The sequence below is a fragment of the Dermacentor andersoni genome, chromosome 8 (genome assembly GCF_023375885.2).
Source record: "Dermacentor andersoni chromosome 8, qqDerAnde1_hic_scaffold, whole genome shotgun sequence".
NCBI lineage: Eukaryota > Metazoa > Arthropoda > Arachnida > Ixodida > Ixodidae > Dermacentor > Dermacentor andersoni.
The window spans coordinates 107,885,109-107,957,197 of NC_092821.1; the positions used below are offsets into that span (position 1 = coordinate 107,885,109).

Sequence of the window (72,089 nt, forward strand, 5' to 3'; positions counted from 1 at the left end):
CGAATCGGTATCAGCTGAAGGGACTCGCATTTTGAGTCCCAGGGAAATTTTTCCTCGCACAGTTATCTGGTTTCCCGCTCACCTGGGATCACACCTGGCTGCCGTGGCCAACCTGATCGACCTGAATATTATCACCTGAACCTGAATACTATCAAGTGGGCAGGAGTGTCTTCTCCCTTCCTCATGATAAGCTCTCCAGAGCACAGGCATCTACCCTCCGCATGCTTCATACCAGTTTACATCATAATCTTTATTCCCGCAGCCAAATTATGGAAGGCCTTGATCCAATATGCCTAGATCGGGCGCCGCTTGTACGTTATGTCCCATGATCGGGCAATGCCCTTCATTATGGAGTCCGTGTATATGAAACGGCATGAAACGAATGAGATAACGATGAGTGTATGAAGACGATGGTGTGACAATGACTCTACTGCGGTGGCTGTATGACGAAAATACCCTCATGACGACGCCATTGCGTCATTGGCATGACGATCACGCTGCTATTGAGATGGTCTGACGGCGCTAGCGTAATGATAGTCACATGAGAATGCTACAACGGTGACAGCAGGACGATCACAGTACCTTCACGACAGCGGTTCGACCACTAATGCATGACTACAGTAAGACGATGAGGTAATCACGACAACGGTATGAGGAGAACGCCACCATGACGAGGCTATGATGACCCCATAGCGTGAAGACTATAGGACAACAATTGTAGGCAATGATAGCGTGATGACAACGACATGAGAGGAGTCGAATGATAATGCTGCAATTAAACGAATGCAACGAGGACGACGGCATCCCGTCAGGGAGCCCATACCTCTAGTAGACCAAGTTGGTAGAAAACTTGGGCAACTGTTCGGCGTATGAGGCGAGCTAGATAGATAGATAGATAGATAGATAGATAGATAGATAGATAGATAGATAGATAGATAGATAGATAGATAGATAGATAGATAGATAGATAGATAGATAGATAGATAGATAGATAGATAGATAGATAGATAGATAGATAGATAGATAGATAGATAGATAGATAGATAGATAGATAGATAGATAGATAGATAGATAGATAGATAGATAGATAGATAGATAGATAGATAGATAGATAGATAGATAGATAGATAGATAGATAGATAGATAGATAGATAGATAGATAGATAGATAGATAGATAGATAGATAGATAGATAGATAGATAGATAGATAGATAGATAGATAGATAGATAGATAGATAGATAGATAGATAGATAGATAGATAGATAGATCTACAAAACTGAAAATCCCAATTTGGGCATTCAATAATTTCCTTTTTTCATGGTACATAAATGGCGTTCCACGCGTAATTTACCAATATTCATAACAAAGTTACGCTGCCTGCCGCACACCACCATTAAGGTTTTACCTCTATAAATGTTGTCTGGCAATGTCTACACTATGTCCTAACTGTTAGGCACCTGAAAACATCGACCGCTCTCTCTTAGTATAGCCTGGGCTCAGAAATTTAAGAAATGCGAATTACATTCCGGAAATTCATTATCTTTAAATACTCAATAAATCATCTCCCGGGGCTTCGTCATTTGGCTTTAGTCCCAGGAACATCTGCGTGGTCATTTCAGACCATCTCTGTGACAAGAGAAGGCTATAGTGTAAATTCTCGACGTGAGTAATGTGCAAGCACATTAAATCGCAGATCGTGTGTTTAAAGTTATCGCAATAGCAACAGAAGAACCACAATATTTCTAGTTTATATAGAATTACAGTTAATTCATATCTGTATGTGAAATAATTTTATTTCATACCTATCATAACGGTTAGTCCATCAGGACCTCAATAAAGGTTCATTGTCTGTCTGTCTGTCATAACTATCATAAAATTTTACATCAACCTGACCTACTCCCTTTCCTTTACCATTTAAATGCCGGCTCCCTGACCTAATCCCCTGCAGTGTTTAAGCGTTACAAGTGAAGGCGCAATCATGAAAATAAATTTACTTCCATCGATCAAGCAAATAATCGTTCACTTTAACCCTCTGTGCTTCTTTCCGTCTCAATTTTAGTGCATTGCCTTTCTCTAACTGTTGCACCAGCTAGTTTAACTTTTCTATACTGAAGCAATTACCAATATTCAGGAACGTATACTCCACCTATTATTATTGGCCTCATATTGTCTGATCGAGACTTCGTCGTCATAATGTGCACGTAAGCATAGCCAGCCGGAGGACGTACACCACACGTTTGCCTGCATTTGCCTGTTTACTTCGCGATTCAGGGACTCTCGCTCTTGAGATGTTTTATCCAAGAGAAAACCTTGTGCTACTTAGGCACACTTCATATCGGCATTGCTTGTGTAACACACATGCAGAGAGTATACAATTGATGTATTTACACTCAATATAAAAATATACTGAAAAAGACTGTCGAACTATTTGCACATGAGGCCAGCCCGAGATGGCCATCTTTCAAATTTACTCTGGTGCTGCAGTATCACGTGACTCCGTTACGTCGTTGACCAGCAGAACCGCGCAATGACATCGCAAGTGCATTTACTTGGTATTTTAACTATTTCAAAGCTATTCATATATTGATATAATTATACAACTTGATTTCCTGTCGAGGCCCATAGCTCTATGCGCATATAATTCACTTTCAAGTTCATCTAGAAGTCTCCAGCGTCTTGAACAAAACATAACAAAAATTCACGCATTTGCAACAGGTGGCTTTGACACTATTGGTTGCAACACTGTGCTCATGAAGAAGCAGAAAACGCGAGATTTCGCACAAGCTTAGTTTTAACTTCATTTGTTAAACCTTAAAAACTCATCAATACTGCCGCGTTTCTCAACCACAGAGAGCCAGCATGCCTAAATGACTTCATAGTTAAAACAAAAAGATACGATAATACACACGGTGTTGCGTGGTTAAAGTTGAGTATTAAAAAATAATAACATCAAGGAAACTGTCTAGAGTTTGGCTCATCCTGTTCTCTGACGCTTATTTACATGTATGTTTACACGGACTACGCGCTGATTTATATAATAAAATTTGGTATGGAAGGTATGTAAAAGTAGCCTCAGTGGGTTAGGCCTCTTAGTCTTCTGAGGGCGAAAAAATAATATTCAGATTATGAACCGTTGCAAACGATGTCTGCCTGTTGGGACCGACGCTTGTTCCCTTAGCGTTAAATTGCTTGCTGGCGTTGTATTCCGCTACACAGAAATCTGCACAGGTTCCTCAAAGGTCAAACTATCATGTCCGCGATCAAAACGGCACAATGTCTCTGCAGATGCTGCGTACACAGGTGGTTTAGAACGTTTGCCGGGAAGAATTTCTTTGAATGAGTAACAAAGATCGTCATGGAGCCCGTCAAACTTGTCAACGTTTTTCCTTCGCCTTGGTGGCACACGTTAAGAATGAAATCTTGAAGACAAGCACATTTGACAACTATTTCATCGTTTCACCGTTAGGAGTATGAGCTCTGAGATATTACTCATCAAATTCCAGACCCAGTGCGCAAATCTGTTGTTGAGAGGTAGAGTCCCGACAAGAAGGAGCCCGCTCACCCATTTTCACATGAGTTGGGTTCCAAGATATGTCCTAGTGTTGCAAAGCGCGAGCTGCATAAAGCGTAATTGATCGTACGCTCTGCGCATATTTATTACAGAGTGGTGTGCACGTTAACTTTAGCTTGCTTAGGTAGCAGTTCGTTTATACGACGGTTCGCCAAATACGGATAAACACGTACGGTCATATTTTCGAAGGCTTCTCTGTCTTTAAAGGTCGCAGTTTAGCTTGACATGAAAATCATTTTTTGATTCTGAGCCATGCTACGCGAGAATGGATGGGTTTTCGAAGCATCACTTTAAGAACATGTAGTGGAAGGTGCGCAGGAGGAATGCTGACGCTGCGATGTTCGCCACATTTCCGTATTACAAGCGCCAATTATCAGCACGTAGGACCAACGGCTTGCGATAACAAAGGATTAGTTCTGAAACCAACAAATACCTTAAAATATATACTCTGTGATACTTTTGTGGCCTTCCACAACTCTTGTTGAACTTTAGTATCCTCCGCCGGTACATTCCATCTAGAACAAAGTGGTCTCCGGATATTCCAAAACGATTTGATTTATTTGCTTATGTTTTGTGTACTAGCGTACATGTTAGTTTGCTGTGGTGAGTCTTCACCGTATTCTGACATGGCGTATGAGCCAGGCGAAGCGGGCTCTGCGCGAAACCTTTTCACCAATACTAAGGCGTTAATTGTGAAAAAGGCTATCAATGGGAAAGAATTGCTTTCTTCTGTTCCCTAAAAGAATGTGATTTACGTACGATGCAGACTTCTCGGTTGTCAGGGTTGATCACACAGGTTCTGTTCTCCACTCCGCTTCTGCCTTTTACGCCACTCCGGCCAAATCTGAGCAGGCAGCTATCGCCTTTGCCCTCCTTCACGATTAAAAAAAAAGGTCTACACAGGCTTACGAGCAGCGGTCGGCGAATTTGCGTCCGGATCGGTATCAGCTGAATTAACTGGCATTTCAAATCATAGTGATATTTTTCCTCAATCATCCGGTTTCCGGCTCATCTCGGACCACATCTGGCCTCCATGGCCAACATGATCGAGATCGCCCAAGCCCGAGCGCGCGAACTAACTCACCGCACTGAGAAACCTGGGGTATCTTCAGATTCAAAGTTAGTAGTCCTTAGGGACATTCTTTTCGCTTTAATGATATCACCAAATATTATCACTTGGGCAGGAGGCACCTTGGCTTTCCTCATCAGAACCTCTCCATAGCAGAGGCACCTATCCTCCGCGTACTTCATACCAGGTCGTACCCTAGTCTTTATTGCCACATCCAGCGTGGCGTGCTCTAGTCGATGGGCCCGTTGGATGTGGGAATAAAGACTAGGGTACGACATGCTACTATCCGCCCTGTCGATACCACCCGAACAATTACTAAACAACGTACCTGAAGATACGGAAAGACACAGTCAGTGGTACGATCCCATGGAAGCAATAGCCGAAACCAAGCGCCACCGGCGCAGCTTTCTCTTCACTGCGTCCAATTCCATGGACATTCCTCCCCTTCCCTCCCAGGCTGTTACTCGTCGGCAGCCGGTTCTGCTCCGACCGGTACAGACTGGCACCCTCCTTACTCACTTCCTCGTGCAGCGTTTTCGCAGAAAGGAGGACCTTCGTGGCCTGGAATGCTTGCGTGCGGGTAACTGCAGCCCCTACAACACCAGGGCGGACCTCGAACATTTAATCTGGGACTGCCCGCTGTATTTTGGCACCAGGCAAAGGGCCCTCGCTTCTCTCCCAACGAAATGGCGACCAACCTCTCTACAGACCTGGGCGTTAGGGAGACACTGCAGTGCTGCGACCGCCAACGAGCTCTGGCGGTCACTGCACGAATTCCTGGATGATCCTGAGGCTCCAGGCACTGGGACCGGGCTTCTTCATCTCAAGCGTACCAGCGAAAGCATCAGACCCCATGATGTAGATAATTAAGTCCCCCACTGTTTCCCTTACCTTCTCACTCCCGCCACTTCCCAACCCAAATCACCGCAGCCCTTTAAGGGCAAAAATGTGAATAAATACGTGTAAACAACAACAATTCCCACATCCAGTTCAACGAAGACCTTGATCCAACATGCCCCGATGGTGGTGCTCTTTCTTCTAGATCACACGCTCTGGCAGTGTCCCTCATTAGCGAGTCCTCAACGAACGACCGAAGCAGAATGGAGCTCCATGCTCAGGAGCTAAACCTTCTACATCAACTCAGCGCTGTCCGGAGGGCCCGCGACACGGCGGTAAGGCTCGGCCTACCCGTCCCGACGTCGGAGCGGCCCGCTGCTCTAATGCCTTGAGGGGTAGCGTACCTCACGACCTAATTAAAGTTCTGTGTCTGTCTCTTCCATATGATCATGCTTAAGCGCTGTCTGCAAGTGATGTAAAGCGGGGAATTTTCGCGGTTTTGGTGACGTTGAGAAACATATAGACGAAGTGTGGGATGGCCCGAGTATGTTTTGAACAATCGTGGAGAGCTGATCGCATCAAGGGAATAAAAACAGTTTCGAATAGCTTCACTTTATGGCGGCTTTTGCGTCCCAAAACGCGAATGCGCCTTTCTTGGGGCTTGCCACTAGGCAGCGCTTTCATGAGCACTCGCTTAGTCTGCGACGGGTTTGGACACCAATTGAGGCGCGCAAAATAAGATGCTCACTTCAACATGACCAGACCCGCCGCCCTGCATGGGCGTGGTAACGGCCGCGAATGCCTGTTTCATGACTCTGACAACGGGCTCTCCCGAAGAGTAACAAACTACTGCCCACGACAGTAGTGGAAAGAGCGCGAACCACTGTGTACAGATTGCCTAATCTTTCCTCTCAAGGATGGGCATCATAGGCGGAGTACAGCAAGGTGGTGCGACTTTGGGCAGAATTTTATGAACAGTACCACACATCTGATTTGCTTGATTAGAAAGACCTCGGAGGCCTACGAAGACACATAGGGTGCTCGTGGCATACGGTACATTTTATCACAAAATAAAATCTGTAAAATGATATTTATGCATACAAGGATTCAATTGTTCGTTCAGAATGAAGGAATTTGCATATTTCAGATACCAGAAAGAAGAAAAAAAAAAGTAAGAAGAAATGAACAAATGGGCCTTGCATAAAAAGCGGCAAGTTACTATACGTTGGGATGGTATATATTGCGCTTTACTAAAAACAAATCATTGCACAATGCGTGACAATGCAGTGCAGACGTAAAAGTAATGAGACTGATATATACCGATGTGCTAACTCAACCCTACGTGCAGTGTGCAGAAAAATATTTGACCAGGATACTGCAACAGGCATCATGAATTCTGAGTGAAGTAATGCGATCTGAAAGAACGTTCTAGAGACGGATAGTGCGAGGTAGTGGTGCAATGTGCAAGCACATTGAATCGCAGATCGTGTGACCGAAATTATCGCAATAGCAACAGAAGAACCACAATATTTCTAGTTTATATATAATGGCGGTTATTTCATATCTGTATGCAAAATCATTTTATTTCATAACTATCATAACATTTTAGATTAACCTGACCTACTTCTTAGTTGTTTTTCTACCTCTCTCTCTCCTTTACCATTTAAATGCCGGCTCCCTGACCTAATCCCCCGCTGTGCATTAGCGTTACAACTGAAGGAACAATCATAAAAATAAATTTACTTCCACCAATCAAAAAAATAAGCGTTGACTTCTACCCTCTGCGCATCTTTCCGCCTCAATTCTGGTGCTCTGCCTTTCGCTATCTGTTCCAGCAGCTAGTTTAAGTTTTCTATACTAAAGCAATTACTCATATTCAGGAGCGTACACTCCACGTAATATTATTGGCCTCATATTGCCTGATCGATGTTTTATCGTCTTAATGTACACGTAAGCATAGTCAGCTGGAGGACGTACACCACACGTCCTCCTGTAAGGCAGCGTTTGCCTGTTTACTTCGCGATTCAGGGACTCATGCTCTTGAGGTGTTTAATCCAAGAGAAAATTTTGTACTACGTAGCCACACTTCATTTTTGCATTACTTGTGCAAGAGAGAGGCAGTGAGTATAGAACTGATGTATTTACAATCAATCCAAAGAATATACTGAAGATGACTATCCAACTATTTGCACATGAGGCCAGCCCGACATGGTCATCCTTCAAATTTACTCGGGTTCTGGAGTAGCACGTGACTGAGTTACATCGTTCACCAACAGAACCGCGCAATGACATCGCAAGTGCATTTACATGGTATTTTATCTACTTCAAAGGTTTTCATATATTCATATAATTATACAAGTTCATTTCCTGTCGAGGCCCATAGCTTTATGCACATATAATTCACTTTACTGTTCATCCAGAAGTCTCCATCGTCTTGAACAAAACATAACAAAAATTCATGCATTTACAACAGGTAGTTTTGACGCTATAGGTTACATCACCATGCTCATGTAGGAGGAGAAAACGTGAGATATTGCGTCAGCGTGGTTTTAACTTCATTTGATAAACTTGAAAAATTCATCAATATTCCCGCGTTTCTCTACCACAGAGAGCCAGCATACTTAAATGGCTTGATAGTCAAAACAAAAAGGTACTAACATACACACGGTGTTGCGTGGTTAAAGTTGAGTATTAACAAATAATAACCTCAAGGAAACAGTCTACAGTTTGGCTCATCCTGTTCTCTGACGCTTATTCTCCATTCCAAACATTTACATGTATGTTTACAGGGACTACGCGCTGATTTATATAATAAACTTTGGCATGGAAGGCATGCAACAGTAGCTTTAGTGCCCTTGCACCGTAATGCATCTTGGGGCGAAAAGGTATTGTACAGATTATGAGGCGTTGTAAACAAACGCACATCATGTCTGCGTTTTGGAACCTAGGTTCGTTCTCTTAGTGTTAAGTTGCTTGCTGGCGTTGTATTTCCGCTACACATAAATGTATACAGGTTCCTCAAAATCCGACTATCACGTCCGTGATACAAAGGGCACGGTGGCTCTGCAAAATATGCGCCCACATGTTGCTTACAACCTGTGCCGGTAAAAATTTTTTTGAATGAGTAACAAAGAACGTCATTGAGCACGTCAAACTTTTTAACCTTTTTATTTCGCCTTGGTGGTATACCTTTAGAATGAAAACTTGAAGACTAGCACATTTGACAACAATTTCATCAGTTCACTGTTAGGAGTTTGCGTACTGAGATATTAGTCATCAAATTGCAGACTATGTACGGAAATTTTTTTTGAGAGGCGAGAGCCCCGACACGAAGGAGCCCCCTTTCGCATGTCCCCATGAGTCATATGTAAAGATACGTCCTGGGGTTGCTAAGCGCGAGCAGCGTTCAACGTATTTAATCACATGCTTTGTGCATACTTTACAGAGCCGTGTACACGTTTACTTTAGCTTGAGCGGTTAGCAGTTCATTTGTAAGATGGTTCGACAAATATGGTTAAACACGTGCGTACGTGCTTTTGAAGGCTCCTCGGTCTCTGAAGGTCGCAGTTCAGGTTGATGTGGAAAATCGTTCCTTACTTTTGCGTCATGCTTCACCAGGATCGATGGGTTTTAGAAGCATCACCTTGAAAACATGCGCTGGAGGGTGCGCAGGGGGAATGCTGACGCAGCGATGTTGGTCACATTTACTTTTCTGAAACGCCTATTATAAGCATGTAGGACCGATGGCTTACGTTAACAAAGAATTGCTTCTGATAGAAATAAATGGCTTAAATATATTCTCTTTGACACTTTTCTGGCCGGACACTACTCTCGTAATATTTTAGTATCCACCATCGGTACATTCCATCTAGAACAAATTAGTCTCTGGTTATTGCTAAGAACAATTTGTTTTAGTGGCTTATTTATTTGGCGTACAAGCCTAAGTGTTTGTTTGACGTAGTGAGTTTTTGCCGTTTTCTGACATGGCCTCATAGAAAGGTGAAGCGGGCGCTGCCCGAAAGCTTTTGACCACTAAAATATGGCTAATGGTGGAAAGGGCTATCAATCGGAAAGAATTTCTTTGTTCTGTTCCGTGTTTCTGTTCCTTTCCGCCTTCTGTTCTTCTACTCCGCGTTTATCAGGAACGCCACTCCCGCGAAAGCTGAGCAGGTAGCTATCGCCCTCACTCTCCTTCACGATACTAATTAACAACAGATCTACACAGGCTCACGAGCAGCAGTCAGGGCCTTTTGTGTCCGTATTGGTATCAGGTGAAGTGACTCGCATTTTATGTCCTAGGGATATTTTTCCTCACACAATGATCTGGTTTCTGGCTCACCTTCTATAACACCTGGCCTGCATGGCCAACCTGATCGACGTCGCCCAGGCCTGAGCGCGCGAACTAACTCACCGTGCTGTTCAGCCTGGGGGATCATGGAATTCAAGTTTTGCGGTCCTTATGGACGTTCTCTTCACATTTAATGATATCCCCAAACATCAGTTCGGCAGGATGGATTTCCCCCTTACGCATGAGAAGCTCTCCAGAGCACAGCCATCTACCCTCTGCATGCCTTATAGCAGGTCATAGCCAAGTACTTATTCCCAGAGCCAGTTTATCGAAGGCCTTGATGCAACATGCCCAGATTGTCGCACTGTTTGTACGTTAGATCGCATGATCCGGCAGTTTGCCTCATTACAAGGTCCTCAACGGACGACCGAGGAGGAATGGAGCTCCATGCTCAGGAACTCAGACCCTCAACATCAACTCGGGGCCGTCCAGAGGATCCTACGACACGGCAGTGAGGCTCGCCCTACCCATCACGATGTCGGAGTGGCCCGCTGCTCTACCGCTTTGAAGGGTAGCATTCCTCAGGACCGAGATAAAGTTGTCTGTCTGTCTGTTTTACCGTATGATCATGCTTAAGTGCTGTGTGCAAGTGAAATCAGACGGAGAGTGTTCGCGGTTTTGGTTCCCTGTCGTAACTAATAGGCGAAAGGGGGTGGCCCGAAAATGTTTTGAATGCTTTGTATAATCGTGGGGAGCTGTTTGGATAAATTAGAGATCAGCCACGTATGGGGAATGCTTGACGCCTGCTTCACCTCCGCCGCTGGTCGGCCAGGTATTGCACTATCTCCGGGATCGGCCCACATAAGGAGAGTTTTTTGCTTACGAAGCTAATGTTTTCTTTCGCGGTGAGGCATATGACTTCGCTGTAAAAGTTCACGGTGAATTGTTTCATTCACCGCCTTTATCACAGTTTCAGGAAAACTCTTTCACGGCACGTCAATGATGGTCGCGCCGGTATTTCACTATCTTCGGGATCGGCCCACGTGTGGGAACTGCTTAACGCCTGCTTCACCTCCACAGCAGATCGGCCCAGCAGGGCACTATCTCAGGGATCGGCCCACGTATAGGGAGTTTTTTGCTTACCACGCGAACGACAGGAAAATTTCCTTGGACGGTAGAAGTATACAGCTACGCTGTAATACTAGATAGGACTGCACCACAGTCCGAGCAGCTGAACGTCATCTAATAACTCCGGCTAGAGTACGTACCGCAAAAGTTACGGCGAACAACTAGACTTGCCCTGTAAGCTTCGTAATCGGACGACAAAGTTCATGGGACGTAATACGCGATGTGGACATCTTAAGCAAAGATGGCACAGCCATTGACTGAATATCCGAGTCGGTAAAGCTGTCAACGGAGCAAGCGACACCGCTAAATAGGAACTGACTCAGTTGCGTTGCCTTCAATGTGCTGGAAGACAAAGTTGAGTAACGCCTCACCCTAGCGCCATTTCCGTCACCTCCAAAACACTGAAGTAGAAGGCATCGTCGATGGCGGCCAATATCTACTGCTGGATCTTGAACTCTGTGTCGCAAGAGGAATCGTTCGACTGCATGGAGAAATAGTCTAAGGGACACGGACAAACTTCAGTCGAGTAAAAACGCCTCAACAAGCGCACGATGATCCCCTACATAGAAGAAATTGTAGAGGCCACCAATGCGTCTTTCTTCTCGCATTCCGACGCACGTATCTCGATGGCCGTAGTCGCCGAACAAACCTTTGACATAAATCTCTCTCCCCATTTCGCAAACACCTAAATGTCTAAAGTGCTTTTAAACTTCATCAAAAACTCGACAAACGGTAATTGAAAACTATCATCGAATAACCGAAGAAGGCCCTCGACAACCCTGTCAAAGCGCACACCTAGTTTCAGCACAAAAATTGGAGGAAGCAAAGCCACAAGTTCATAAAATGATGGATGAGGAAATAAAGAAATTAATCATTCCAGGAGTATGTGGCCATGCCCTGTAGCTTTAGTGAAAAAGGAGTATGATACCCTGCGTTTTTGCGTCTATTATAGTCGCCTAAACAAGATCGCAAAGACTTATACGCTCTCCGACTGATAGACGATGCATTGTACCAGCTCGGCATTTATGGATTTAAAGGTCCTTTTCGGTAAGAGGCAGTTGGGAGGGAAGCATAGCCCTCAGTCAGAACAATCGTTATTGAGCTATGGTTTTGCGCACTCGAACGTATAGTCAAGAACAATATCGCGGTCTCTACGATAATAATCGCACTGTCCGAATATTGGGCACACATAAGAATAATCAAGCGGCCGCTGAACGTATAACTAGAATAGGGAATGCGGGCCAGCCCGAAGAAGTGTCGTCTCGGTTACGCGAAAAACTACTGCGCGTGGCAAAGAGAGAAATTTTGGGAACTCGAAGAGAACAAGAAGAAATAGAGATTTAAAGACTCAGCGCCCTTCCACTCTGTGAAGAAGGTTTACCACCGAAGCTGTGTATGTGGGCCCCTCTTACATGGCGAATTGCACCTCGTCCTCGGGTCGGCCCGGCAATGCAGTATCTTCCGAATCGGCCCACGTATGGGGAGTGCTTAACGCCTGCTTCACCTCCGCCGCGGGTAAGGCTACCATTGCACTGTTTTCGAGGTCGGCCCACGTATGAGGAGTGCTACACGCCCGTTTCGCCTCCGCCGCAGGTAGGCCGGGCTTTGCACTATAATCGGGATCGGCTCACGTGTGGGGAGCGCTTAACGCCTGCTTCACCTCCGCCGCTGGTCGGGCAGGTATTGCACTACCCTCGGCATTGACCCACGTATGTGGAGTGCTTGACGCTTGTTTCACCTCCGCCGCCGGTCGGGCCGGTGTTGCACTACCTACGGGATCGGCCACGTATGGGGAGTGCTGGATGCCTGCTTCACCTCCGACGCCGACCGGACCGGTATTGCACTACTTTCGGCATCGGCCCACGTATGGGGCGTGCTTAACGCCTGCTTCACCTCCGCCGCGGGTCGGGCCGCTATTGCATATCTATGGGATCTGCCCACATATGATGAGCTTTTTGGTTATGACACGAAAATTATCTTGGGTGGGGAAGTATACAGCGTCGCTGTAAAAATTGACAGTCATTTGTTTCATTCACCGCCTTCAACACAGTTTCAGGAAAACTGCTTCACGACATGTCACTGACGTATATTAAGCAAAAAAATAAAGTAGGCAGGCCGTTTGTGGCAGGCAGCAAAAAAAAAAAAAATTAATGGCAAGCAGGCAAGGGAGGTTTCTACAGCAAAACGTGCCACCAGATAACGCCCGTGTATGTCGGGATAGTGTTCTCTACTCCCTGCACATCTGGCCTGCAGAAGAACGCGGGGCGGAGATGCCAATGCCTAATGTGCGCCTTAGGTAACTCCGTCATTCACCGAAGGGTCCAACTTGTTCATCCCAATCGATAATGCACTGTCGTGACTGCGGCTGCGTGCCGGATTTTGGTCGCACATAGGTTCTTTCCACACACAGCGCCCAGTTGACCCGAGAAATTGCTGAGCCGTATCATGCAAACAATAATGGCACTTGATGAGGTTTTATTTATGAATTACAGATGGTGACAATTAATGTATGCTTTGTTTCCTTGTATATACATTTTTACCACCGGAACTACATATTGCAATTTTCCTGTGTAATGCCCTTCCGCACCAATGACTTGTGCTCAACAAAAGTCCTCACCCTTGTTTTCGTTATTTTCTTAAAATAAAATGTTCAGTTCATAGCGCTCATGTCGTCAAGTTCTCTTTTATGTTCATTGCGGAGATTTCTAGCGCTGAAATGTTAAGAATGACGGACAACTTCCTTGCGATTACCAGAAAAAAAACGCCTAGTTCACTACAGTATTGTGTTCTGTGACCTGTGAATTTCTTGCACAGCCGCCACTTATCTTATTGTATGTGTGGGACCCGAAACCTTTAGCTAATTTACAAGCGCGAATGCTGCGCGACGTGCCAAGTGCAGTGATTTGCACACCAAGCCTATAAATGCGCATTAGCGCAGAAGTTTAATTAGCAGTGGTGGTAGTAGGTAAAGTTTCGTTTGAAGCGCGTACTTTGCTATCTCCGTACTGAGCACATGTTTCTGGGTAACACATAATTGTTGAAATAATGGAATAGTTGACTGTCATTGCAGTACAGTCAGAGGTTAAATATCATGCGCTCTTCTATAAGCAGCTCTTTCTACTGAGGCGACTACATAACGCAGATATATGTACGCTTCCTCAAGCATGGTTTATTGCTTGATTACGGGCAAATAAAAGTACAGATTTATTTATACCGACTTTCTGTGGCTTACATTGTGTGTGGTTAAGAGAGACGGTGTGGCAGGCGGTGGTGACCGAGTTTTTTTTTTTCCCTGCATGGTGCGTTTGAGCGACAGGTTGAGCCGGTAACCTAATGGTGCATGATAACGACCATGATTGCCTTGATTAGCTGATGGTCCCCTACACACCGCAAACCCAGTTTAGAGGTTTTAATTCTTGTCGCAGCAAGATGCTTTCGTAAGCCTAACATACCATATAGCTTGTGGACCATACAGAAGACAAATACAGCCCCTAGAAGATAAAACTCTCAATATATATATGACAATTCACTTTATAAATAATTGTTATACACATCCAGCTTCACCGAATGCTGCAAACTTCTTCTATTGCTTCTTAAGTTTGTTTCTATCCTGCTGCCAAAATGTTCGCGCATATGCCGGTTTTTATGTCACTGTGGCAACAGCAGCGCAAAGTTTATTTGAGTAGCCTCCAGATGTATCCATGGGAACGCGCCCCGAAGCCGAAGCGGGAAGCACGTGTGACCGCTGATGTTATAACCATTATAGATACACCGACTTCAGAGGAGACGGCCAATACATAGCGGACGTATTTTAACTTTGCCGCTTTCTCGTTGCCTTAGCATCTTCATCTCATGCATATATGCACGTGGGAAAGACAGGTGCAGCATAAGATGTCTTTCCGTTGAATTTTGAAAATAACCTGCAATAAAATGCCGCCATGAACTGTAGCCTGCGTCTTGTCTTGAGGGTTTTTCTAGTTCCATAGCGACATCATTTGGCGAACTACTGTGCCGAGAGAACAAAATTGCCAATACGTTGGCTATCTTAGTGTTAAACATAATGTTTTCACCTTCAACATTTAATCGGAAAGAAAATGCGTACAAGCGTGTCATTATTTTCCCACTCTCGCTGTCCCCGTAGCGTACATACGTATATGCAAATGTGCATGTGACACCGAGAACTAAAGCATTGCATATTTCAATTGTCGTAAGAAAAAAATCCCTTTTGACACATGGTAATTTATGCCATGCAAGCTTCTCGTCTTGAAAGGCGATAAGAAACATGATGGAGAAACGTTTTCATTACGTGCGCTCTATTGTGGGTATAAAAGACTTTAGAGACTGAATGCTTTTCATAGCTTTCATAGCATTCCAGTATAAAGCACCTCTGTACCCAAGTGAGCAGCCATGTGGCACTTTTCATTGACCGTTTTGTGTGCGCTCTTTGTAAGCTCACAGAAGGTTTACAGCCATATAGGAATTCGGCAACTCTATAATGTAAGCACGTTGTTATTGAGGCACGCCACTTCTTGGCGTGTTTTGTCAAATATTTTTCTGGGTAGTCCGGAAATAATGTATTAGAATTATTGCTTAAAGCCTCTTTGGGGAGGTGGATAAGTGAAAAAAAGGTTAAGTGGAACTCAGTGTGGAAGCTTTAGTTCCGAATTTTCTTAGCAATTAAAGTGTCTCCAAGGTGTGAGCGTGGGGGCAGACCTCATCCGGCCAAGATCCTTCTTTTCTAGAAGCCGTACTCCTCGTACCTTACGTCACCAAACAACAAGTTTTTCATTGCGTAATTGTTCCTGGATCTTCCCGACACGCTGCACATTACTTCTAGAGAACCAGAGCATTTGTTAGATTAGCAGATTTCTATGCATTACTTCATTTCCTTTGAAAGGAACACTAAAGTATCAGTGCGGTACACGGTAGACTAAGTTTCGAAGCTTGACATTAAGCACATCAAAGATCGTGACCTTCCCGCGTATTTCAAGCTTTTGTTACTGGTTGCCATGAAATGGGCACTATGCTGTTCTGATATAAATTGTATAACATTGTTTACTTTCCTAGACAAAAGCGTAAATGTGGAAGCGCTCACAGCGCGAATGTTGAGGCAGAAAATGAGGGTTTTCGGCAATGTACACTTAGCCTCAATTTATTCAAGACTGTACAAAATTTGCTTGCATATTCGCTGCTAATGTACACTTGGTAAGTATTTGCCTTTTAATGGGAGTGTTACAACACGCATCTAGTCATATCGAGCACTTCTTGTCCCCCCCAATAGATTCACTGCAATACCTGTTACTTCATGAGGAGTTAACATTTAGTAAAGGTGAAGGGAGGTTAATTCAAATGGTCGGCTAGTCCGGCCTCGTTCTTCTGTCTGCTAGGATCCTGCTTATCACTCTATCTCACCTTCCTATTCCCTCGTTTCCGTCCCCAGAGTAGGGTTAACCGGACTGATATCTGTTTAACATCACTGCCTTGTCTCTTTCAATCCTCCTCCTCCTGCTTCATTCAGATTTATGTGCCATCACCCCGGAAACGCGTTGGTCCCGGATTCAAATACCGCACGACGACTAATTTTCTTGAACTACAAAGCTTTATTTCTGAAAAACCCCTACTGGTATTTCCTTGTAGCTTTAACCTACAGTACAGTTGAATGCAATCTTTTTCTTGCGGCTGCATTAGCTTCAAATTCTGGTCGCACAGTTTTAGAACATTGCGAATTTCAAACTTACACTATGTGCCTGAATCAAAACAAATTGAACCAATAATCTTCGCCTGCTTTCAATCTTTGGCGAGATTTTATAATCTAAAGAACCAACCTATACTGTGACCACAGTTTGAAGCGGTCCTCAATGAACATGACAATATTTACCAAAAAGGCTTCCTAATTTATGCACAGAGACAAATTGCAGCCATTTCCTACTGCACAAAATATGAGGAATACCAAAATAAGTTATTGACAACAACCTGATGTATCAGACAAATATTAACTGGCAAACATTTTTTTTTACAGTTATTAAACACTACAGAAAGGATCTGGGTACTAGCTAGAACAACAACTGAGTATTATGAGAAGCAAGAAGAGTATTGCGTATACTACACAACGGCAAACCTGACGAAAAACAGTGTTATCTTGTTTTACGAGTTTGTGACAGGTGAACAGAATTTGGGGACTCAAACTACGTAAGTAATTTTTCTACCGTATGCATTAAACTCTTTCTCGTCTCGCCACAGTTAACCTTCTTGTCAGAATTCCAATATTCACGCACTTTCAATTTGTATCATACGTCATTCTTCGTGGGCGTTATCACCATCACACTTTTCGACAGACAAAGTACTGTTTCCTTTGACTGATTAACGCCGTTCATAATCAGAACTGCTCGATCGCGTGCGGCCACCTTTTTTATTGCAACTGCAGCCAAATGCTTTTCTTCATCCTGTCGTGTACCCAAAAGGCATTGATCTTCCACATCAAGGTGGTATTGTTCGCCACCTCCTTACATTCTACTTCACCCATAAAGTTGGGCCAATTAAATTAAAGCGTTCTCCACAACCACATTGATTAGAACTCACGCCTAAGCTTTAGTGCGAAGTTATGAGCTCGACGCACTAATAACTGTCATAGGGAGCAGCTCGAGGACTATATATATTGTCCCTTGTCTTGCGCCTAAATAAGACCTGGATACCGTAGGAGTCTGTACGTTTGTTATGAAAAAAAAAACGAGGAGTAATGAAGCGTAGGAGCACAAAATTTCTTAGGTAGCAAGGAAGGACCCATTTCTGACAAGCTCGTGGAGCACTCTATGCCTCCGTAAAAGAGTTCAGAGTCAGGTGATGGGGTAGGCTGTCGGATTGATTACCTTAGCCCATTTGCCATATTGTAAAAGGAAGAAAATACGTAGTTGCACTGAGTTGCATACTGTCGCTTATGTTCACTTTTAATATTCTCGTAGACAACTTAGTCTCTGCTATGGTGATGCTACATTTTTTGTGCCCGATGTCCACCAATTCATATCACCGACCTCAACGAATGTAAAAAAAAAAAAAAAAACATTGACGTGCGTAGTTTAGCTATACAGCTATCTTTACTCCTTAACAGGCCGCATTTGCTTTTATGGTTCCATTGCCTGACGTAAGCGCGAGAAACGATTTGCAGTAAGTTGTTCTCACCGAGCCTCAATAACGGAGTCATGATGACGTTCAGTAAACGGTGCTCTTGGGGTGGTACAGCGCCACTTTTGCGAAGGTGGCTCAAGAAGCATAGCCTCGTCTACTAGAAATAGCTTGTCAGACCATTTCGCCTAGCGTAATGCGCGTGCAGTGCGTTACCGGCAGCGCGCACAAGTGTAGGCTACACGTTGTTGTAGACAGAATGTGTGATTCTTTAGAGGAGGCCGGGAACACCTGCAAGTGGGCATACTAAATGCAGTCAGTACTGGTCATGCAACTACACTTTCGTAGCCAGTGGAAAACTATGACTTGTGCCAAGAAACGCAGTGTGCACCATCTTAAGAGAATTGAATGATTGTATTGACTCATTACGTTTCACGCCCTAAAAAACAATGAGGATATGTGAGACCGCCACTCTGCTTCATTGGAAAGTTGTAAAGCGCTCCAGGTACAGCCCGCAGTTTTCTAGCACAAAGAGTCTCTGTTGTGAAGAAATTATCCGTAGCAGCAGGCAACAGAATCGTAAACTCTAGTTTTCAAAACGACTAATTGGAAAACTTCAGAGGTAGACATTCTATGCTGGTTATTGTGCAAGTGTTCGACACTACGTCTCCATCCGCCAACCGTGGTTTCATGAGAGTTCATATTTTTCTTTTACTCTTACAGGACACAAATTCGACTTGAAGCAAAGTTAATGGAAAACGGAGATTACGGTGCAATGGAAGTGAACGAGTGGCAAAGTAAGGCCTACTGTACTTCGGCGGCGCTTATCGCATAATAACCAGTATAAGCCAACGTACTTCTACGCAAGCTAGAAATTACAACATGATATGGTTACCCCCTATTCGAGACGATAGAAAAACAAAAAGGAGACGTAGAACAAGTTTATTCAATACTAATACATACGATGTTTCATACACCACAAAAGACAGCTCCACCAGAAGACTCATTTTATCGAAAGGCAATGGTACTTCTAAGCAATCTTAAGTTACCTCCTTATTGTTCCTAGATTCTGTCTTATCCCTACAAATTTCTGATGTGACAACTCCATCGAAAAGTTAGCCACCTTACAGTGCCTTGTTTTCACTGACGCCAATTCCTTTATCATTGAGAAATATTTATATTGTTTTGATAAGAAGCATTCTTTGCCTCATTCTTGGTAGCTTGCTGTAGGTATAGGGGCGTGTACCACTTCACTTTATCAAGAAAATAAATTCTTAGCTATGATAGAGTGAAATGTCTGACATCCAGCACAGCAACCCGGTGTCTAACCATTAAACCGCGATGGTTTTTTGAGTGCCTTGTTCACCAATACACCGACACTTCACAATGTAGGCAAATGAATCAGTCACGTTCTGGTACAAATATCTTTAGACTTTTTTCTACTCCTTCAGCACGTCAAGAATAATGACCCAGCCTGTTAATTCATTCTGGGCTCTTACCAAATCACTCTTTTGTGAAACACATTTTGAGAACTTTTCTCGTGCAGATCTAATGTTCTCGCCTGCATTCGCGTTTCCTACAAAACGTAGAGGTCAATGATAATTGTGAGGTCCTATGGTATGCCGAATGTATTTTTATTGCTAGAGACCCTATTCTGTAAGGACATAGTAGCAGTTCTAACTTCACAGTGCGCCCACTGAAATATTGCATGCCAAAAGTCATAAGGCTGATTGCAGGAGGGTTGAAAATTGGCCTTCGTGATTCACTTCGAAACTGACCTGGATGAGCCGTAAGCGACGAAACAAGGAAAGAGAAGTAATGTTCTGTAGTCTCTGATTTTATTGCAATAGCAATTATCCGGGCACTCCAGCTGCATTTACGCCGTGACAGTCGGCGTTGCCGTGATGTTTCGTATTAAGTCCTTAGTGCGAGTATATCTCGGCCACGCGCCGTCTGCAGTGGGTGGAAGTGAAAGTGTGCGTCGGTGTACCGAAGATCGTGGCTCCATCTGGTGCCCGTAAGGGAGGAAGGTGGGGCGGAAGCGCGCCGTGTTCCATAGCGGGCACGGCGCCGAGGGAGGGGCGGGGGTCTTTATCTTTCATAGGCGGCTACGCATGGCGTAAGAGGATAGATAGATAGATAGATAGATAGATAGATAGATAGATAGATAGATAGATAGATAGATAGATAGATAGATAGATAGATAGATAGATAGATAGATAGATAGATAGATAGATAGATAGATAGATAGATAGATAGATAGATAGATAGATAGATAGATAGATAGATAGATAGATAGATAGATAGATAGATAGATAGATAGATAGATAGATAGATAGATAGATAGTATGCTATACATTATTTTCATTCTAGCATTTCTGTGTATATGTGTTTCATCATTTTTATATTCCTGTAACTCCTCCACCTTCCTTACGGCTACCGATTCATGTAACGGATGCAGTCGTATCAATCTCTCCGCTGCTATTTTTCCCCACCGATATTTAAATGTGTTGTGCTTTATTCGACTCCTGACTCCTCCGACTCCTTCCGTCCACCTTAAGTCCAATTGCTTCCGCAACGCGTACGTTACCGACGGGAAAAAAAAATTAACGCAGGTCGGGGAGTTATACATCTGCTTTCACGAGCACCAAAAAGCGTAAAATTTGCAGGCCTAAGGTGATCAACTGTGTTCCGCGACTAGAAAAATTTGGGTATAAGCGTTTCGATTTCTTTCTTCATCTTGAATTCTTCGTAATCAGTAACTATATATCCTGCAAGTAAACACGTATCGTATTTTTGGGGCTACTGTCCTCACAAGCTGTATTGCGTAATGGCCTTAATTATTAAATGGGTTAAGTGATTTAGGTGTTCTGCATTCAGTGCACAGTAGGTAAACTGACATTTGATGGTCAACCAGTAACAGCGTGGGTCCTTTATTGGGCTGTATATTGCAGTCACGAATGAAATCCATCAAAATCACTCTTGTAGCAGTTGTGAAACCACAAGAAAAGCATGTTGGATTCGACGATCGGTTTCTCAATGTTTTCATTGCCTTCAGAGTTTTGTTCTTGTACACGGTCGACTACAGCGAGCGTGAACAATTCCCTGAAAGTGAAGCATTCGCTTGCATTTTTTAAAGTTTTTTCAGGTTTCCGAGGACATGTTTCATAGAACTTCCGAATATTCCGAGCCACCCGAAAGAGCAGAAACTATTGCTCGTGTCCAAGCGACAGCCCTTGCAGAATTGCTTTTCGTGTGTCATTTAGCAGGAGAAAAGCTTGCAGGCAGAGTGCGGCTTCGTTATATTGAAGCGCGGCTCCAATCTTCAGAAATACTGTTATTTCATTAGTTCGCTTCCTTAGAGAGCGTGCACTCCGCAAAATGTCAACATTCAGATTTGCATAGTCTGCCGACTATAGTATGAAAAGTACGATATCAGCTGCCGCTACCGTTGTTTCCTAAATATATTCGGATAGTAAAATCCTTCTGCTAGAACGGGCCGAACGAAAATTGCTGGAAGCTATCACATGTACGGACACTAGATGCATGTTAAACGTTTGGGTAGAAGCCTCATTGTATTTTAGCTGATACTATAGTGCGCCTAACTCCTTACGTTGTATTTAACAGTTCTAGCGAATTTGCCAATACTTCTGCAAGTATAGATATGCTCAAAAGCAAGTAAGAAATTCCAGATTGCTGAAGATAGTCAACCAGATCGAGCCATAGCCAAAGTTTTGTGAAAACCGAACTTGAGGCAAACACTGGGTACATATCTACGTATGATGCTTCAATTTGCGTCCTATCGGGGTCTACAGACACAACAAGTGTTACACACTTTGTAGGTCTGCCTTGCACTAAAAAGTTGGCCAGTTTGTTTATATAGCAGGTCTTGGTCTAGTCCAGTAGGCACAGCATGTCACCGGGACTGAAAAAATATAGAAAAAGCTGTCACAATATGTCTACGTTATCAACAGTGGTTTGATTTTCATGCAATGCACCCGCCATGGGGGTTTAGCACTATGGTGGTGCGCTGGTAAGCGCGAATTGATGGCGTCAGTTTCATTGCCTTGAGGCCGCCTTTCGGTTGGGGTTGAGAAAGAAATTACGTATTTCATGAATTTTATTCACTTCATGGCAAAATGTACAGAAATTTTAGTCACTTGTTTGTCTCAGTTTAGCCACACGCTGGAAAAAATGTCGCAGTTTCGCCTGTAGTGGGAAGCATCGATTGCAATAACCAATTATTAGACATCTATACCAAGTGGGGATACTATATCTGCCGGCTGTATAAACTTGGAAACATTCCTTTACTGACTGAAATAAAACCATGACGTTAGTGCGCACAGCCAAACGTGAACACATCGCACTCGATGATCGCAGACACTCGCTGTGAAAAAGCTAGCGCGAGCAAGCATCGTAGGCGCAGCGAGTAAAGAGACCTTCGTGCTGTCTATTGCTTCAACGCAAACTGAGCGGCGAGAACACTGGACGCACAAAGGTGTGCACTGCCTGCAGATAGCTTTCAAGATACGTCGTGCGCGACAGCGCTCTGATGCGTAAAATACACCGTTTCGGGAAGAGAAGAAGTTGTTCCTCTCCCTCCCGCGCTGCCTCCCTGCTCTCTGTAAGGTTTCTGTAAATTTTATGTACCCATTAAGGATCCTTGATTCACAAATGGCTTCGACATATGCAGCAACTTGTATAAGAAGCTACCCCTCAATTTGACAATCATCATCGATTGTTCCTGCGCATTTCTTTCAAATGCAGTTATCGTTCTTTAAGAGCACCACGCAGTTTGCGGTATGTGTGTTTTTCATCGGCATACGCCTTTCAAGTCAGGTCGGGTCACTGGGTAGAACGTGATTCAATTGGGAGAGCATCGGCCTGCTGTGCTTAGGCAATAGGGTTCCAATCCAAGCGTTGGTGGTTTCTGAACCAACAGGGTGTGTGCCGCTCGTCAACAAAAAAAGATTTATCCGGTGCTCTCTCGTAACTTTCTTGGGTATTTATGCGTCCTACTAGAACCCTGGAAGTGTTAGCCAGCGCCACCACTCACAGACCTTGGCGGCGGACGTGGAAAGTCCTTTTTGCCGCAGGCGTCACTCCAGGGTTCTACTAGGACGCATAAATACCCAAGAAACTTTACAGGGAAACAGCGCCGCGGTAGCTCAATTGGTAGAGCATCGCACGCGAAATGCGAAGGTCGTGGGTTCGGTTCCCACCTGCGGCAAGTTGTTTTTTCATCCACTGTAATTTTCATTATTTCTCCGTTTCTTTATTTCATTTATTAGGCACAAGTAATTTCCCCTGTGTTGTCCTTGGTATCAGTGTTTGTTGGCTTCTTATGATATGACTATATATATATATATATATATATATATATATATATTTATATATATATATATATGTTGTGGCTGCTGGACACCTTCTCCAGAGCAGCATAGGCGACATCTCTTGTGATTTAACATTTCTTAATTCTTTAGAACATCCTACACTCAACTGGTCTCACGTTTTACTGTTCTTTCATATTGCAGGAGAAGATTCCCTTGCTCCAGTGCCTAGGTCAGAACCGCTGGTCATTGAAACGCAGGAAGTCCATGGTAAGGCGAAAAGTTAGATTTCCATTACATTGCAGAACACATGGTGGTGCGTAGTTTCTTGGTGCTAGACCCGCTACAACATATAAAAAGCAGCTACATGTATATTACATTTGCCTTAGCACTTATTGTACTACATGAATTTAGAATATGGAACTTCCAGATATCGCATGCGATGCATTGCAGTAAAACCAATATTTTCGCTATTCTACATAACTAAACCCACATGAGCTCCTGAGATCGTCTACGAAGGTCAAATGGCCCTACAGTTTATCGAATCTGTCTTTAATGGTGCATATTGATTGATATATATGGATATCATGAACGTCAGGAATTTCTGCGAAAAATCATGTTTGAAATGTGATGTCCCGAAAGCGCTTAGATTAACTGGTACTAATTAAGTTCGGATGTTCGCGTGCGCTATGTAGTATTAAGGCAACGCCAAATTTCAGCTAGATTTGTGCCAAATTACTTCATGCTGACGCAGGTTTCAAAAATACACGGTAGAATAAATAACCATACAAATGCTTTTCGAAGCAAATCATACAGCATGAACTCAACCACACATAACTGAAGGATTTCATATGCAGACCTAAACTGTCTTCAAGTTTTAGTTCGTTATTGAGCAGGATATTCGTTTAACTTGGCATCGAGAGTTATCTGCTGAAGAGAGAGGACGCATAGGAAATATTTGGGTTGGTGCTGCACTCACAAAGAGGACGACAAGGAGAACAAATACACTGCGCGTGCGCTAATGAATGAAGTCTTACCGCCGTATTCAGAAATGCATCTTGACTTGAAGCCCATGCTTGACTTGATATAAATGATGCCTGTTGCGAACGCGCCAAAGATACTCATTCCGTTTCTTTCAGTGCGTTCATGGCAGACGTCATTAAAATCAAGTCAAGCATGGGCTTCAAGTTAAGATGCATTTATTTATTTATTTATTTTTTATTTAACATACTGTTAGTCCCACTGGGACTGTTACAGGAGTGGATTTATCAGCAAGATACAGGAATACAGTGCAGTACAGTAATACGCCAGTTACACATCAAGCGGGCAATAATACAAACAGTATACAGTATAGTAATATGCCAGTTACGCACCGAGTGGGCAACAACACAAAATCAATACAGTCTGAACGTGATCATCAGGTCTGGATTGTTGTCAAGACTGACAAGGCAGCGAGCTCAGCGAACTTTTTCAAGGAATCCTGCGCAGTTATAGATTTATCTAGGCCGTTCCATTCTCTTATGGCTCGAGGGAAAAGGGAAAAGTAATATGTGTTGTTAGCACAAGAGTATTCATTAATCGTAAAGTCATGCTTGTGACGTGTTTCTCTAGAACGATTAAAACTAATGTAAGTAGCAGGATCCATGTTAAATGCGTTAAAAGAATACGGGGGTTAGACATTCCGAGTCTGCGCGCCTTGAGGTGAACTACGGTGCAAAGTGTATCCTCTGATTAACAGCACTGCAGCCGAAAAAGACAGCACAGCCTTTTTATCCCTTTTTAAAAAAATTGATGACCGGACCGTGAGAGTGGCACCTTTATATTTATAGTTACCGCTTCGAGTGTACAACTGGCAGGGCGCAATGCATTGGACAGAAAGAGATTCCTTGCGGAATATCCTTTCACAACGATAAAAGACACGCAAATTCTATCCAAAAGGTCCAGCTTTAAAGTGGTAGCCTAAAGCCAACCAATATAAGCACACGCGGGCACTCTTTAGAGACATTTACAATCATCGTTCCACTGTTTGGATTACAAGTACACTACCATCGAGAAGCGTGTGAGTGGTACCTGATTTGTAAATTCATAAATCCTTCTGTGTGCATCAATAAAAACAACGGCATGCTCAACTTTACCTCGGAATAACGTAATTTAAGCCTAGAAAAGGCGTAAGGGAGCAAAAAAAAAACAAAAAATAACAAACGAGGCAAATATGAAGAAACTTCACTGGAGTTAAGTATGCGCAAGCATATCTACAAAGTTCAACTGGCCCCTCCCCCCGTTAAATTTCAAGTTGGCCCCTCCCCCAATTTCATGTTGGCTGTCCCTCAAGTTTAGGTTGGCCCAAACCCAAATTTCAATTTGGCCCACTCCCAAACTTTAACTCCCCAAATTTAGGCTAGCCCGCCCCCAAATTTCATGTATACTTACCCCCAAATTTAGCCTGGCCCCTGCCAAGATTGAAAGTTCATCCACTCCATAAATAAAGTTGACTCACCCCAAATTTCAATCGGCCCACCCCTAAATTATAATTTGACCCACACCCACTTTCAGTTTGTCCACCCCTACTATGGGCTTCCCGACACATTTTCTATGCAGCCCTCTTATCCCTATCATCATCATCAGCAGCCTAGTTACGCCCACTGCAGGGCAAAGGCCTCTCCCATACTTCTCCAACTACCCCGGTCATGTACTAATTGTGGCCATGTTGTCCCTGCAAACGTCTTAATGTCATCCGCCCACCTAACTTTCTGCCGCCCCCTACTACGCTTCCCTTCCCTTGGAATCCAGTCCGTAACCCTTAATGACCATCGGTTATCTTCCCTCCTCATTACATGTCCGGCCCATGCCCATTTCTTTTTCTTGATTTCAACTAAGATGTCATTTACCCGCGTTTGTTCCCTCACCCAATCTGCTCTTTTCTTATCCCTTAACGTTACACCTATCATTCTTCTTTCCATAGCTCGTTGCGTCGTCCTCAATTTCAGCAGAACCCTTTTCGTAAGCCTCCAGGTTTCTGCCCCGTAGGTGAGTACTGGTAAGACACAGCTCTTATAAACTTTCCTCTTGAGGGATAGTGGCAAACCTGCTGTTCATGATTTGAGAATGCCTGCCAAGCGCACCCCAGCCCATTCTTATTCTTCTGGTTATTTCAGTCTCATGATCCGGATCCGTGGTCACTACTTGCCCTAAGTAGATGTATTCCCTTACCACTTCCAGTGCCTCGCTACCTATCGTAAACTGCTGTTCTCTCCCGAGACTGTTAAACATTACTTTAGTTTTCTGTAGATTAATTTTCAGACGCACCCTTCTGCTTTGCCTCTCCAGGTCAGTGAGCATGCATTGTAATTGGTCTCCTGAGTTACTAAGCAAGGCAATATCATCAGCGAATCGCAAGTTGCTAAGGTATTCTCCATCAACTTTTATCCCCGATTCTTCCCACTCCAGGTCTCTGAATACCTCCTGTAAGCATGCTGTGAATAGCATTGGAGATATTGTATCTCCCTGTCTGACGCCTTTCTTTTTTGGGATTTTGTTGCTTTCTTTGTGGAGGATTACGGTGGCTGTGGAACCGCTATAGATATCTTCCAGTATCTTTACATATGGCTCATCTACAGCCTGATTCCGTAGTGCCTTCATGACTGCTGAGGTTTCGACTGAATCAAATGCTTTGTCGTAATCAATGAAGGCTATATATAAGAGTTGGTTATATTCCGCATATTTCTCTATCACCTGATTGATAGTGTGAATATGGTCTATTGTTGAGTAGCCTTTACGGAATCCTGCCTGGTCCTTTGGTTGACAGAAGTCTAAGGTATTCCTGATTCTATTTGCAATTACCTTAGTAAATACTTTGTAGGCAACGGACAGTAAGCTGATCGGTCTATAATTTTTCAAGTCTTTGGCGTCCCCTTTCTTATGGATTAGGATTATGTTAGCGTTCTTCGAAGATTCCGGTACGTTCGAGGTCATGAAGCATTGTATATATATAGGGCGGCCAATCTTTCTAGGACAGTGTTCCCACCATCCTTAAACAAATCTGCTGTTACCTGATCCGCCCCAGCTGCCTTCCCCCTTTGCATAGCTCCCAAGGCGTACTTTACCTTTTCCGGTGTTACTTGTGGGATTTCAAGTTCCTCTAGACTATTCTCTCTCACCTTATCGTCGTGGGGGTTACTGGTACTGTATAAATCTCTATAAAACTCTTCAGCCACTTGAACTATCTCATCCATATTAGTAACGATATTGCCGGCTTTGTCTCTTAACGCACACATAGCAGCAGTTGTAGCAGCAGCAGTTGCATCCTCAAGCACGCAACTAAGCAAACTTCCTTGGTTTCACAGGCTAGCTGCATCGGCTGTCCCTTGGATAGCTGCGGTGACTGCCTGGCTGGTCATCCTTGCATCGTACACGCGCCTGCGCGGCGCTGACTACCCTGCTGATCTCGGCGCGCACTCCGCTGAAACCACCCCCAAGCTGCACTCTACGCAGTCCGGATTCCTGCCATAAAAGCCGTCCCGACGAGAGCATCACTGTTGTAGCAGCAGCAGTTGCATCCTCAAGCACGCAACTAAGCAAACTTCCTTGGTTTCACAGGCTAGCTGCATCGGCTGTCCCTTGGATAGCTGCGGTGACTGCCTGGCTGGTCATCCTTGCATCGTACACGCGCCTGCGCGGCGCTGACTACCCTGCTGATCTCGGCGCGCACTCCGCTGAAACCACCCCCAAGCTGCACTCTACGCAGTCCGGATTCCTGCCATAAAAGCCGTCCCGACGAGAGCATCACTGTTGTAGCAGCAGCAGTTGCATCCTCAAGCACGCAACTAAGCAAACTTCCTTGGTTTCACAGGCTAGCTGCATCGGCTGTCCCTTGGATAGCTGCGGTGACTGCCTGGCTGGTCATCCTTGCATCGTACACGCGCCTGCGCGGCGCTGACTACCCTGCTGATCTCGGCGCGCACTCCGCTGAAACCACCCCCAAGCTGCACTCTACGCAGTCCGGATTCCTGCCATAAAAGCCGTCCCGACGAGAGCATCACTGTTGTAGCAGCAGCAGTTGCATCCTCAAGCACGCAACTAAGCAAACTTCCTTGGTTTCACAGGTCGGTTGCTTTTATCACTCTCGATATTTTTTTTTAGAATTTTTAGAAAAGGAAAGTAGCTGACCTTGAGCAATACTCAAGATTAAATAACTTAGAAATAAAGGGGGTACCCTGTACCCAGGGAGAGGATTGTACCGCAATCCTGACTACCATCGCCGACAAAATCAACTGCCCAGTCTCAGCCGCAGATGTCGACACAGTTCATCGCGTACCAGCAAAGTCTGGCCAAAAGAATATAATCGTGCGGTTTTGCTCTCGATCAAAAAAAACTGAATTCATGAAGAAGGCGCGAAAGGCCCGACTGAATACCCGAAATATAGGGTTTTCAGGAGAGCACTCGCAGGCGATATTCATCAATGAGCATCTATCGCCAGACAATAAGCGTTTGTTCTCCAGGACGCTTGCCTTAAAGAAGGAAAAAGGTTGGCAGTTCATCTGGACAGAAAACTGTCAAATCAAAGTGCGGAAATCTCCCGATAGTCGGGTATTTCGCATCGCTTCTGATTCTGACCTATCTATCATTACCTAACTTTGCATAGGCCTCCCAACTTTCAATTTTTAAATTCTGTCCAATGGCTATGTACTTTTTACCTGAAGAACTTGAGGCTTATTTTTCATCGCACTGCCGTTCACTAATCCATTTCAATGCGCGAAGTCTGCAAAAAAACATGGATGGCATCACAAATTTTTTATCATCTACCCTTCATAATTTTTCTGTTATCTGCGTTAGTGAAACCTGGCTCTCCGCTTCCCACAATAACTTGTATTGCTTTCCTTCGTACTCAGCCGAATACTGCCACCGTGATAACAGTAATCATGATGGTGCTGCTATTTTTGTGTCCTCAGAGTTGCGTTTTCACAGGCGATCTGACTTGACACTCAACGTGGCGAACTGTGAATCTGTCTGGGTCGAATTTGATGATACATTCTTTTCACAAGATAAGAAAAACCTAATAGTTGGCTGCATCTATCGTTCACCCTCATCATCTGGAAGCGCGTTTTGCTTAGCCCTAGGTAATTTGCTACATAATTTAACATTCGAACAGAAAAATGTCATTATCATGGGCGATATTAATATTAACCTTTTAGATACATCCAATACACTACTTAATGACTACGTTAGCTGCCTCAATGGGTTCGGATATGAAAACCTAATTACCCTTCCGACTCGTTGTCCCACGGATAAACAGGGCACGCTTATCGACCACATAGTATCCAATCTTCTTACTAACCCTGACTGTGGCGTTGTCGAAGCTTCAATAACCGATCATTACCCAACATTCGTGCGCTTAACTTCTACTGCTCGCATTACCGATGCAAGCTTCACCAGAAAGAAGTTTAATTCGTCAATTTTTATTGAATTAATTGCCGCTTCAGACTGGTCCCCAGTAATGGTATGTGATAACCCTGAAACTGCCTATAATACATTCTCACAAATAATTTCTAAAGCTATTTCAGATTCCACGGTACTAATGAATTGTAAAAAAACGTTTTCAGCTCCTCGTAACCCATGGTTATCCACCAGTTTGCTAAATTGCTTAAGGAAAAAAGATAACCTTTACAGAAAAACAAAAAAACTGCCATTTAACACAGCACTTCACGAAAGGTATAACAAATATTCTAACTTACTAGGAAAACTGCTCAAACAGGCTAAAACGGCGTATTATGAAAATGAAATTAAGTCTGCAGGTAATGATGTCAGAAAGCAATGGAAAGTATTAAACTCTTTTTTAGGTCGGTCGAATCATAATTCCGAAATAACTATGATACAATCGGGGGATCTTCTCCTTGATACTCCCTTGGAGATTGCAAACTCCTTCATTAATTCCTTCTGTGCAGATAACGAAGAGTGCGAAGATTCATTGACCGAGACTTACCCCCGTGTGCCCCATAGCTTTTTCCTTCATCCCGCAACACCCGAAGACATAGTCACAGTCATTTCAAGTCTAAAAAATACAGGACCTGGTCTCGATAACTTCAGCCCATCTCTCATAAAAACGATAGCTTACCTAATATCTGAAATATTCTGTCACATAGTGAACCTTATCTTTAAAACAGGAATCTATCCAAGTTCTTTGAAGAAAGCCAAAATAATCCCTGTTTTCAAGAAGGGAGATAAGCGTCTAACATCTAACTACCGCCCTATAGCTATACTTTCATTCTTCAGTAAAATTATCGAAAAACTAATCGTAACACGCTTATCAAGCTATTTATCAAAATTTTGCATCCTATCACCAAATCAATTTGGGTTTCGGGAAGGTTACTCAACTGATTTGGCATTAATATTTCTAACAGACAAGATTCGGCAGGCAATTGACACTGGAAATTACGCTGGTGCATTATTTATTGACCTCTCTAAAGCATTCGATTCACTTGTTCATAACATCCTTTTTGCTAAATTAGACTCTATTGGTATAACTGGCCCGGCACTGCAATTACTACGTAACTATTTGAAAGATAGAGAATACACTGTATCAATCTCCAGCACTTACTCGCACCCTAAAACAACTAACATTGGTGTACCACAAGGATCTATATTAGGACCTCTCTTGTTTTTAATATACATTAATGACCTCCCAAAGTACCTAAAGTCCTCTGACTGTATCCTTTACGCTGACGACACTACCATCTTCTCCTCAGACAAAAGTATTGATTCATTGATGCGTAAGCTTAATCACGACGCGGCAAATATTGTAACCTGGTGCCAACAAAACAAACTACACATTAATACTGCCAAATCTAACTTCGTCATCTTCTCAGCTAAACAAAAACATATCTCAGTGTATCCATCGCTAACCTTTGCCTCCAGTGTACTTTATCCTACTGATAGTGCACTGTTTCTTGGCGTCATATTAGATAAACACCTAAAATTTGACGAGCATGTTTTATACTTAACAAAGAAGGCAGCATATGGAATTAGAATATTAATTAAAGTTCGCAATTTCTTTAATATGAAGACACTCATCTCCCTCTACTACGCTTTTATTCACACGCATATTAACTATTGCATATCATCATGGGGAAACACGTATTCGACACATTTATCTCCACTACAGCATACCCAAAATCAAGCAATTCGCATCATTACACGTAGCAGCTACACATCGGAAGCATCTCCATTGCTCAGATCTAACGGCATTTTATCGTTACAGAAACTAAATAAATACTCACTTGGAATACTTGTTTATAAATCTGTCAACGGAAAGCTCCCGTTCCCCATAATTACTACCAGCCAGTATCCATATTCCACGTCTACCCGTTTCGCTTCTACCAACAGCTATTTACTACCAAAACCTAGAACTAATTATGGTAAATTTACTACTAATTTTTCAGCCACATTACTTTGGAACTCATTACCGTGTCATATTAAGATATTCTCTCATTTTTACACATTCAAATCAAACCTTCGTAAATTTTTGCACTCAATATAACAATTTCATCGTTATCATTATATTAATAAGTGTTTTGTGTCGTTAAATATTTTACAGCGTAAGCTAGTGACTAACTTAATATGGCGTCTTTTGTGTTTGCATATAGCTGCGTTGTATTTATATATTCTACTCATTTGTAATGGGAGGTCCCCTGTACAGTCTGTTGACTATGGGACCTCCCTCTGTATGTATGTATAATCCCCATTTGTAACCTGATTATTATGCAAATAAAGAACACACTTGAATAAAATAAAGAACACACTTGAACATCTGATTCTTGCCTATTCCTAGTTTCTTCTTCACTGCTTTTAGGCTTCCTCCGTTCGTGAGAGCCTGTTCAATTCTATCCATATTATAGTTCCTTATGTCCGCTGTCTTACGCTTGTTGATTAACTTAGAAAGTTCTGCCAGTTCTATTCTAGCTGTAGGGTTAGAGGCTTTCATACATTGGCGTTTCTTGATCAGATCTTTCGTCTCCTGCGATAGCTTACTGGTTTCCTGTTTAACGGCGTTACCACCGACTTCTATTGCGCACTCCTTAATGATGACCATAAGATTGTCGTTCATTGCTTCAACACTATGGTCCTCTTCCTGGGTTAAAGCCGAATACCTGTTCTGTCGCTTGTACCGGAATTCCTCTAGTTTCTCTCTTACCGCTAACTCATTGATTGGCTTCTTATGTACCAGTTTCTTCCGTTCCCTCCTCAAGTCAAGGCTAATTCGAGTTCTTACCATCCTATGGTCACTGCAGCGCACTTTGCCGAGCACGTCTAAATCTTGTATGATGCCAGGGTTCGTGCAGAGTATGAAGTCGATTTCATTTCTAGTCTCACCATTCAGGCTCCTCCACGTCCACTTTCGGCTAACCCGCTTGCGGAAAAAGGTATTCATTATCCGCATATTATTCTGTTCTGCAAACTCTACTAATAACTCTCCTCTGCTATTCCTAGAGCCTGCGCCATATTCCCCCACTGACATGTCTCCGGCCTGCTTCTTGCCTACCATGGCATTGAAATCGCCCATCAGTATACTGTATTTTGTTTTGATTTACCCATCGCCGATTCCACGTCTTCATAGAAGCTTTCGACTTCCTGGTCATCATGACTAGATGTAGGGGCGTAGACCTGTATAACCTTCATTTTGTACCTCTTATTAAGTTTCACAACAAGACATGCCACCCTCTCGTTAATGCTATAGAATTCCTGTATGTTACCAGCTATATTCTTATTAATCAGGAATCCGACTCCTAGTTCTCGTCTCTCTGCTAAGCCCCGGTAGCACAAGACGTGCCCGCTTTTTAGCACTGTATATGCTTCTTTTGGCCTCCTAACTTCATTGAGCCCTATTAGATCCCATTTACTGCCCTCTAATTCCTCCAATAGCACTGCTAGACTCGCCTAACTAGATAACGTTCCAGCGTTAAACGTTGCCAGGTTCATATTCCAATGGCGGTAAATGGCGATAAGGTAAATGGCGATAAATCTAATCGTAACCCAGTCTCCATAGCTTGCCTACTTCCACTAACAGGAAATTATTAAGCAACAATGTTTGAAAAATGACCGTCTTTTGATCGGAGGGGACTTTAACCTACCTGAAATTGACTGGTCATGTGCAGTTCCCAGGAACTCTGTTAGTGGTTGTTTGTACTCCTCGTTTTTTGATCTAATGGACACTCATGCATTTGAACAATATGTCCTCAGTGCGTCGCGTGATTATGGTACTGGCCATGTCTTGGACTTGCTATTGTGTAATGGGTCTGGTATTGTATCAGACGTTCATGCACTACCTGGATTGAGCGACCATAATATTTTTATTGCTGACGTTAGTGTTACAAATGTGCCAATAGCGAAAAAACCGCCTAGAAAAGTGTTCTTGTATAGTAAGGCTGATTACTGTTCTATAATTCAGTCGTTAGATTTGTACTTCCCAACGTTTGACACATTAGCGGATGATTTGAGCGTTGAACAGTTGTGGGAAAGCTTTAAAGAAAAGGTCTTCTATCTTCGAGATAAGTTCGTTCCAACTCGGATGCTTTCATCTAAACGTGATAAAGATAAACCGTGGTTTCGGCAGGAACAGCGCATCTTGCTGCGCAGGGTGCGGAGGGTATACTTAAAGTATAAAAAACACAGGTCCCTGGAAGACTTATCCAAACTAAAGAGGCTAAAGCTTGATTTTGAGAATTCAGCCAAATCGGCTAAGGAATCTTATTTTGCTCGTCTTGGGGAATGGTTGGTAGAAGATCCCAAAGAATTTTGGAAGTATATTCGGCATAGTGGACAGAACGACAATTCTGTCCCTCTCCTCTTGAATACTTAGGCACCGTACTTGATGATGACAAGCGCAAAGTTGAAGCATTTGGTACCTATTTTTCTTCTGTGTTTTTGTAATCGCCAGTTTCGGGTTGTAAGTCTTGATTTTTCGCTATGCAATGAAGAAATGCCCGAAGTTGAGTTTGCTTTGGAAGGTGTACGCAAGCTATTAGAAAATGTTTCTCCCAGAAAGGCGAATGGACCAGACAATATAGCAGCAGCAATGCTTAGTAGTTGTTGTGAATCGTTGTGCATGTATTTACGCCGTCTATTCCAAAAATGTTTAGACATGGGTGCCGTGCCCACCGACTGGAAATTGGCAAATGTCGTGCCTGTACACAAAAGTGGGCCCAAAAACTGCATTGAGAACTACAGACCGGTGTCTTTGACTAGTATTACATGTAAAATAATGGAACACGTTATATATAGTTGTATTATGTCACATCTAGTTAAAAATAATCTATTAAATGCAAACCAACATGGAATTCGGCAGGGTTTTTCTTGTACTACGCAGCTTGTAGAATTCATTCACGATTTGGCTCGAGCAATAGACAAAAGGCAGATAATTGATTGCATCTTTCTAGATTTTCGTAAAGGATTTGACGTTGTGGCTCACGACCTACTTATTAACAAATTACACGCTTACAAGTTGCACAAAAAGGTAATTGCATGGATATCTGAATATCTTTCACATAGACGACAGTCTGTGGTTCTCAATGGCATCTCCTCTGATCTTGCTGCAGTGACCTCTGGAGTACCCCAAGGCTCTGTGTTGGGGCCCCTCTTGTCTTTATTATATATAAATGATATCACTAGTGGTATTATGTCATCTTTCAGGATGTTTGCAGACGACTGCGTAGTATATAGGGTTATTGACAGTGATTCCGATTTTTATGCACTTCAGAGTGATTTAGACAAACTTTCAACTTGGTGTGCGAAATGGGAAATGTCACTTAACGTTTCAAAATGTTTAAACATCACCTTTACAAGGAAACATTCATACAAGACATACGAGTACAAATTAAATAGCGTTACTCTAAGCAGGGTTACGGAATGTAAATACTTGGGAGTTTGGTTTACCTCGGATTTAAGGTGGAACAGGCATGTACAGGAGGTAAGAAAGAAGGCGGCACGAAAGTTGGGCTTTCTCCGTCGAAATTCTGGCCTATTGCCTAGTAAATTGAAAGAACAGCTGTATTTTATTCACGTACGCTCGGTACTTGAGTACACTTGCATCTGCTGGGATCCTTATACGTGTCAGTTAGTCGATTTACTTGAAAAATTTCAGAATAGGGCGGTTCGATTCGTTCTTGGTAATTACGACAAAAACCTCAGTATTACCGAAGGCAAGCGCACGCTTTCTTGGCAAGATCTAAAGGATAGAAGAAAGTGCCTCAGACTCAAATTTTTTCACAGTGTTTACTATTCTAAAATAGGCATCGACAGGACCAAATATATTAAATTACCATCGTACATTTCCCGTAGAAGAGACCATGCCTTGAAACTCCATGAATTTCTTTTAAGGGTGACACCTTGCGTTATGAATTTTTTTACAGGACCAAGAGGGAGTGGAATGCTCTCTCGTCAAATATTGTTGGTATACAATGTAATGAAACGTTTTACCGCGCTTTGTGTGTTGAAATGAGTGTAGACTGATGTAGATATGTATGCACCCCCCTGCTGTAATGCCTTCTAAGGCGATGCAGGTACTCAATAAATAAATAAATAAATAAATAAATAAATAAATAAATAAATAAATAAATAAATAAATAAATACCCACTCAAGGCTAAATTATGTCTCCCATCCTACTGCTGCAGGGTGTTTCCTCCCATTTCCCCGGTTTTAGCAGACTGCCGTCTATTCCCCTTTTCTCTAACGACTCTCCGGACAATATTGCCTTTCAAACAACGTACTTGAATATTTTCATCCTCATGATTATGTAAATAAATATCGGTGTCTTTCTTTAGTGCGTCCACATTCTATGTGTATGTTAGCACTTGCCTAGTGATGGTGACGATGTGTCTGAAATTTTCATCTAGTTTTTTTCTCCTCCTGTAACTAGTTGCGCAATGTTTCACTAACGCTGTGTCGCATGTATTGTGTACATTCAAGGAGAATTATGGCCTGGAAAAAAACACCTAATAAAAATTCGCACCTCTTTGATTACTTTATAACATTTCTGGTATGTTCGTGCGTGCATGTGAATGAATTTCTTGGAAATGCGCTTCCTAAGTATGTCACCACGTACGTTATGGTGGCGCATCGGTGGAGTTTTACTGCACGTCACTTGTTCGGTAAATTTATGAGGGTCCCCACAGCACTGGGGCATCACACTTTCTTTGGCAATACTGGTTATTACTTTTGCTTTGCAACTCCTTGGGCAAAGTTGGCGCAATGTTTACCTGAAGAGTGTATATGCGCATTTAATCTAAGTGCACGAGCGTTGTCCTTCGCCCTTCATCAAAATGGGGCACCGTGGCTGGGACAGAAGGCACGACGGTGACGGGCATCAACTCTACCACAGACTTGGAATAACAACAAGTTCATAATAATCCCTAAGAAGGCCGACGTTCAAGAATTGGAAAACAGGATAAGGGCCGATACCTGGAATGTACAAAGCATTCAGTAAGGTAATTTCAAATAAAATGAGGGCTACATTTGGCTTTCAAAAAACAAGAGAAATGACGACTTTTAAAGCGATATTTTATACTTATTCCCAGTCAAATCGTCCCTTCTGTAAAATGTCAAAGGTTAGAGATATAGCCAACCTGTCTGTATGACCTCTAAATTACGACGAACATGTTAACTTTATGACTATACCAGTCATCATAGAGGCATTCTTTTAGTCAATGACGTAACTTCGCATCCCCATTAAATTAAAAAAGAGTAATCAGTCACAACCACTCTCAATTTGTATAATCTAGAGCTTCAGCACATCGGCTCATTTATTGTGAATTTACCTGAATTGACCAACTTTTTTGCAGCCGCGCATAGTGCATACGATACTGATTTCTGATACGCTTGTTACCTGAAACGCATAAAATATGTGTCAGCAGATACCTGTATCGCGGGAGCTCCTTAACCCATTAGCATGTCTATGGTTGCAAGATGAAGCACTGTTAGTGGAAGCATGGATAAATATTTTACCTATTTGCGTTAAAACACGTTGGCGGGCTAGTTGGTTAGAATCGATGGTAGAGTGTATAAGCGCGACTGAACGAGGACGTAGAAAGAAAGTGTCTGTGTATCTGTTTCTTTCCACGTCCTCGTTCAGTCGCGCTTAAACACTCTACCATGGAGCTATTTGCGTCAATTTTCATGCAAGTGAAAGCTGTCGACTCAGTGTGCCAAATAAGCGGAAACACTGAAAATGTTCTTGTACGATGCGGCAAGTGAACTGATGAGGCAATTTTACCTAGACCGGTATGTTATTCCAAAAGTATCTTCGTTATTTCTGTCCACTCAATATTTTCTAGGGAGAAAGGTGCTGAAGACGCTTGTGCATTATGATGGACAACAGAAGTGTGGAGTCTTTGTTGTGACCGCGAAGGGCGACAGTAACCGTAAGTAGGCATTTCAACAGAACGAAGCTCTATATAGTTTTCCCGTGAAGCGAAAGCAGCACAACGACACTACAGAAATTGTTATGCAATATAATTGAACTTATACTTACTATACGAACCTACGCACTAAGGCACCACTTAGATGCGGTGATAAGCTGGCCTTCTGGCAGTGCAAGTGTGTTCAAAGGACTTTCTTGTCCAGGCTTATTTTTTTTTGTATTGAGTTACCAGGCATGCCACTGTGAACACAGGCTTTGGAACTCTAAAGAATGGCATCGTTCACCGCGCACTTTATGCCTATTTTTCCCGGGTATGTTCCAGACGTAGAACACTAACGCGCACGATAACTGAATGGGATTCGTGAACAAGTTGGCGCGAGTCCTATTCATGTCTGAAATGTTATTGCCCTACCTTTAAAAGGCACCTGAAACGGTTCGGACCAGATATTGTACACGCGTAGGGAGCAGCTAAAGTTAATCATTCGTACTACAATTTGTGTGAAGCGCCTCATATTAAGAGAGCTACGGATGAGTGCAAATTACCCTCCTCTATAGTCATGCATATTCTCCCCAACTCGTTGGCTGAGTGATTGGAAGTGAGCTCCGCCTTCACTTGTTCTGCGTCATGATGGCATATCGTGTCGTCTACTTCCGGTTGTCCCGGAGCGAGCGCGCGAAACCACTTTGCCAGCTGCTTCGCAGTCGACCCCAAGCGAGAGCTACCGAAGCAGCGTGCGTTGCGACCATCCTGTAGCAGCGCCGAATGTGTCTGGTATTGGAGTAACCACAGGCGAGCTGGGCCTTTCGGCGGATGGATGAAGGCATAAACTCAATCTGATGAAACTTAAGCGTACATGTACGTGAGCGACGGGATCGGTCTGCATGGTCCAGCCACCTGGCGGCACAGAGCTTAAGCAGCCAAGCAAAGAATTAACATTGCTTCCATATATCTCCCATATATTAAGGTTCCTTGCCGGTAAAACGTGGGGCCCATCCGTGGCATCTATGCTTCAACTATACAGGACGCTCTTCCTAGGACACTTGCGATACAGCACACCAGTGCTGTCCAATGCTAACCAAACTAACATCCATGTCCTACAGAGCATTCAAGGCCAAGCATTCGAACATGTCTGGGGCTACCTCGAAATGCGTCAACCGTTGCAACAATTGCCACCGCGAGAGACCACACAATAATGACCTATACAGCTATCGACGCACTCCGGGCGCATGTTCACCATATATCCAGAGTCCCTGACCACCATCTCGCTCGCTTGCCTGAGAAAAGACCCAAGACAGTGTTCTCCAGATCAATTGCGGCTAACCGGCACTCTTTGTCTTTGAGGCACTCACCCGCAACAAGAACGCCATGCCCTCTGTGGTGCTTGAAAAAGCCTCCTGTGTACCTTGCTGTTCCAGGAATAGTGTACAAAGCTAGCCTGACCACCACGGCTCTCAAGCAGATCACATTGGAACTTTTGCATTGTTCATACGCTAACCGAATCTATGTTTACATGGAGGGTTCCGTCTCGGAAAATTCGATGGGTGCCATTGTTGTACCATCTCAGTCGGTCGTTATCAGGTTTAAGACTTCACACGTAGCGACATCTACAGGTTCCGAACTGGCCGCTTTTCACGCTGCTGTCGAATACATTGAAAAAGAACCGCCCACCGTGGTAATCACCAGTCACCGTGGTAATCACCTCGCCGATGACGCTGCCCGACGTGCCCAGGCTGGCACACCGACACTCTTTCTACACTTATCGAGAGCAGACGCTGCACGAGGGCTTCGCAGTCTCGCTCGTACCATCACGTTAAGTTACTGACATACACCACACTACTCTGAGTGTCGTTATACAGACTCGATCCATCACTGAAACTTAAATTACCGGCGAACCTTTCACGACGTTACGCAACAGTGCTGTGTCGGCCGTGGGTAGGAGTAGTATTCACCAGCTCCCACAGCTATCGTATTGGAGTGGCGGACTCACCAATGTGCGCAAAGTGCAAGTGTGAAGAGACCATTAGTCATCTTCTGTGCCACTGTTCTCGCTTCTATAATCAACGTCAGACTCTCCAGTGTGCTTTGAATAGACTGGATGATAGGCCATTTACAGAAGCGAAGATCTTGGGAGCCTGGCCTCACAGTTCATTAGCCCAGAAAGCAGTACGAGCGCTTTTTCACTACGTGAAGACAACAGACTTGAGTGCCCGACTATAGACACCCTACCCCTAACTATTCTCTCTCTCTCTCTTTCACTCCCCATTCCCCTCCCCACGTGTAGTGTAGCAAACTGGACTCAGTCTGGTTAACATCCCTGCCTTTCCTTCTTCCCCCCTCTCTCTCTCTCTTTCTCTAACCAACATTTTAAACATGTACAAAAACAATGTGTTAGTAATTACAATCTTGCAAGATATTGGCAGTGGCTCAGCACGGCTATGTCAGGATATACGTAGCGAAAGCTAAGGCCTAGCATGGTTAGCCTTGGTTAATCTTGACTACAAGTCCAGGTTAGTCTGGTTGTCTAGCTATGTGGCGGCGTTTAGCCAATCGTTCGGCGCGCTGTTCGTCTGCTTCCTGGGTGATTCGTTTCCTCTTCATCTCGTTCCGATGTCGATTCCAGGCCTCCTCCTGCTTATCAGAATTGTCGCCGTCCATACTGCCGTCTCAACAGTGGCTGTGGCGCACGCGAGCTCTCCTTTTCAATCCTCTACATGTTATCAGGCATGTGACGCAGCTGGCGAAGCGAGCGGAGGCGAGCGCATCAACGAGTAACGCGGTGTGACGTCATACCAAACGAGGGCGGCGGCGGAAACGCGCGGCGTTGCGCAGCGGCGGAACAGCTGTGACTCGGTGCTACTGATGGCGCATGTGCAGTAGTAATTAGGGAGTGAGAGAGAGAGAAATATCCGCGACGAGGCGCGCGTTGTGACGCCATGTGCCTCCTCGGAGCACCACCATGGCGAAATCGCAAGTTCACGAGTAAAGCTTTCGCTTTAAAAATCTACACCAGCAACAAAGATGAATACACTTCCTCACTGCTACTGTGCTTCGTTGGGCTCTGTACCATCAGGCGGCTGCTCTGTGTAGACGATTCACGTTTGCACTTCTGCTCATCCCGGGAAACGGCATGGTCAAACGGGCAGGCCCATTCCCCTTGCGCTTGCGTTTACCCGAATACCGGACTCGCGAAACACTATTGTGGTTGTAATCCTCTGGTGTAAAATGGCGGCCGCAAATGCGCAAATCCTGGCGCCGATTGGATACCGATAGTCCGATGCGCTGCAGCCACTCCGTTCGTCTGCTCCCTTGCAGAGGGACAATATGTCGCAGCGTGACATATTGCAAGTCACTACGTTTGCAGCCCACAAGGCAACAAAGGCGATTCATGGTGCTCACGAAAACACAGACCGACACTGACTGCGGAACTCTCGTCAAGACGGAGCACGTTATAACACAAGCAGACGGTACTTGATGTGTGCCGGAAGTGCCTAAGTGTACTGAGAAATTGTTCTTCTGCATTCTATTTCTGTTACTTTTTCATACAAACAAATTAACTAACATTCCAACTATTACGAACGATGTTTGTTCATCATAAATTTGCGAAAAATGTCAATGACGTGCCCTGGGGAGCCAGTCAGATAGCTCGCCCTACTGACGTCATTAGGGTCATTTATATCAAATGGGTAGGGGTAACTGAAAATTTAACCGAACAGTGTGCTGCGATCGGCAGTGATGCACAGTTTTTAAACCCGATAATAAATTACACCCTTTGCAGGCAGCACCTAGATGCGCCAATTAATGATCAGAAAGGCCTACACTGACGATTGAGTACGTTTGTACAAAATCGTCAAAAATTGTTTTGGGGTCCCATCAACGAATATCCCATTTGAACAATGTATTTCTTGCCAATAGCACAGGCATCCCGTTCACTGCGTCACTGTGCAAGGCGTCAAATGTGCATCGCATGCTTTACGCCGGCGCTTGTCAGGGGAAATTATCACCACAATCCATCTATGTTTATCTTGTGTATTTCTTCACAAAACAATGATATTTGAAGTCACCGTTTTAGAGATATCCATATTCTTGACACGTAATTGTTCGCACACAAATATGTAGAAAGATTCTACCAAGTATATAATGTAGAAACAGTTGTTCGTATTCCTTGGCTGGCACCTACCTTTAGCGGTATTTCGGTGCATTCTCTTGAACGATGTTAGCTCTGTTAGCTGGGTTATGTTTGTGAATATTTTCTCAGTATTCAATTCAATTCAACTATAATGATAACTAAATTAGTACAAAAACAGGTGTATAAAGGAAGGGCAGTAAAATAAAACAAGGTATAATACATTTATATAGGCTTCTTCAACTTCTTCACCATGTCAACAACTAATGGTACCTCTAACGCATCGAACGGATTTGGCATCGAACGGCTACCGGTGCGGCCTTATCTGCCGGTAGCTTTGTCGCACGGCACCGTTGTCAGTTGAAGATGGTGGTTGTGATTCACACCTCCACGGCGCACGAGCAACGATGTGTCATTTGCTTTTGTGGAGCAAGGGACGAACGCCCATGGCAATTCACCGGCAAATACAGCCCACGTGTAGCGAAAGGTGTCTCGCTTTGAGAAGTGTGAGGTAGCGCTGTTTTGAGTCCGCAAAAAGGAATGAAAATATGTCTGTGGTTTCAAAATCAGCCTGACGAATTGCATTAGAGTGGCATTTCAAGTGTGGTGCTGCAATGGGACAAATCTCTGAACTGGGGTAGGGAATAAGTGGAAAAATATTGTAAGGTACGTACAATAGTACCTATATGAGTAATTACCTGTATGTACCTTATATTGGGTAATGAAAATAGGGGCAATCACTTTTTCATAATCCATTATATTTTCCATGTTTCCAAGCATTTCGTATATTTAAAGCCGTGAGGAATTTACAGTAGATGGCTGCAAGTTTTCCAATGCATGATCCTTGCCGTGCTCTTAGAAACCAACAGTTATTTCACCTTCACTCACAGCTTTTGCCATCAACGCGTCTTTCAATGGCCATGCCCTTGTAGCTAAGTTTTTCTTGCTTACTTGTCTACCTTCCCTCCTGGAAGTACATTTCATTTTCCCTTTCTTGCAGCGCTTGTTATTGTGCAGTTTATTAGAAGCATATCTTCTCACTTCATTACATGAGCGACATTGTAGGTACATATACTGCTTGATTTTTGACCACGACATTTTATTCCTGCGGATGAAAATCTATTATTAAAAATTTTATGCTTGGTTTGTCCTTCACTGTTGTCGCAATCATCATAGCTACAAATTGGAATAACATTGTGTGATTTCAAAATAAATAGCTACATTTTCCTACCATAGCTGTTTTGGTCTGTCTGTCTGTCTGTCTGTCTGTCTGTCTGTCTGTCTGTCTGTCTGTCTGTCTGTCTGTCTGTCTGTCTGTCTGTCTGTCTGTCTGTCTGTCTGTCTGTCTGTCTGTCTGTCTGTCTGTCTGTCTGTCTGTCCGTCTGTCTGTCTGTCTGTCTGTCTGTCTGTCTGTCCGTCCGTCCGTCCGTCCGTCCGTCCGTCCTATTACGCCAGCCCTATGGACTACGTCGTCTACCAGCTAGGGATACCAAGTATGTTCTCCTGGTTTTAATGCATTGTGGTCATTCTATTGTCGTCCGTCAATCTCAGTGATATCTTATTCTCGTCATACCATCAACGTCTCCCCATCTATCCCGACCCACTGGTCTAAGTTGTGCGATAGCTTGGGCCTTTAAGTAAGACCTTGTGGATTTGAATCCTTCGTGGTCGCTTCATAGTCGTCATTCCAGGTTTGTCACCTGACACTCGTCATGCTGTCGTCTTCAGGCCATCGTCGCTATACAGTCGTCATGCAATCGCTTTCACAATGCTATGGGGAACCAGCGCTGGATAGGCGGCGCATACAACTCGCATACACTATGCACATACACTATGCGCATACAACTCGTATTACAAGGCAGCTTCCCTCCTACATAATTCTTGGCAATGAATGGATAATTTTTACCTTTCGTATCGTTCACTCGGTGCGGTGGCGTTGGAAGGGGCTTGGCGGTGGCATTGCGAAGGAAAAATGGTACATATGCCGGATGGTGCATGCTATTGCTCATTTTGTTTCCGACGAAATACCGACAGCAGACTCTGCTGTTTGGTACTGTCTGCCATGGCTGACCGTCTTCACTATCGAATAAACCAAGGATAAAGGCAAAATTTGATTTAGAAACCAGCCCGACACCGCTTGACAGGGCGACAAGACGGGAGCTTACTCCGCTCCCCTGACTGCTTGGATCCAACGCCGCCTCCGTTCTTGTTCGTAGGGTTTAGATGGAAAAACGCAGAAGGATACATCCTCCCTCATCCCGACTTAGTTGTGGTACTTGTATACGCAACAGTATCGTCGGCGCCCTTTTGTTTTCCTTCGACTTTAAGGGCACGCAACGCAATTTTCGTCCGCGGGGGAGGCTGCATTGTGCACGTTCTGACCGCCAGGGCGGCGCTGCAGGCGCCGTGAAAACTCCAGCGCTGGTTCCCCATAGTGATGCCGTCATGGCCTCGCAATCATCGCCATTTTAGCTTTGTTGTGTGACTCTCGTCACGATGCCGTCGTCACACCTACTCATACCCTGTGGTTCACGCAGTCTGATAGCTTGGGTCATTAGCTTGGGTCATGTGGGTTCCGGGCCGAGATGCAGTCGTGATCATCGCATCGTCGTCATTACAGCTTTCTCACCCAACACACGCAGTCGTCATGCCGTTGGTTGTCGTCACGCAACCGTTTTATGAGTATCATCACTGTAGTAGCGTCATGCCATTATTAACATGCATCGTCATCATGTCGTTTTCCTCATTACGCCGACGTCATTCTTCATTCATCATTGCACTGTGACCATACTATCCTCATTAAATCGTGATAATTACGCCCTTAACATGCCTCCATTGTCAGATTGTCGTAGTAATGCTGCCATGAGCATGCCATCGCCGTCATCGTACCTTTGTCATCCGACTCTCATCTGCCGTAATTTTCATGCTGTCGTCGTCATAAAGGTTTCGTGACGCAATCATTGTCACGTGATTGTTACTGACACGCACCGTCAGTGCATCGTCTTCAGGCAGTTGTCATGCCATCGTCGTGACTGCATGATCGTCATACAGTCGTCATCATACTTTCGTTATCATACCGTCGTCAGATGCCATCGCGGTCGCATCATCGTCATTATTGTGACTTAAACATCCACCTTTCCTCATGCCACCATCTTCATACTATTCATGTCATGACGCCGTCGTCACGTTGTTGTTTAGCAATGTCATGACTTCAGCATCGTTATGCCATTCTCGTCATACGGTCGTCGTCGCGATCGATTCACAGACGTCATTCCTTGTTCGTCATTCTATCGCAATCGTGCTGTCGTCATTCAGTCGGGATTATGCCACCATTGCCATGACATCATCGTCAGTGCGTCACCGTCACACATAAGCTACCAAGGATTTGTTGTCATATCATTGTTGTCATACTATTGTGGCAATAAAGTCGTCATCGTCTCAGTGTCCTCATGCAGTTTTCGTCCCGCTGTCGTCATTATGGTATGGTCATAATTTGACTGACGACATCTCATTGTCGGCGTATACCGTCGTCGTGACACGCCTTTGTCATTCAATCGATATCACGCTTTGTCTTTCCATCTTTACTGCTTCGATGCGAAACAATCGTCATCACGCCTGCACGCTCACAGGCGACGTTGGCAAGTGAGTGCCACATCAAAGTAACCGTAGCGAAGCCTGTGGCGTATAGTGGAAGCAACGAGTCTCATAACTGCCACTATGCGTGACTTCACCAGTATGAATTGTCGCGTCATTGCTCCATTGTTATTCGTATTTCCATCGACAGTCATAATGCAATGAGTTATGCCGCATTTTTGTCGACATATATTGTAGTTTTCACGCAATATTTCAGTTAACTCCAGCTTTTGGCTGACCATTCTTGTTATATGAAGAAGTACGTTTTACTATACTTAATCTCTATAAATATAAGAGCTTTTTTTTTGCTACTGCAATTTAACGATGCTTACCATAGTGTTTTGAAGTGACAGAAATATGATACCTTGTTTAGAACCATATTCTGTAGTTCAATGCCGTCACTACGCAACATGCATCACGCACAGAAGTTGTCAAAACACGTGCGACATCTTTTCTTGTGGCAGTGATTTGATAATTTTTTATTGTGGCACTTGCAGATAACTTCCTCATGTAGTACATTATCATACCATGTGTGTCCTAGACCGTTAACAGAAGGAGGCAGATCACAAATACAACAGGTTGTGGCATGTACTTGTGCCGTGTAGATGGCGCACCTAGTGAAGAATGTGCGATTCAACCATCAGAGCCTACTAAGTCACATACTGAAGCCTACAGCGCACGAGACTCACTAGACAGTCCTCTTTCCACAGCGCTGCTGCTGTTGTATAGTAAACACACCGCTCATACCCCCGACGAAAGTTGGTCGAACTGGCGTCAATGAAACGTAAACACTGCCAAGAACTAAATAAACAAGCACTCAATTAAGAAGCAGACACTGTGCTACGTAAGCATCACAACATTTCGATACGCCTCACTGAAACAAAACGTTTAGCTACCTTGCGCATGGAATACTTAGCAGCGTAACCGTCCAGACGATTCAGTGAAATTATGCCAACGAGCTGTATTACACGTGCGGCTGGTAATCCAGTGGTACGCGATACGGGACAATATTCACCAGGAGTTCAAATAATTTTTTTGGTCGACAATGGTTCACGCATCTTCTGGTATGCAGGCTCGTGTAAATTAAGAAACAGAAATACCGCTAGTGTAAGCATCATTATTTGTATGCGTTATTTGCTATTCTCTTCCAGATTTAAAGTTCATTTTTGTTTAACACCACTAGGTAAATGTATTTGTTTACAAGTGGCTGCTACCATCGAGTCCTGGATTTACTATCAAATCCTCTTCTCCATGTCCAAGAACTATGGACAGTCTTTGATGTTACTAGCCTTTATATCCTTTACCAACTTTTAACTCTTATCCTGCTTAACTCATCCACTTGGTGCCGAATAGAAGGACGCGTACGAAGAATAAAGCACTATTTCGTGTTTTTCTGTTCGGGGAATCCTATTTCATTTGTTTACTGCGTCTTCAAAAAAGGATCGTTGTTCCCAATGAATATCTTTCCGTGAACTTTACCATACATTTTGACTATATATTGTCGCTGATTTATTTATAGTGCTACCTGTTGTCCAGACTGCATTGACCCCCTTAATGGAGTCGCCCAGAAAACCGAATGCTCAAATTCAATTATTCTCATTTGTCGCATTATAAACGTCTGAACGTCGTACAATGGTTCATCCAGCATTCACGTTGCAACAAATTTGCTCTATGAACTACTCGTTGGCAGTTGCCGCCTCCGTTCAAAGACCTTCTGCTAGAATCAATAGATCGGCTTGCGTTCTTTCCTTCTGGTGAAAAAAAAAATATGTATTTCCGTACTCACCCCTCTAATATCTAGCGTCATTTTGATATTTGGGAAACCTGGGTTTGAATTTACGTTTTGCTGTTTTCTAACTTGTTTTCTTAGCGTTATGAGTTAGTAGCGAATGTTATCATGTCTTTTGCGTCAGATGGTGATGCCACCTTTACAGCAACACCGCCAATATAACCAATCATAACCACCGTGAATTTATTTTTGTGATAAATCTACTGCATTCTTTTTGTTTTTATTGTATATACAACCGACAAGTAGCCGTTCCCGTCAATTCTAATTATTCAGTCCTAATGAACACTTCCGTTGCGGACAACACCACAACATGACAACATGTCCAACGAAACCCATCATGCAATTCATCTCTTCCAAACATTTTTGTCTTCATGCCTTGCGCGCGTCGCATTAATGCTGCCTCATGGAGGAGCGAATGCTAACAATGACCACGACCTCGCCTCATGGCGACCAACAATGGCGTCAGTATTGCATAATTCATGTTGTTCGGCCAGTGAACCTTATTTTGAGCAATTTCACACAATTTTGTTTGCTTTGTTTAACATGCGACTCATTCAGCATCTCGAGATAACGTGAACTTAGTCGAAACGACGCTGACGCTTGTATTACTTTTTTGGCCTGCCAAGACACGCGTCATCGGTGCAAGAAGGGCTATTTCTAATGCCTCAGTAACCATGAGGGGAAAGTCTTTTAATGTAGCACTGAGAAACACCGCATTTTAAAGAATTTCTCTAGCCTTCTGAAAACTTTTGTGTTGCAACGAAATCTAGGAGTTGTTAAATACATCGGCGATGTATTTATAAAACTTTTGTTCACATTGAAACTTAGCATAAAAGGGATAGTCAATGAAAGCCAATAGGCGAGTGCTTCTAGAAATGAATTCTTTTAAAAAGGAATGATTCGCTAGAAGTCTTATATTTCTTGCTGCGATGACATTTAGGCATTTTATTTCTTTTTAATGCATAATTCCACAGAGAACAGACCCGTTGACCGTCTCAAATGTAGTCGCTGTAATTAATACGCGCAGCACGTGGATAACCGACATATATAGTTTAGCGCGAAGGCGCAGGTAGATTGTCTTAACACAGTCTTCGTTATATCGGTGATTATATGTCGACGTACAGCATTATCGCAAACTCTCACTGCCGTAATGCGCAAATAGTTGCTAACCAAAACATACAAGATAAGATTGGATGTATACCAGTCCACTCGGATCAATAAATTTTTTGTAATACTTCCTACGTCAAGTCGGACCTGTGTTCGAAGTTAATATGTCCTGCCTTCCTCGATCCGCTGCGGTCGACAAAATTCCTTCTTGAAATGTTTTTCTGTGCATTACCTTAACGTGGCACTCGTCACAAAAAGCAGCCAACATTACAAACCACATGCAAGTAGACCAGACTCAGACAGTCCCATGCTTCATGTATCTGAGGTTTTTTAATGGGCGGCACATTTCGGACGTGTTCTAAGCGCCGCTTATCTTTCTTTTTTTTTGTAATAGGAAGACTCAACTGCGAGATCCATGTGTGGGACACCCCAGTGAGAAATAAGTACTCAGAAAAATTATCTTTTAACGGTTGTGGGCTGCAGTTCTATGAAGTCTGTGGACAGGCTTCCACAAAAATTATGGTATTTCAAGAAAAATGCCCCAATAACCTGATCGTGTCGAAACCACGTCAAAATGCAGCTCTTGGCAGCTGAAATAATAAGCTGCAAGCATGAGCCTAATACAGAACGCTTGCTGGCCTTTAAATAATAAATAATATTAAATGTTCTTCCAACGAAAATACAGCATTGGTGAGTTTTATTTTTGACTCGCGCGCGTTTAGATGTACAATCTATGTATTGATTTTTTTAACCGAATTTATACGGAACACAGTTTCTGTGAGTAATAGTGCAGAAGCTATTATGTTGCCATGACGCACTTTCTACGGCTATTATGCCAATATCAGTACATGTTCCGAGACCTTCTCTAACTTACATATACTAAGCAAGATGTATCCTACACAATTTAGGAACACATGCCCGTGCTACAGGGAAACCCCCACGCTTTACCATATAACCTTGGAGTGTAAACGTAACTACACATTCCACCAACACAAAACCCCGAGTGCGGAGCAGTGGGAGAGCCGGCTCACCAGCTGCGAGCTCGCCGCTCAAAGGGCAATGGTGCAGCACGCTAGCGAAGCAGCGTGGCTCAGTGGAGCCCTGGACTAGGGGCCCAACCCTGCTAAGAAGGTCAAGCGTCTGCAGCAATGAATACGAAGACCGAACGCTAAACCCTTCTCTCTCTCTCTAAAATATACGCCATGTGTATTAAACTGCGAGACCGTGACAGATGTTTCCTTGGTTGGGTGATTCTCGATCTCGCGAGGCATTTTCAGAGCTTTTACTTTCTATGTTAGCTTTGCGAAAGCAAGTCAATAACGATTCAGTTGTTTTGGTCATCAGGACACCTGGCCAATCTGCGCTTCCGTGATGTCATCTCTCCAAGATATATTTGCAAATTTTGATACCATCGGTACTGTGTATTTTCTCTTCGCAATGATTAGCTGGGGTATCAATATCACCAAATTAAAAGAGTGGTGTATTACCTTTCTTTTTGTAAAATATTTTAAAGAAATGAGTAACTTCCACATAACTACGGGAATATAAATGTTGCATAAAGTAGCATTTAGAGGCGTCGCTCTACACATAGTACGAACATACTATGGCTCCAAAAGCGTGCGCAGCGCTGAAAGAAAAAAAAAACGAGACTACATTATCCAGAAAAATGTAGATCACTGACCGACTAACACGAGTAGGCGAACATGATATGGGCAACAAAGACAGCGAAGCCGTCACTGTCCTTGATAGGGTATTGTGAATTGTGCACACGGTCTCAAACACCCACAGCTCGTGAACCACATAACAAGATCAAATAACTACCTCTGCTAAACCATATATTTATAGACCGATTTAATAAAAAGGGATACCTGTCTGTTTGTAAATACATAAATATATTTTTTTTTCGATGCACTTCTTAATCTCCTGGCACATGCTTTGTTTTGTTAAGGAACAGAAATTGCAGATACGAACAACGAGCCCTTTTAATTTACCGCGAACTAATTAGCTGCTGTAGGTAGGAAATTACTGTGGTTTGCCTTTGTGCATTCATGTGATCAGGAAAACTAAAGTTACAAGATTTTAGATTTTTGAAAAACATTTTTTTCTTTTTTGGAGCATGGGGAAACATCCCTTGCAGTATCATTTTTCAACCCATAAACGTGTAGGTTATTACGATCATAAGTGTCGTAGTAATCGTCTAATCCTGTAAAACAATTATGGCTACAGCATATGAGCATTGGTTTTACTTTAATTAATTATTCGTTCGATGTGAAGTCTATTCTTTTCACTCGGCTGCATATTTTAGAACCGCAATGCTTCTAGGTGCGTAATGTTTGCACGCAAATAATGTTTAAGGGAATGTGTTCAAAATGGAGCTCGAAATAAATATTTGTGCTTGCTAAAGGCAGACACCATTGGCTGAGATGGCTATCGAATGCTCCTTGTTTTTAACGTACTTAGAAATGCTCGGTAGCTGCTAATCTGATTAATTTGTTCGCTTCTGCCGCTGTTTATTGCCTACTCAAGCTGACTTGTTGTGGTGTATAAGAATTCACCATAGTCGGTGGAATGCAAGAATACCGACTAAAGCAATTATACACCATAGCAGTTCCATTGCTGACACGGTTCTGTGGAAGCAAGAGAATATAATACCATGATTTCTAACGGCGAACATGTTTGCAGATAAAATCAGACATGCACGCAAAATGTCGCCATAGCAGATTAGTAGCTATACGAAGTAAGGATGGCAGTTCTATCTTATGTATAAACTCGTAGACCCAACCATCGTGGTTGCTCAGTGGCTATGGTGTTGGGCTGCTGAGCACCTGGTCGCGGAATCGAATCCCGGCCACGGTGGCCGCATCGCGATTGGGGAGAAATGCGAAAACACCGGTGCGCTTAGATTTAGGTGCACGTTAAAGAACCCCAGGTTGTTGAAATTTCCGGTGTCCTCCATTACTGCGTGCATCATAATTAGAAAGTGGTTTTGGCACGTAAAACAACATAACTTAATAAACGCGTAGACATTGGCTTACGAGCACGGTGCAACTAGACACAGGTAAACATGAACAAGTCTCCATCGATGATGACGCAACACTATAGTGAGCAAGCGCGGCAGTAGCAGGGAGCGAAGTAACCTTCGTACTGCGTCTCTATTCAACGGAAACTAAGCTTCGAACGCACAGCGCATACGAAGCTAACACCACTCGGCACACTTTTTCATCATTGAAGATCGCTTTGAATATGAGGCGCACGCGACTACGCACTTTGTCCACATCGCAGATGACTTTCAAGAAAGGGCGCCGGAACGGCGCGGTCGTAGGCAGAGCCGCCAGAATAGAATGCATCCCCCCCGTCCCTGTCCTCCCACCGGTGCTTCCCCTGCGACGGAGTACGGCGCGCTTCCTCCCTGCTTTCCTCCTTTGCGAGATTGAACCGCGGTTGTCGGCTGGCAGTCGCAAGCTTTGACTTGCACATACAGCCTATCACACGCCGTGATGATGATATTGTGCATGGACTTGATACGGCACATTACGGCGACGGTTATGGCAGAGGTACGCCTAGAATCTCCATGTAATTGGTATCGTAATAGTATGATGGTCTTATAATTGCAGTTTACTGCAGAAGTACAGCTCCTTTTTTAGCTTAGTTTCTGCCCGCAGCACTGCTACATCGGTAAAGTTCAGTTTTACGTCCGGTGTCTTTCCTACCTGTGTAATTATTTTATCGCTTCTCTATCCAAAAGATTCGACTGCAGAGAAAAATTGTAAGAACCATGATAGCCACATGGCCGCGTGTCTCCCAGCATAAGTGTGTGTGTGATGGTGCACCAGAAAATAATTTAGATCCTGCAGCTACGCAACTTATTGACAGTTCACAGCTCAATCCATTCTCCAGCATAAGCCTGTAGAATAAATTGCCCTCTTTTAGCACTCCGATTTCTTGTACTCATTTCGTCTCTTAAACGCCGTAGACTTTTTTTTTTGCTGAGAGGAACTAGAATTTACTTTCATTTATTATAATTTATTATTCATACTGCCACTTTCAGTTGAGATCATAACACGTGGGTATACAACAGAAATGATCGTGTTTCAAAGAAAAAAGAACAGTCATCTTAAGACAAGTGCACTGCACACACACGAGCGAAAAAGAAGCACATCCGCCCGCATAGCCTAAAAGCAATAAATTGATGCGCTCTTAACATTTTTTAACCCGAAGAGCATCGACATGGCAACAAATATTAAATATCCAGTCATGTACACTGCGCACGCACCAGAAAAAAAAAACAAGATAAGAATAGCGAACAAAGATAACTAAAATACCACACAAGGCATGTGAAACAAACATCTCGCACATAAGAAAAACGAACAGTTCTAAAACATGCACGCTGTGCACGCAAAATCGAGCACAACCACCAAGGAAGGATAGCCACCAGTATGCCTTGCCATGAAAAATAATCGACACCGCATACATCATGCAGAATAAGCGAACACAATTGGTTGATGACTCTTTCATGGGAATTGGTAGAATTCTAAAGTAAAACGCGCCTTCACAGTAGCAGTTGTATGTTTATTGTACGTGAAGAATTAAGTTGTCAGTACCCATCAGCGGCACTCTAGCACTGCACAGCGATCCTCAACAATGGTCACACAAGCGAAAGTTGTCGAAGAACTCTAGACCGCGAAACATCCTCCAGAGCCAATGCATTGCACGCGCTGGAGCACTGCACGAATCGGCCACAGGCCACAGGCGTTCGCAAACCGTGCAAGCTAATCGGAACGTGTTGTTAGTAAATCGCTTCGTGAACTTGCGGTGCGCGGCTACGAAAGGCGCTCGATGTCCTGGTCAGCGACCGTGTTGCAGCTTTGCTTTGCGCGCAGCGTCCTGTTGGCAAGTGGCGTCCTGCTGCGGAGTTGTATCGCCGAAGGTACGGGAATTTTCGCTCTGCCCCGTAGTGTCTTGGGCAGCCAGTTCAGTTGCGACGCGCTCAGCTTCAGGAATGCCAGTCGCAGAGTTTGGAGCGTCCGTCGCGTAGGCGTTCCGCTTCAGGCTGGCATGTCTATCGCCGGACTAAAGTGAGATTCACCCGTCGACGTCGTTGCCTTTCTTCAGCGTTAAGTGCAGCAGGTTTCATAGTTGGTGCCATCGTAAGCGAAGCAGTAGGCGGCCTGTAAGCACTGCTGATGCATGTTTAAGCTCCACTCCGTAGGGGACGAGGCGTCATCGGCTAATCCGACGCGAAAGACAGACTTCGCGCGGAAACTGCGTCGCGAGCCTTCAGGAATGAGTAAAGAAAGACACTTCAGCAGAAGGCCTAGACCGCGTTGAATGCTTCGCAGCGCTGAGACTACCGAAGCACTCACGGTCAGCGCTCGCTAGTGTACTTTGCTTCAACGCTCCTAGATGACAGCACTATCCCTGTCAACAAATATATTTTGCGCGTTCGCGCTACCTCCCTTACACGAAGTTGATAGTGGACCCCGGAATAAAACACTCTCGTGTTAAAAAAACTGAAGCACATCCAGGCACACCAGTGCAATCACTTACGAAAGTGGGAATAGATGAAAGAAACAAATAAGTGACAGTACAAGAAGGAAGTGAGATTCAGTAGCAAAAGCAATTTCTTTCGCCAAGAAAACCAGTACAAACTTGCCACTCCCCACCAGCAAGTATTAGCATAACGAAATACATTGTGTAATTGCAAAATCAAAAAGGAAGGCTGACAAATGGAGTAGCACGCGGAGCATAAAGGTTATAAACAGGAATAAGCTGCCTCAGATAGCCTGGTCAACGTTTCAATAGGAGGACCTATCTTCGTCAAAGGTGGCCTCGTCTTCCTCGGCAGGTTAGTTTTAACGCGTTAAAATACTGATGTCAAGCGTGGTCGTTGGCGGTGGCGGCGGCACGCAAAGGGAGAAACTGAAAAGAAAATGAGCGCTGTCGTTTGACACCTCTGGGACCGGTTTTTAAGGCGACTGGAAAAAAGCGCGAGACTGGGAAGGCGGAAGAGAAAAAAAAGGAAGGACAGAGGACAGTGGAATGTTGGTGAAGTGAGAGTTTAGGGAGCTTTCAAAGTATTGCGTTTGTGGTTTTAAATGAGCGGGTCAGCCGGTCACCGTGAAAGTAAGAAAATCATGAGTTGAAACAGTGATTTCTGTAGCGTAGCAGCGATGCGTCAGGTGTTAAGATGTTAAGATGGCGTGATGGTGTTTGGCAGGAAGCGATAGGGACGTTAGAATACCAAACTAAAAAAAACGTAATTGTTCTTTCACGTTTTTTTTCTTTCAAAGACCCACATCATAACATTCCAAAGGGCCAGACGCTAGCATACCTTTTTCGGAGCCTCGACCACACATCGTCGCGCCACTTCTGTATACCGCTGTGACGACGGCTACGCCAAGCTACTGAGGGTAACGTCCCGTGAAAGATCAAGCTGTTGCCATGACATGTTACCCTAGTGACCTAGACAGAGCATTCTTGAAGAGCGACGCATAGCCAGTGGCGCATACCGAATGAACCAAATTTCATCAAAATATCTTATTGAAGAGCGGCACACACCTAGTTACCATAGCTAGCGAGAGATACGTATAGAATAAACATTTTAGAAATTGCAGAGGCTCGTGTTATCCGTAAGGCTACTTGAAGGCGAAAGCACAAGTTCCGATGCATTAGAGAAGGGCAGATGACGTACACATCCCCCATAATTCGCTTAGTCGTCCCTCTTAGTGCACTTAGTGTAGTTTTCTCAGTCATCCCTCTTAATTCCAAAGGTCGAGGGCCTGACTGCCACCCAAGGTCGTGGGTTGGAGTGCCTCAGTTATTTCTGTTCTAACTTGGCCTTAATTAACATGGCCTTCATTAACAATAACGGTCATGCTTTCGAATCCCATCGAGAGTCCTCGGTTCGATTGGCCTAATTACCTCTATCTTAATTACCCTGCCTTCAATAACTTCACTTTAATTCCTACCAAAGGTCGAGGGTTTGACTCCCGCTAAAGCCCGAAGGTTGGACTACCGCGAAAGGTTGAGGGTTAGATTCCCACAAAACGCCGAGGGTTCGACTTTCACCTATGGTAGTGGTTCGACTCCCACCAAAGGCCAAGGGTTGGTAGTATTAACACTAAAGGTAGTGGGTTCGAATCCCACCGTAAGTCGAGTGTTCGTAGCATTTTTTGTACCTTTCACGTTGATGGGTTTTCGCTTGAATGACTTTGCAGGTCGACTGACTGATTAGGCATACAAGGCTTTTTTCACCTTATGTGCCTCAACCAGTGACAACGCGTACTTCTTTCAACCAAGGCGGATGGCACCTTCAGCCCAGGTAGTCATTGGCCTTCGCTGCTTTCCTGAACTGGTGCACTGGTCTTTGGAACTCCCTGAGCGCCACCAACTGTGGCCACTTCAGGCGACCAACAGCTAGCTCACTACTAGCATGTAAACATACGACTTCATGTATTTATTGAAGTTTTTGCTACCACCATTGCTGGGCTCGTTCACCTACTTGCGTTGGTCCTCCAAGACCGGGGCGCGAGTATAACATTCCATGAATGTTTATAGTCTACTTCCGTCCTTCTTTCTTCGGTTCTTCAGCGGTTCTGGCTGCAACGCTAAATACTTCTCGTCGATGGACCTCAAGTCTGGCTACCGGCAAATAGAATTCGACGAGAGAGATCGCGAAAAGACTGCCTTCATCACGCCAGGCGGCCTCTACGAATTCAAGGTCATGCCATTCGGACTGTGCTCGGCGCCTGCAACGTTTCAGCGCGTCATGGACACGGTGTTAGCCGGACTGAAGTGGCAGACGTGCCTTGTTTACTTGGATGACGTCGTTGTCTTCGCCGGAAATTTCGACGATCACCTTAGGCGGCTTGCGACAGTATTAGGACATTAAGTCATCGGGGCTCACTCTGAAGCCGGAAAATTGCCGCTTCGCTTACGATGAGCTTTTGTTCCTCGGCCACGTCATCAGCAAATCAGGAGTACGCCCCGACCCACAGAAGACAGCTGCCATCGCAAAATTCCCGCAGCCAACCGACAAGAAGGCAGTGCGCAGATTCCTTGGCATATGTGCATACTATAGGCGCTTTGTCAAGGACTTTTCATGCATCGCGGAGCCGCTAACACATCTAACCAAATGTGATGTCGAGTTCAAGTGGGAAACGCCGCAGGCCAAGGCATTTCAAGAACTCAAACGACGCATGCAGTCGCCGCCGGTACTTGCACACTTCGACGACGACGCGCATACCGATATCCACACTGACGCCAGTAGCGTAGGCCTCGGTGCCATCCTAGTCCAGAGGAAAGAAGGACTTGAACGGGTGATATCGTATGCTAGCCGGTCGCTGTCAAAAGCGGAAAGCAATTATTCTACGACTGAAAAGGAATGCCTCGCCATCATTTGGGCTACAGCTAAATTCCGCCCTTACCTCTATGGGAGGCCATTCAAAGTCGTCAGTGACCATCACGCGTTGTGTTGGCTAGCTAACTTAAAGGACCCTTCAAGACGGCCGGCGCGGTGGAGCCTGAGACAGCAAGAATATGACGTCACGGTAATATACAAATCCGGAAGAAAACACTCCCACGCCGACTGCTTATCGCGCGCCCCCATCGATCCCCCACCGCAAGACGACGAGGATGAGGACGCCTTGCTTGGTATAATACGCGCGGAAGACTTCACTAAACAGCAACGAACAGACCCGGAGCTAAAAGGCCTCGTCGAGTATTTGGAAGGGAACACCGACGTTGTCCCTAGGGCATTTAAGCGCGGGTTGTCTTCGTTCACGCTACAAAACAACCTGCTCGTGAAGAACTTCTCACCAATCCGCGCCAGCTACCTTCTTGTTGTACCGTCAGCGCTGCGTCCAGAAATACTGCACGCCCTACATGACGATCCAACCGCTGGGCACCTCGGATTCTCCCGGACGCTGTCGAGAATACAGGAAAGCTATTACTGGCCGCGTCTGACCGCCGACGTCGCCCGTTACGTCAAGACATGCCGAGACTGTCAACGACGCAAGACACCACCGACAAGGCCAGCAGGATTACTACAGCCGATCGAACCTCCTCGCCGACCATTCCAGCAGATTGGGATGGATTTGTTGGGGCCTTTTCCGATGTCAACATCCGCGAATAAGTGGATCGTCGTGGCGGCGGACTATCTCGCCCGCTTTGCTGAAACTAAAGCTCTACCAAAAGGCAGCGCAGCCGAAGTGGCGAAATTTTTCGTCGAGAACATCCTGCTGCGACATTGTGCCCCAGAAGTCCTCATCACCGACAGAGAAACGGCTTTTACAGCAGAGCTCACCCAAGCCATTCTGCAGTACAGCCAGACAAGTCACAGGAGGACAACTGCCTACCATCCGCAGACGAATGGCATCACGGAGCGCCTGAACAAGACCCTCGCCGACATGCTAGAAATGTACGTCGACGTCGAGCACAAGACGTGGGATGCAGTCCTGCCGTATGTAACCTTCGCTTACAACACGGCGGTGCAAGAAACAACACAGATCACGCCGTTCAGGTTGGTTTACGGTAGGAACCCGACGACGACGCTCGACGCCATGCTGCCCCACGTCACTGACGAAGAGAATGTTGACGTCGCTACCTATCTCCAGCACGCCGAAGAATCCCGACAGGTCGCCCGCCTACGGATCAAGAACCAACAGAGGACCGGCAGCCGACACTACAACTTCCGGCGACGCTTCGTCGAGTACCAGCCCGGCGACCGTGTTTGGGTTTGGACACCGATACGCCGACGAGGACTGAGTGAGAAACCATTGCGCCGCTATTTCGGACCCAACAAGGTCATTCGACGTATTGGCGCACTGGACTATGAGGTCGTGCCAGACGTGATTTCGCATTCACAGCGGCGCCGCGCATGATCTGAAGTGGTCCACGTGGTGCGTCTGAAACCCTTTTACGGACGCTGACGAACTTCCTTATTTTTGTTTTCTTTGCTACGGGTGTTTTTCTTTATTACTTTCATTTGTATGCAGCATCGGACCGATGCTTTTTAAGAAGGGGGTATTGACACGTGTACGTATCTTTATCTGGCGACCACGTTTCGCCGCCTAACAAATGTAATCGCACAGCGTGGGACGCGCCTGCATGTATCCGAAGTTTCTGGAAAGTTATCGATGCTTCTATCCGCTGTCTGTTGTCGCCGAACCTTGTGTTATCTGATTTCATCGCGTGACGCGAATGGTGGAAAACTTTGTGGAAGGCACGCGGGTCCCAACGATTTGTCTGGAACATTCGATGACTGCTGTGTAAAAGCCGACGCGCTGGACCCGCTGATCAGATTTTCGACGATCGGCGACTGTTCGCCGCTCTCGTTGTGCCTTAAGTGTAGCCTGTTTTGTGGGCACAGGTTCGCCCAATAAAAGCTAGTTTTGCCTTTCACAGTATTGCTACTGTGTTCTTTGCCGTCACGACCACGTGACAATATCCCATTTAATGCCTGCTAATTCATCGAATTGCACTGCTATACTCATCTCACTAGATAATGTTCTAGCGTTAAACATTGCCAGGTTCAGATTCAAATCGTTACCTGTCGGGATCCGGAGATTCTTAACAACCTCTGCTGCGTCACAGGTCTGACCGCCGGCGTGGTGAGTTGCTTCGCTGCCGCTGGGGACTGAGGGCCGGCGTTTGATTGTAGTTTTCCAGCACATCACTAATAGCTGTTTTTTTTTTTACATAAAAGTCTTAAGATATGGAATGACTTGCAAAAGAAAGGTATCGCAGAAAACACAACGTGATCATGCAAAAGCAATGCAGCATAATAAACTGCTCTCATAGCATCACTTATTGCGATTTCGATGTTTCAAAAGTAGATAAGGTTTACCAAAATTGGCAAACATCATTTAACCAACAAATAAAAATTGTACAGAGTGATATTTTATCAGTTTTACAGCTTTTTTTAAGCTGCCTGTTCCAGGTAGCATAATTCATGTTCTTGAGCATGGCTATCCAGAGGTGAACATTACAAGCATAAGGAATGGAAACACATTCTACTGATTCTCACAAATTTACTAATTCACTTATAACATTACGGTACATATTGCAGTTTACAAATTGTAGCCAGTGAGTTCGAAAGACGTATTCGCTTGAAACTCATTTCCAGGATGACACCACGTTCGAGATTTTTCCATAAATGTGAGACGAAATACATCGGCATTCCAGTTACTTTTGTGCTTCCATGCATAAGATTGCGTTTTGGTAAAAAAATTAAGTGTAACAACAGTCATTTCTACAACCAATTTGATGTCATGTGTCTCGTTACTGGTGTCATTCAAGAAATTCATTCTAAGTGCATACACATTGTAAACTTACCGGCTAAGATTGGTAAAAAAATTTTTAGGAATTGAGTTTCTTGTTAATTAGCTCAATATGCGTCTTTATTTCTCATGCAAGTAATGTTTGGCACTCCTCATGTAGAATTATGTTAGCTTCAACAGCCAGTCTCCTCAGAAGTATGCCGTTCATACCATAATGCGGAATGAAAAGCTGCATATATCACAAGAAATTTGATGCGCAAGATTTTAATGCCCATCCTCTTTGCAGTTTTCTGCTCACTTGCTACACATTAGATAATATCCCAAATATAGCTTATTTATTTTTGAGAAAGTAACAGATCAATCCCAATGGCAACAGGGCCCTACTTTCATGAGGACGCCAACCCAAGAGGAAATATCATACGCCTCTGTACCGCTTTGAGACCGGGCGGAATATTACCGCGGAACCACAACAAAACACGCTTAGAAGCAATGGCGTGCAGCCCATGCATAAATATCTTTCGGTGGAATATGCATAACCAAAGATAGATCTGCGTCCTCACATGAGAATATACGACACTTTTTAAAGGTTCTCTAATCTCAGTCAGGACCATCCATACGTTGTCAAAGACGTCATGAAATGACCTGCTGTCTTAGAATTTGGCACAAAAAGATTTTTTTCCGAATTTATCTACTTTACCAGAGCCATGCTTGGCAGCTCATCTGGTAACCTCTGCCATATAAGTGCATGTGTTTTGTGCTAGAAATGAGTTTGCCGGCCAGTAATATGGCGGATGTTTCTCTTCGATTGTAGTGTCAATACTTTGTGAGTTTGAGCATGTTTGTTCTATGTTCGACTTTCCATTGTATACCTGATTTTTGAGAAGATGGAGGCAATGGAGCAATACAAATTTCTACACTAATACTGATGAAGCTTTAGAGAATATACTTACGTTTTATTACGAGATGTGTTGTAAAGTTCTGAGCATCATTGTAATCTGAGTTTATGTGTGTGTCGGTATGTTTCTAAAATTATTATACAGTTTGTCTTGTGACTCATCAAAAAAGCTGTTGACCTTTTGAAAGAAAAGATGCTTCATTTGAGAACCTCAGTGACTACAGATTACACACAATTCACCACGTATAAGTGCGGGAGGTGCTTACGAAGGAATCAAATATTTCCCACATGTAACTACTGCGCATCCCTTGTTAGGTGGGCATGGCTCCCCTTTATCAGCGCTTTAACACTATTCGGAAGAGTCATCATCATCAACCCGGTTACGCCCACTGCTGGGCAAAGGTCTCTCCCATACTTCTCCAACTACCCCAGCCATGTACTAATTGTGGCCATGTTGTCCCTGCAAACTTCTTAATCTCATCCACCCACCTACCTTTCTGCCGCCCCTGCTACGCATCCCTTCCCTTGGAATCCAGTCCGTAACCCTTAATGACCATTGGTTATCTTCCCTCCTCATTACATGTCCTGCCCATGCCCATTTCTTTTTCATGATTTCAACTAAGATGTCATTACCTTGCGTTTGTTCCCTCACCCAATCTGCTCATGTATTATCATTTAGCGTTACACCCATCATTCTTATTTTCATAGCTCGTTGCGTCGTCCTGAATTTGAGTAGAACCTTTTTCGTAAGCCTCCAGGTTTGTGCCCCGTAGGTGAGTACTGGCAAGACACAGCTGTTATACATTTTTCTCTTGAGGGATAATGGCGAGCTGCTGTTCATGATCTCAGAATGCCTGCCAAACGCATCCCAGGCCGTTCTTATTCTACTGATTATTTCAGTCTCATGATCCGGATCCGCAGTTACTATCTAAGGTATTGTCCATTAACTAAGGTAAGTTACTAAGGTATTGTCCATTAACTCTTATCCCGAATTCCTCCCAATCCAGGTCTCTCAGTACCTCCTCTAAGCACGCTATGAACATCATTTGAGAGATCGTATCGCCCTGGCTGACGCCCCACTTTATTGAAATTTTGTTGATTTCTTTATGGAGGACTAAGGTGGCTATGGAACCGCTATAGACACCTTTCAGTATTTTTACATACGGCTCGTCTACACCTTCATTCCGTAATGCCGCCACGACTGCTGAGGTTTCGACTGAATCAAACGCTTTCTCGTAATCAATGAAAGCTATTAAAAGGTAGGTTATATTCCGTACATTTCTCTATCACCTGATTGATAGTGTGAATATGGTCTGTTGTTGAGCAGCCTTTACGGAATCATGCCTGGTCCTTTGGTTTACAGAAGTCTAAGGTGTTCCTGATTCTGTTTGCGATTACCTTAGTAAATACTTGGTAGCAACGGACAGTAAGCTGATCGGTCTGTACTTTTTCAAGTCTTTCGCGTCCCCTTTCTTATGGATTAAGATTATGTTAGTGTTCTTCCAAGATTCCGGTACACTCGAAGTCATGCATTGCGTGTACAGGGTGGTCAGTTTTTCTAGAACAATCTGCCCGCCATCCTTCAACAAATCTCCTGTTACCTGATCCGCCCCTTATATAATTACAGTTAATTACAGTTACATATAATTACAATAATTAATATATGTATGTGCCAAGTAAATCTATTTCGTAGCTATCAAAAATTTACATCAACCTGACTTACTTATTAGGTTTTATTTCTCTCTCTTTCCTTTAACGCTTGAACGCCGGCTCCCTGACCTAATCTCCGGCAGTGTTTTAATTGCTACGAGTGAAGGAACAATCAGTGAAATAAATTTATTTCCATGAAGCAAATAAGCGTTCACTCTTACCCTCTGTGCCTCTTTCGGCCTCTACTTTAGCGCTCTGCCTTTCACTAACTGTTGCACCAACCACTTTAAATTTTATTGTGTATATTGAAGCATTTACTAATACTCGTGAGCGTATACTCCACGTAATATTATTGGCCTCATATTGTTCCACCGACACTTCAGCGTCTTAATGTGCACTTAAGATTAACCATCCGAAAGATATACACCAAACGTCCTCCTCTAAGGCATCATTTGCCTGTTCACTTTGCGATTCTGGTTCTCACGTTCCTCACATAATTCATCCAAGAGATAGTCTTGCGCTACTTAAGCACACTTCATTTGTGCATTACTTGTGCAACAGAGACCCAATAAGCATTTAATTGATGTATTTACAATCTATGCAAAGGATATACTGAAGATGACTTTCGTACTGTTCGCACAAGGAGCCAGCCCGCATGGCCATCTTTCAAATTTAGGCTCGTGCTGGAGTAGCACTTAACTTAGTTACACCGTTGACCAGCAGAACCACGCATGGGCATTGCGAGTACATTTACTTGGCATTTTATCTATTTCAAAGCTTTGCCATATCTTGAACTATTTATACGACTTCATTTCCTGTCGAGGCCCATTGCTTTATACGCATATTATTAACTTTCTAGTTCATCTGGAAGTCTCCAGCGTCTTGGGAAAAAAAGACATGCCGACAAATCATGCATTTACAATAGATGGCTTTGGCGCTATAGGTTACAGTTATATGCTAAGGTAGAAGGAGAGAACGTTAGGTCTTGCGCCAGCATGGCTTTGACTTCATTTGTTAAACCTAAAAAATTCTTCGATGCCGCGGCGTTTTTCTACCCCGAGATCCAGCATGTTTAAATGACGTAATAGTAAAAAAAAAAGAAACAGGATAATATCCAGAGTGTTGCTAGTTTAAAATTGAGTATAAGCAAGTAATAACATCAAGGAAAATGTCTACAGTTTCGCTCATCCTCTCCTGCGACGTTAATTCACCATTCCCAGCATTTACATGTATGTGAACACGGACTACACGCTGTTCGATATAATAAACTTGGGTATGGAAGGTATGTAGCAGTGGCTTCAGTGCCGTTACACCTCTTGCGCTTCTTGAGCCGAAAAGATAATATACAGATTATGAGCCGTTGTAAAGAACATGTGCCTGTTGCAATCTACGCGCGTTCCCTTAGAGTTAAATTGCTTGCTGGCGTTGTAGTTCTGCTACAGATAAGTTTAGATACAGTCCTCAAAAGTCAAACTATCATGTCCGTGATCAAAACAGCACGGTGGCTCTGCAAATGCGGCGTGCACAGGTGGTTTACGACGTTTCCCGGAAAGAATTTTGTTCAATGAGTAACAAAGAACGTCATTGAGCGCGTCATACTTGTTAACCTTTTTCTTTCGCCTTGGTGGTATACCTGTAGAATCAAAACTTGACAACAAGAACATTGGACAACAATTCCATCATTTTCCTATTAGAAATATGTCTTCTGGGATATTAGTTCTGGATATAATTCTTCATTGACAGACGGGAGTCCTGACACAAAGGAGCCCCCTCTATCATTTCCGCGTGAGTCACATTTGAAGATATCTCCTGACGTCGCAAAGCTTGAGTCGCATTAAACGTATTAGATCGCACGCTTTGCGCATATTCTCTCTCTCTTCACAGAGCGGTGAGCAGGTTAAATATAGCTTGGGCTGTTAGGAGTTCACATGTATGACGGTTCGCCAAAAATGGTTAAATACGTACCTACATGCTTTCGAAGGCTCCTCGGTCTCTAAAGGTCGCAGTTCAGGTTGACATGAAAAATTGTTCCTTACTTTTCCGTGATGGTTCACCAGGATGGATGGGTCTTAGAAACATCACCTTGAAAACATGCACTGGAGGGTCCGCAGGAGGAATGCTGGCGCTGCGATGTTCGTCACATTTACGTTTCTGAAAGGCCTATTATCAGCACGCAGGACCAATGGCCTACGTTAACAAAGAATTGCTTGTGAAAGAAATTACCTTAAAATATACACCTTGTGATACTTTTCTGGCTGTTCATTACTCTCGTTGCATTTTATATCCTCCTTTGCTTTGTTCCTTTTATATAGAACAAAGCAGTCTTCGCTCATTCCGAAGAACAATTTGTTTTATTCGCATATTTATTTGGTGGACAAGCGTACAGGTTAGGCGGACATGGAGAGTTTTCGCCGTTTTCTGACATGGCATAAGAGAAAGGTCAAGCAGGCGCTGCCGGAAAGCTTTTGACCAGTAAAAAAGGCAAATGGTGAAAAGGGCTGTCAAACGGAAAGACTTTCTATCTTCCGTTCCGTATTGGAGGAATGTCAAGTACGTACGATGCAGACTTCTCGGCCGCCACGCTTGATCACACAGGTTCAGTTCTCTACTCCACTTCTATGAGGAACGCCATTCCCACTAAATTCAGCTCACGAGCAGCGGTCGGGGCCTTTGCGTCCGGAACAGTTTCAGCTGAACTGACTCGCACTTTATGTCCTAAGGAAATTTTTCCTTATAAAACCATCTGGTTTCCGGCTCACCTTGGATCGCACCTGGCCTCCATGGCCAACCTTATTGAGATGACCCACACCCGGGCGCGCGAACAAACTCACCGCGCTGGGCAGCCTGGAGAATCATCGGACTCAAATTTAGTGTTCCTTGGGGACGCTTTCTTCACTTTCAATCAGATTATTAAGCAATATCCGCTGCGCTGGAGGGTCTTCCCGCTTCCTCATGATAAGCTCTACAGAGCACAGACATCTACCCTCTGCATGCTTCATACCATGTCATACCCTAGTGTTTATTCCCAAACTAACTTCATCGAAGGCCTTGATACATGCCCAGATGGTGGCGCTGCTTTTACTTTAGGTCACATGCTCTGGCAGTGTCCCTTATTACAGAATCCTCAACGTACGACCAAAGAGGAATGGAGCTGCATGCTCATGAGCTCAGACCTCCTACATCAACTCAGGGCCGTCCAGAGGGCCCACAACACGGCGGTGAGGCTCGACGTACCCGTCCCGATGTCGACCCGGCCCGCCGCTCTACTACCTTGAAGTGTAGCGTAGCTCATGACGTAAATAAAGTTCTGTGTCTGTTTGTCTTCAATAATTTGCCTTCTTTTGTCACAGAGGTGGCTACGAATGTCCATGCTGATGCTATTCTGGCTTAACCCCATGAAGATGCCCCGAATGAGAGGATATTATGAGTATTTCAATAAATAACTAATTTGCCTAATGTAGGTCTGAATATTTTAATTTCTAAACCAACGGTGTACTGAGAGCGGTCGAGGTTTTCAAGTGCCTAACAGGTAGGAAACGATGCGGACACTGCGAGACCGGCATGTAGAGGTAAAAATGTAGTGGTGGTATGCAGCAGGATCTTAGTGTTATGCTGATTGTTAATTTACGTGTGGGAAGCCATTTATAGCCCCATGGAATAAGGAAATGATTGAATTCCGACTTTCGGATTTTCAGTTTTGTAGCTCTATCTATCTATCTATCTATCTATCTATCTATCTATCTATCTATCTATCTATCTATCTATCTATCTATCTATCTATCTATCTATCTATCTATCTATCTATCTATCTATCTATCTATCTATCTATCTATCTATCTATCTATCTATCTATCTATCTATCTATCTATCCATTTGTCTGTCTGTCTGTCTGTGTCTCTGTCTATTTATCTATCTATCGCATCCATCTAGCTAGCTAGCCTCATACGCCGAACCAGTTGCCAAATTTTTGTACCAGGTTTGTCTTCTAGAGGTATGGACTCCTTGACGGGATGTCGTCGTGGTCGTTGCGTGGCGGCCATTGCAGCATCATCGTTCGACTCCTGTCATGCGGTCGTCATCACGCTATCGTCGCCTCCAATTATCGTTGTTGCGTCTTCACGCTATGGTCGTCGTACCCTCGTCCTGGTGGCACTGCCCTCCTGCCGTTTTCATGCCAGTGGCGTCATTACCTAATGGTTTACCAGTAGTCATGGATTTGTGGTCGAACCGCTGAGGCGAAGATACTTTGATCATTTCGTTGTCATTGTTGTAACTTCATTAGGCGACTCTCATTACTCTTTTACCTTCACACCATCACGATCACAGCGTGGTCGCCATGCCAATGTCGTACTGCCGTTGTCATGAGGCCGTTGTCGTCATACAGTCACTGCAATAGAGTCATGGCCACGCCATCTTCTTCATACACTCATCGTCATCTCATTCGTGTCATGCCGTTGTCGTCATTCGTTCTTCGGGTTATCTTCGTCACTGAGTTATCGTTATATTTTTTGCTATATTGTCGTCGTTATGACATCATGCTCATGGCCGACCTTCGCAAGGCAGCGTCGTAGACATGCGGCAAACTACCGTGGAACTGTCTATGGGCACGTAGTAGAATCAATGGAAATCTCATAGTCGTCTCCAAATTTTAAATAAACTTTAAATAAATTCACATCAGTAATGTTCAAGCTCAATAAATGGCGGATCATGTATTCAAAATTATCGCAATAGCACCAGAAGTACCGCAACCTTTTCTGTTTTATATAATTACAGGTAATATATATCTGTAGGTGCAAACTAAATCTATTTCATGATTATCATAGAAGTGTACATCAACCTGACTTACATTTTAGCTCTTTTTCTCCCTTTCTCTTTCCTTTACGATTTAAACACCGGCTCCCTGACCAATCTCCCGCAATGTCTAAGCGCTACAAGTGAAGGGACAATCAAGGAAGTAAGTCTATGTCCATACACCAAGAAAATAACAGTTCACTTTTGCCCTCTGCGCTTCTTTCGGCCTCCACTTTAGCGCTTTGCGTTTCACTAAGTGTTACACCATCTAGTTTAGGTTTTCTCTACTGAAGTGATTACTGTTATTCAGGAGCGTATACTCCACCTAATGTTATTGGCCTCATATTGTCTGATCGAGACTTTAGCGTGTGAATGTGTGCGTAAGCATAGCCAGCCGGAGGACGTACACCACACGTCCTTTTCTATGGCAGCCGTTCCCTGTCTACTCCGCGATTCAGAGACTCACGTACTTGAGATGTTTGATACAAGACAAAATCTTGTACTAATTAGACAGACTTCATTTTTGCATTACTTCTGCAATAGAGACGCAGTGAGTATATAATAAATATACATACAACCTATATATAGACTATATTGAAGATGACTTTCGAGCTGTTCGCACTAGATGCCAGCCCGACATGGTCACCTTTTCAATTTAGGCTGGATCTGGAATAGCACGCAATTCCGTTACATCGTTGAACAGTAGAACACCGCATGAATATTCCAAGTACATTTACTTAGCTTTTTTATAAATTTCAAAGCTTTACATATATTCGTATTAACATACGACTTCTTTTGCAGTCGAGGCTTATAGCTTTATCGCACATAATTCACTTCCAAGTTCATCCAGAAGTATCCAGTGCCTTCAACAAAACATACAATTCGCACGTTTACAACAGGTGGCTTCGACGCTATAGGTTACAGCATTGTGCTCTGGTATGAGGAGAAAGCGTGCTATTTTGCGTCAACGTGGTTTTGGCTTCATTTATTAAATGTGAAAAATTTATGAATACCGTCGCGTTTTTCCACCCCAGAGAACCAGAACATATAAATGACACGATAGTCAAAACAAAGAGATACGATAGAACCCAGGGTGTTGCTAATTTAAAATTCAGTATAAGCAGGTAATAAGATCAAGTAAACTGTCTACAGTTTGAGTCATCCTTTTCTACAATGTTAATTCTAAATTCCAAGCATTTACATGCGTGTGAACACGGAGTACACGTTGATTTATGTAATAAACTTTTGTATGGAAGGCATAACAGTCGTTTCAGGGCCCTTATACGTCTTATGCATCTTGTCGCGACAACATAATGTACAGATTATGAGCCCTTGTAACGAACATCTGCCTGTTGGAACGTACGCTCGTTCCCTTAGTGTTAAATTGCGCACGGACGTTGTGTTTCCGCTGCCCATAAATCTATACAGGGTCTTGAAAATTCAAACTAACATGCCCGTGTTAAAATGGGCACGGTGGCTCAGCAAATGCTGCGTGCACAGGGGGTTTACGACGTTTCCCGGAAATAATTTTGTTGAATGAGTAAAAAAGAACGTCATTGCGCGCTTCAAACTTCTTAACTTTTTTTCCGCCTTGGTGGTACACCTTTAGAACTTAACTTGAAGACTAGCACATTTGGCAACAATTCCATCATTTCACTGTTAGGAGTATGCGTACTGAGATATTAGTCATCGAATTGCAGACCATGTAGCAAATTTTTCTTTGAAAGGCGAGGGTCCTGACACGAAGGAGCACCCTCTCCCATTTCTGCATGTGTCACATTTCAAGATACGTCCTGGTGTGGCTAAGCGCGAGCTGCTTTAAACGTATTTGATCACATGCTTTGTACATACATTTACAGACCGGTATGCACGTTAACTTAGCTTCAGGAGTTAGCAGTTCATATGTATGACGGTTCGCCAAATATAGTTGAACACGTACGTACATGCTTTCGAAGGCTCCTAAGTCTCCAAAGGTCGCAGTTCAGGTTGACATAGAAATCGTTCCTTACTTTTGCGTCATGATTCACCAGGATGGATCGGTTTTAGAAGCATCACCTTGAAAACATGCGCTTGAAGGTGCGCAGGAGGAATGCTAACGCTCCAGTGTTCGTCACCTTTACGTTTCGGAAACGCCTATTATCAGCATGTAGGATCAACAGCTTACGTTAGCACAGAATTGCGTCTGATACAAACGAATACGTTAAATATATACTATTTGATAATTTTCTGGCCTGCACTACTGTCGCTGTATTTCAGTATCCTCAACCGGTACATTCGTTCTAGAACAAAGCAGTCTCCGGTTATTCAGAAGAACAATTTCTTTTATTCGCTTATTGATTTGGTGTACAAGCGTACATGTTAGGCTGACATGGATAGTTTTCGCCGTTTTCTGACATGGCGTAGGAGAAAGGTGTAGTGGGCGCGACCCAAAAGCTTTTAACACCTAATAGAGAGCTAATGGTGAGTAGGGCTATCAATCGGAAAGAATTCTTTCATCTTTTCCAGATTGGAAGAATGTCAAGTACGTGCGATGCTGACTTCTCGGCCGTCACGGGTGATCACACAGGTTCAGTTCTCTACTCCTCTTCTATCAGGAACGCCACTCCCAATAACCTGAGCTCACGAGCAGCGGTCGTGCCTTTGCATTCGGATGGGTTTCAGTGGAACTGACTCGCATTCCATGTCCAAAGGAAATTTTTCCTCACACAATCATCTGGTTTCCGGCTCACCTCGGATCACACCTGGCATCCATGGACAACCTGATTGAGATGACCCACACCCGTGTGCGCGAACTATCTCACCGCGGTGGGCAGCCTGGGGGTTATCGGACTCAAATTTAGTGGTCAATAGGGACGTTCTCTTCACTTCCAATGAGATCTTCAAGGTGTGGCAGAGTTTTATGCGCCTGACATGAACGACGTCATGGGAAGCCTGGATGAAGCGAGTTGTACGCGCCACCGCAGATGCCTCGCAGATGACGTCGGTCACCTGACAGAGGACCCCCTAAGGATCGGAGTACCGGGACATTATTTATCCGAGAGGCCGAATCTGTTGGCGGGAGGCCAAAGAAGGACAAGATCCCCAGAAACATAATCCGCGCCCCGGTGACGACTGTCACAAATGCTTTTCTGCTTGTTCTGAGAAGCACAGAGGCGACGGGGGGCAACTTGGCGTGTTTCTTACGCTCGAGCCATGACATCGCGGGACACAGACACATAGTGAGACACGGACTCCTCAGCGGTAGGCAGTATTGTATTAAAATCCAATACTGGATCTTGGCCTTCCTTCGAGGTTTCTTCATTGGCCTTTAGCCACAGGAACAATTGCTTGGCGGTCTGCGACATTCTGTGATTCGAGAAGGCTACCATCCTAATTTTCGACATCAGTAATACGATAGGTCAGTAAATCTCTGATTGTCAGTTCGAAATTATCTTAAAGGCACCGATAGCAGCGCAAAATTTGTTTTTTATATGTTATTACAGGTATTTATATTTCTGTGTCTGCCAAGTAAATCTATTTGCTAATTATCATAAGAGTTCTACTTCACACTTACTTGACTTACTTTTTCGTTTATGTTTTACAGCCTGAGCTGATATGAACTCATTCCAGTAGCCGTTTCGGATGGCGATGGTATCCGACACCGGTGACCGGTGTCCGTAGAAGCTATCGCCGGGAATGAGAAAAAAGCACCCAGTTCCCGTCAGAAATGAGCCTGGGTCCGCAGCGTGCGATTCAGCTGCTCTACCACTGAGCCATGCCAAGGCTTGCTCGCATACAGAGAAAAAAAAGTCCTACAAACAAGTCGTCATGCGGGAGGAATCATGCAATAACATGAGCTCCCCATAACATCCATGCGTGCACATCTTGCATCGCAGTTGCATATCGTTACAACAGGTAGAATGCCATGTATCGGACGCGCAGGTAACGGTACAAGGCAGTTAAGAAAGTTTGCGGAATCAAAATAGGTTTCAGATGTATTTCGTGAATGCTAGATGATATATTACGTCTCTGATTAAATCAAGCATGATAGGTGACTGTGCCACGGCCACATTTCACAGGGGATGCCAATAAATCATCATCGTTATTATCATCACATCGTGCCACTTGCCTTGCGATGTGAGATGCGCGCCGCCTAGCATGTATACGTGCGCCCTTTGCATTGCATTTGCATATTATTACACCAAGGGGGCACCTCATGTACCAATTGTCTAGGTAGCGGTAAAAGGTAGATTGGGAAGTCTTGAGGAAGAAAAAGAAGCTTGTGGAGATGTACAAATATTGATGAAAGAAAAACATGTATGCCATACCAGATTAATATAAACAGGCTGGCTGAGTGTTTCTCACCGTCTCGTTTAAAAAGGAATGCCATTAAATCATCACCATTGTCATCATTAGCATTGTATGGCGCCATTTGACGCACGATGGGACATGCGCGCCGCGTAGTGTCGATACGTAGAAACTTTGCATTGCAGTTCCGTTATACTCGACCAGGTGTCGCGATACATAGCAGCTGCATATATCATTCGCGTGCTGTTTGACGGTGGCTTTTTCTAACCACCTCGTTTCGAAGGGGACGCGAAATACCCATTATTATAATCATCATCAACAGCGTGCGGTGCGACTGGTCAAGGAAGGTGATATGTGAGCCACGTAGTCTGGATGCCTTTGTTTACTCTGTGTTATGACTCCTTTTTGCAAGTTGAGAACCGCGTCCGAAGAGGTGAATCGTAGAACCTGGTAACAACGGGCTCAACAGATCGCTGCGCTGAGAGCAGGACAAGCCGCAGCGCAAGCCGCAGCCTGCCGTAGACGCCGGCTGGACAGTTCAGATCCTTCTCGCGAAAATGTTGCGAAGAGACTTCGCCGCGACGACCGTGTAGTGCATGGTGCCGAAAATAGTGCTCCTATTTTCTCCCTCTCCCTTCCCTTTAAGAGTTAATCGCTGGCTCCTTTAGCAATCCCCGCATTTCTAAGCGTCACAAATGACAAATGAAGCCGATATCCGTTCACTATTAACATCGGTGCTTCTTTTGCCCCCCCCCCCCCCCCCCTCTTTTGGCGCTCAGCCTT

At 44.1% G+C, this 72,089-nt stretch overlaps 1 non-coding gene across 1 annotated transcript; it reads left to right on the forward strand.

Moving 5' to 3' along the window:
- The first annotated feature begins 23,170 nt into the window (after window positions 1–23,170).
- TRNAS-CGA (transfer RNA serine (anticodon CGA)) lies at window positions 23,171–23,243 on the forward strand. The gene has a single exon. It is a non-coding gene; the product is annotated as a tRNA-Ser (tRNA).
- Window positions 23,244–72,089: the final 48,846 nt, after the last annotated feature.